The sequence below is a fragment of the Triticum aestivum genome, chromosome 2A (genome assembly GCF_018294505.1).
Source record: "Triticum aestivum cultivar Chinese Spring chromosome 2A, IWGSC CS RefSeq v2.1, whole genome shotgun sequence".
Taxonomy (NCBI): domain Eukaryota; kingdom Viridiplantae; phylum Streptophyta; class Magnoliopsida; order Poales; family Poaceae; genus Triticum; species Triticum aestivum.
This window is the reverse complement of record NC_057797.1, coordinates 543,481,271-543,553,359: the sequence shown is the minus strand read 5'-3', so window position 1 is coordinate 543,553,359 and position 72,089 is coordinate 543,481,271. Positions and strand designations below refer to the sequence as shown.

Genomic DNA, 72,089 nt, shown 5'->3' with positions numbered 1-72,089 from the left:
GCCCCGCCAAATGCATCAACTACACATTCACACATGTTACATCACGTACACCATTGATCTAAAAAGCCCTCTCTTCACGTTTATTTCGCATACAACATTCCTTTTGAATAAAGTGTAGCCAAAAAATTATTTTAGAGTTTCTACATATATACAACATTACAAAGTTATATGGAGGAGTACGAACGCTAATTTGCATTGCTTGGTGCCCACAATGATATTTATTCCGCACTGTGAATTTGTATATTTTTATACTATATACAAAGTTAGTCATAATAAAGAGAAACGAAGAGCATATCTCTCTCCATCGCATACCCCCCTGTACGCCCCTTTCACGTATGCACACAAAACTATCTCCAGGTCCTCTAAAGGTAAGCCCCCAGAAAATTCACGCGTGTTTCATCTTTCTCTCGCGATATATGCAATGACGATCATTGTATTTGAAGCGAAAGCACGATACGTACATTGGACTTTAGAATCCACTTATTACGGTCACCATTTACGTTTAGTGGTTATTATACAGTCACAGGCTCACCGTACAACTCTGTATTTGCTCATGACATGACTAGTTGACTAGTTAAACGCTCCACGTGGCACCTCTAGTGTTGCATCACATTATCTCACTACCATCGTGCCCACCTGTCGACTTGTATCTACTCTACATATACACTCTTATAAAATACATAAAATACACTCTTATAAAAAACAGAGTTGGTGATGATGGTGTGCCTGCCATCCTGCAATATAGTCCATCCGATTTATATCTGACGGAGAGGAAAGAAACTATGGCAATTTTGCAAAAAGGTACCCACACACCTCTCCACATTTGCAAATAAGGCCTTCCCTCGTTCATCCTTTTCTCACAAGATAAACAAGTCATACAAATGCATCTTGATGTTACGTGCAACGCACGGGCATCTTGCTAGTAAGAATGAAAACAAACGACAAAAAAATATTTGGACGGTGGTTCGAAGTCATGACCGCGGGCACAGCAGACAAGGTGGCCTTGTATTGGTATGTTGAGCTGTCTGTTTTAACACACAGGAGCTGGTGCGGTGATTATACACACACGCACGCATGCACATGAACTGCATCCATGCAACACTCACACAAACACATGCACCCACGCACGCACACAACACTCACACGCACACACGCAGCCACGCACGCAACACTCACATGCACGCACGCAACACTCACACGCACACACGCACGCATGCATGCACACACCAGTACACCACACGACCAACACACACTCTCACGCTCAAGTGCTCAACCTACACGTGCATGCGCACACATTAGGCCCTGACAGACACATACACAACCGGGTGATTCTCGCGCACGGGTTGTAGCCTTGTCGGGCCTGCATAAATTTGTGTTTATCTGACCTTTTGCCTATGCGAACTGACAGGTGGGACCCACAAGGAACATGGTCAATTTAACTAGTCAACATGGCGCCACGCAGACTATTTGGCCGGTCAACAGAGTGCAATTCAATGCTGAACTGTGAGCAAGTGACCGTATAATCACCGCAAAACGTATATAGTGACCGTAATCAGCTTATTCTGAAGTTCGGTGACCGTATTACGCTTTTATCTCTATAGGCCCTCCAAAACTACATCTCTACACGTTCTCGCATGTTACGTCTAACAACTACAGTATGCAATACAGCACTACTACTACACTCTAACACAATAAATCATATGTATTTTTAGTTTTACTAGATATCATATTTTCACTTATAATTATTCAGTTTGCATACATTAAAATTGCCTTTGAAATGTATGGCCAGTATCATCTACCGCGCGGGAAAAATCCCGCCCTTTCCTGTTTACTCGGGTTTGTATCGATGGATCGTGCGAAATAGCAAAACTATAGTACTATATAGTAGAAGTGACAGTTCACTGGGCCGTCGTGTCGTCTACTCCTCCGTCGTAAGAGTGGAGCGCTCGCTTTCATAAATCTTCTAGTCCCTTTCGCCGACATGTGGGACATCAAGCTACCGGGTCCATGTGCCATACCGGAATACAGTGCAGAGCAGTCGGGGTGAAGCACCCCAGTCATGGCGCCGGCGTAGTAATGAGCAATGAGGCGTCAAATCACAAAGCTGCACCTTTCCCGCAGTTAAGTTGGAGGGACGAAGCAACCATCATTTCACTCGTTGCTGAATCCGCTTCTCCCTCATCTTCTTCAACTTAACCACGTGTTGCTTCTGTCGTTGTTCTGCCTCATGTGGGACGCAAATCAGCTTGGTAAAGCACTGACACATGGGACCGCATGTTAGCAAACCGCCAGGACAACGTCCTCCAAAAATAAGAAGCCTAATCCTAGACTTACAAAGGGCTACGTAGCTGCTACGTATACTTTCCATCTAATATATATATGCCCCCCTGATTTTCAGGTGGGGTGGGCCTAATCCTCTCCTTTAATCCAATCAAATAGTCCCATATCACATCGGCTCGTAACTTTACGTAATCCATTACGTGGATGTAGCATTGCTCAAATAAGAAACCTCCCCTGCCATCTGCGCGGCAAAATCACCTCCTTTTTACAAATCTTGATTCTATAATTTTTTAGATCAATATAATTGAGATCTGTATAGATAGCACACAGGAGCAAAACCAAGTGGTACGGTTAAGGGCATCCACAATGTGTAGCCAAATGCGAAAATAGCTTTTGGCATCGTGGGAACCATTATGGACGGTGTTGCCAAAGCCAAAAAGATGGAACCGAAGCTCCCTGATTGATTGATTGAAGAAATAGAAAAATGCAACGTCTCTCCTCTTTGTCCCACGCTTGGACGCATGTAGTGCAGTATAGAGCACAGAGTCTACTCCCCTATCCCTTCTATCACAAATCACAAAGCAGTGAGGCGTCAAATCACAAAAGCACGGACGAAGCAACCATCATTTCACTCTTCGCTGACTCCGCTTCTCCATCGTCTTCTTCGAGAAACCATCTCACCGCACTAGTACTCCTAGTAGTACTCCCTCTCGTCCTTTTTTGTCTCCATCTAAGAAAATTTCGTTTTCCCCGCAATGCTCTGCGCATTGGCATTTTTTCGCTGCTCTTTCCAACCGGGCCCTCCATCCCTTTCCACCGCATGTGTGCCTCTAGTAATCCCCTCTCTCTTTCCCATGTGCTTCGCATCTTCCCAAGGCAGAGAGAGCTGCTTGCATGCAGAAACAGGAGAGAGAGCGAGAGGCGCATGCGTGCAGAGAGATGGACAGGGGAGAGAGAGAGGCGACATGCATGCATGCGGAAGTGAGAAGGTTGGTTTGCATGGCGCTGCATTAATCAAGCGATGAGGAGTGAGATGGTTAGCTCTTTGGTCTTTGGAGACAAAAATACGCATTAATTGACACGTGAAACGAGGATTTGTATCGATTAAATCCCGCGAAGGAAAACCCCGCCTTTCTTTTTTAACACTAGTACTCCTAGTACGTACGTACTTATCCTGTTTGGGTCTAAGCCTTGCATTGCCAAACTTCGCCACACATTTTTGCCAAGCTTGCCTAAAGTTTTCAAAATGAGAAGGGGGTACACTTGCGCACGGCTGTCGCGGTCGCACCGCACCCTCACACGGTCGCTCCTGCACGCCGCGGTCGCACCGCACCCTCACACAGTCGCTCATGCATGCCGCAAACCCAACCAAGGGAACGCACCCTCACTGACACATGATGTCGCATGTGAACAAACCAAACCCAGCCATCCTATCGCTGACACATAATTTCCGTTCATAGAGTATGTTTATCCAACCGCATGTTGGGGAGTATCCGTATAGCCCGTGCGGTGGTCTATTGGGGAAGAAGAAGAGGTGAGGAAGAAGGAAAGAAGGGTTAGGAGACGTAGGATATTCATCCAACCACTTGAAATGGTAGACTGACCCAAGTCAGGCGACTTGCATAACAAATATATGTTTTTACACAGCAAAAGATCCATAAAAACAACAACATAAAGAAAAACTATCACTGCTCGCGGAAAGAGACGGCCTCGTCGTCTTTGGCTGCCGGCGCGAACCAGTCGTCGCTGCCGACGTGTGTCTCCGCACCGTGGTTGTCCTCGGCCTCCAGCTACTCATTCAAGCGGAGCATGCGGGCGCTCTGCACAGACGAGAGCACAGCCCGGTTCAAGTCGAGGACGTCCGGTTCCGCCTGCAGGAGGGCCTCGATGGCAGCGGCATTCGCGCGCTCCGTGTCGAGTCGAGCCTCCACCGCCCGGTTCAAGTCCAGGACGTCCGGTTCTGCCTGCAGGAGGGCGTCGATGTGAGCGGCATCCACGCGCTCTGCGTTGAGTCGAGCCTCTACCGCCCGGTTCAAGTCCAGGACGTCCGGTTCCGCCTGTAGGAGGGCCTCGATGGCAGCGGCATCCGCGCGCTCCGCCTCAAGTTGAGCCTCCGCCGCCCGTTCACATCCACGACATCCAGTTCCGCCTGCAGGACAGCCTCGATGGTAGCGGCATGCGCGTGCTCCATGTCGAGTTGAGCCTCTACCTCCCGGTCCTCCTTTAGTATCGCCATGTTGAACCACTGGTCCGCCTGCACCATGGGGGACTCGGACACCGGCACGAAGTCGACGTCCATCGTCTCATACCCATCGAGGGCCTTCTGCGCCGCGACCTCCGCCATGAACATTGGATCGGCTTCTTCCTCCTTGTAGCTTGGCTCCAGAGAACTCAGGGATTGGCCCGCTGCAAAGCGAGCTCAGGAACGGAAGTCTGTGGCGCCAACCGCCGCCGCGATTTCTGCGTGGTGCTCCGGCATCAGCATCTTGTAGTAAGTGATCTTGCGGCGCACCATGGCATTCCGGCGAACTAGGGGACGCTTGATGCGGACTAGGGGATCGAAAGGTGGGGGAATAGGCTGGAGATTTGGTGTGGTTTTAGGGTAGTGGCTGGCGTAGGCCGAGTAGCGAAGGTTCTGGTGTGAATAGTGGTTCCGGTGACGACCGGTCAATCGGTTTTCACTGTACATCGCTCTTGTCACGTTCGCGTTGCAGCCCGGCACGCTGGACCCTCCACGTCGCTCACCGAATGGAACGCGCTTCGACTTGCGTTTTCGCTTGCTTGTGGGACCGCAGTTGAGAGCAAACCGACGTCCCCCCTCCCCCGCCCGCGTCATTTATTATACCACCACTCCCTCCGTTTTATGCGGAGTAAATAAAAATAGAGGGCGTATACTACAGATGAGGATCCCCTGACATGGCCGAACCCATTGAGTAACTGACATGCGGGGCCTAGCAAGCATGGGGTCCGCCAGTAAGTGACCGAAAGGGAGGGTAAGGCAGGGATACCTGCGCCTAAGGATCCACTTCCACTATACTACTTTGACCAAATGTTAGAGTAATAATATATGACATGCAACTTACACAAATGTTAGAGTAATAATATATGGCATGCAACTTACACAAAGCATACAAGGTCTAATGTGTCTTTCGAGGCTAACTTTGACCAAATGTTAGAGTAATAATATAGAGAAAATTCCTTATTTGACACTATCTTAAAATCTGCTTCCTTATTTGACACTGAAAAAAATTGTCTTCCCTATTTGACACAAGTTCTACATTTTATTCCATATATGACATTTTCGTTCATTTTGAGCCTAAATGACACCTGAAAAGACTATTTTGTCCCTCATGTGGTATGTGTGTGGGGGGCAATAGCGCACACACGCAACACCAGTGCGAGGGCAGGAGCACACACGCAGCAACACATACACATGCACCAACACACACACGCGCACACACACGCAACAACACGCACGCGCACGTGCACACACACACGCACACACGCAGCAACACACATGCACGCGCACACACACGCAGCAACACACACGCATGCAGCACACACACACACACATGCAGCAGTAGCACACATGCAGGCAGCACATAGGCACGCAACAGCACACACACATGCGCTCGCACGTACACACGCGGTAGCAAACACACACGCAGCGCCACACATGCACACACACATGCAGCAGCAGTACACATGTGCGCGTGCACCCACACATGCGCGCACACACATACCGCATGAGGGACAAAATCATTTTTTCAGGTGTCATTTAGGCTCAAAATGGACGGAAGTGTCGTATAGGGAATAAAATTTAGGACTAGTGTCAAATAGGGAAGAAAAACTTTTCCAGTGTCAAATAAGGAACCAGATTTTAAGACAGTGTCAAATAAGGAACTTTCTCAATAATATATGAGATGCAACTTACACAAAGCATACGGTCAAATTCGTATGTGAAAGGAGTTTCCAATGATATAATTTTCACATTATACATCTCATGTACTATTAATCTTGTCAATAGTCAAATTGGAAACCATCTCGAGTACAAATCTAGGAGTACGTACGAATCTAACAATATTGATTGGGCGTTGTTGAATGTTGATACCTTTTTGATCGAAGTAGAGATACTTTGAGTACACATAGAACTTATATGTAAACTAGAAAGGATAGGAGGGAGTATATTGTACGTTCAAAAATGAAACGAATATTGAATACCCTTTATATATGATTTGCAGATGCTATGATCACCTGTTCAAAATTTTGAATCCGCCTTAGGTATCACGTGCACCCACTCGTTCCCTCTGGATTTCATCTCGGAGTCCGGAGATCTATTGAAAGAGGACTAGGGTGGGTACATGCGAATGATACTCGGCGGAATGTTCAAATGAGGCATGCAGGAGGATGGACTCGACTCGAGGGCGACATGATCGATGGAGAAGAGGGTTGGAGAGGAATGAGAAATAAGCAAATGCCACATGATTATACTTGAACGGCTCAAATAAACAATAAGTTGTCTCGCTTGGCCTACATAGTGAAAGGCCTAATGCACAACGCGAAGCACTGACGCTCGAATATGGCCGGGGAAATAGGGAAACCGACATGTGGGGCACACCCGTCGGGACGATGTAGCGCAGACTAGTCCAATGGAGGAGCTGGCCCACGACCTCCTCGCCACCGACAACCATTCATGTGGGTCGTTGGGGCCAACAACGGGGCGCAGCTCCAGCACCGCCTCTGGGCACGGCGACCGCGGTGAGCGACACGCTCATATTGTAGCTAGACACGGTCGGTTTCAGTGTGCTGAGGGTGGCGTTACTGTTGTGGCACGACCAACGATATGTTTGGTTTGTGCCAAAGGTTGCCCCATCAAAGCATTGGGTAGCCAAAATTTTGGTTGAGGTATTGGTTGCCCATGATTTGGCCGACATTAGCAAGAAAAATGACCTAGAGTTGGCTAGAGTTCATTGGCATGCCAAAGAAATGGCAACCATCCAAACAAAGACCAATCTTTGGGTCATGACCAAAATTTTGGTTGAGGTATTGGTTGCCCATGATTTGGCCGACATTGGCAAGAAAAGTGAACTGGTGTTGGCTAGAGTTCATTGGCATGCCAAAAAAATGGCAACCATCCAAACAAAGACCAATCTTTGGGTCATGACCAAAATTTTGGTAAGGTGCACTTTGGCCACAATCCAAACACACCCCAACACCTGGCTCGTCGAGGATGCACGGGGCGCCGCGACGCGTCCGTGGAGTGGTGTAGCACGGCCAACTGCATCCTCTGGACCTAAGACCATGCTGGGTCGTCTTGCTTTTTGAATGACATGCCAGGATCGCATGTGAGCAAAGGGCATCCCAACGTTGCCACGACCGCAGCTGACTACCCTGGCAAACCAAAACCCTCGTCCCTCGCGCCATCGTGCGGTGCGTTTCCAGCTGGCGCCAGCTTCCCGCATTCATGCCATCCATTCGTATGTCGTCGTTAAGAGGCTCGGTGCCCGAGGAACCAACTCCGGCGACTTAATGACGCACCCGGACGCTTGGCCTCACCGGAATGCGCTACTTAAAGCGGCAACGCCCAGCTAACCTCCACACCATAGCACATCGTCCTCCTACCTGGCACCACATCCGCCATGATCGCAAGTGCAAACGCTCTGTGGGAGAGCTTGTCTTTGAGGATGAAGCTCGAGGTCGCCACCCTCGCTCAAGTCGCCTCTCACGATGCAATAGCGGTGTAGCCGGACGCGGACGCGACCGCATAAGCGGTGGCCACGCTGGCGGCCGACGACGGGAGCACCGTCAGCCACGCGTCCTACTTGCCGCCATCCAACGTCCGGCATTGCCGAGTTCGAGGACTCCTCCGAGGATGAGTAGGGCATGGGAGGCGGCAGGGCATGGTGTGCCAACTGGCCGGTCCATATCCCGTGTTCTACTCTTCCTCGCCGGAGACCGCACCTTCACTTCACGGGTCTTGAACCCCGTCCTCGTACATAGAGATCGCAGATGGAGGACGTCAGTCGCCGTCGTAGAATAGGTTTAGGATCGGGTTTCTTTTATTTTTTTGTCCTATAAAAGTTCAAAATGTAATGAAAATCTGCCGTGTTTGCATTAATCTCGGCCGGTGTATATGAACTTTCACAATAATATACATATTGTAGGAGTACTAGCAAGATGCCCGTGCTTGCATGGAAGATCAAGATCTTGTGGGAGAAAAGGATGAACGAGGGAAAGCCTTATATGCAAATGTGGAGAGGAGTGCAGGCAAATTGTCATAGTTTCCTTCCTATCCGTTAGATATAGATCGGACGGCCTATATTGCAGGATGATAGGCACACCATCATCACCAACTCTGCTTTTTATTGAACCGAGACAAATCTAACATGCGAAGTAAAATAAACACATAGGGTCTATGCATACACAAATTATCTTAGGCACTCCAATAGTACGTCCACTACACATTCACGCATTTCACATCTTTATACATCTACGGGAACCTACAAAAGGGTTAACGTAAATTGCCTCTCTCTCTCCTCCCCTGATTTTCATGGTGGTGGGCCCCTCCCTCCCCCCAATCTACAATCAACAGCTCACATGTTCCACATTACGTTAATTACGTAACTGGGATTACGTAAGTGTAGCATTACTCGTCCTAAAAAAACAATTAAGCCAACCTCCCAGCATATCGCGCGGGAAAAGACCCGGCCGCGCCGTTTTAGTCGGGATTACCGGATTACTAGTAGTAGTATCGATGGATCGCGCGAAGCAACAATTTTTTTTTGAGGGGGTGAAGCACCTAGTTTAAAAGGAAAAGAGGCGATACACTCACAGCACTCCTGTCGCGGTCGCATTGCACCCCACACATGTTCGGTCCTGCACACGGCTCACGCAAACGGAATGCGCTTCGGCTTGCCTCTTCACTGACACGTGGGACTACACTTGGAGAAACCGACCATGCGCCAAACTCCCCCGCCCACCGCGCGAAAATCCCCCCACCCCCCACACACACACCCAAAAATTCCCCCCAAATCCGATTCAACCGCCCTTCGGCCAACTAGCCAATAATATTCCCCAAACCCCCCCTCCCCCTTGTCCCCCTCCACTCTATTCGCTCCGCCAAAGCCGCCCTCCCTGCCGCACCGATACGTCAGCGCCGCGGTTCGGCGATCCTCTCGCTCCCACAGTACGCTCTCGTAGACTGCCGTCCTCTGGCCGTGCCGCCACCTCTGGCTACGTTCTTGTGGAGGCGCACGGCGGTCAGCGCCGCCACCGCTGGCGACGTTCGTGTGGAGACGCACGGCGGTCAGCTTCTCCCACGGTATAGGCATTCTAGACTGAGGCCCTGTTCATGTCGGTGTAGCGTTGAATGTTAGCTGATAGACGCTGTTAATCTCACTGTTTGCCGAAGTAATTTACTGTCAATATGCTCTGCTTAAGAAGCTTCCTTGCCCTGTTCTGCACTCAATCTGCTTAGCTGAGATGGCATGCCAAGGCCGATTAGTTGCTAAAATATCCTGCCATATATTTATTGTGACGTAGATTGCCATGGTCTAGTAGCCAATCTATTAGGTGAAATAGCTCTACACCGTTTTATACTCGATCTTTGTTGCTGCGATGGCCTTCGATAGTTCGATGGCTGTGTGCTCGGCCTCATTGACTACTGAAACAGCCTGCCATAATTTGGCACTCAAATTTGTTTGCTGAATTAGCTTTACATATATTTCGTTACTTAGATCTGCTCGTCCAAATATCTTGCCATAGCTTTAGACATCGACCTAGGTATTTTTGTGGACTTCATAAAAAAGCATATATGTTTTTCCTGTAATATCTAGTAGAACAACTAATTTTTATGTCTAATAGATGGACAGGACTTGGATAACTTCTGCTCGAAGATTCTCCGCTGCATATGTCGAGGGGGTTGAAAACTTCATGAACTTTATCAGAGCTGAGTACGATGGTCTGAAATCAGATGTGCTCTGCCCGTGTAGCAGTTGTATGAATTCAGTTACAAGACCCCAGTCAATTGTGCAAAATCATCTACACTTGTATGGGATGTCGGTCACATATACTAGGTGGGTTCATCATGGTGAAGCTGTGAACGTCAATGTTATTGACTACGTGGAAGCAGCAGATCACCATCTTGATCTGCCTGATGCTCAGGTGGAAGAGGAGGAGGAGGTGGTGGTGGCGGAGCCAGTGAGTTTGACCAGCATTGAAACAATGCTACGAAATGCTCGTTCATTCCATGAACTTTCCCTTGCAGAAGAAAAACGGTGGGCCCGCATGTTGGAACAATGCAACGTTGCTGTCACCCCAGGAAATAAGGTGTCAGTATTCTCAGCTATGGTCACCTTTCTTCAGGTGAAGACATCTGAGCGGATTACCAACAAATCATTCGATGTGATGTTGGCTGCTTACCGCAAATCTTTCCCAGATGTGTCTGAGCTGCCACACACCTACAGTAAAATGAAGAATTTCCTTCGTGTAGTTGGAATTGGATATGACATGGTCCATGTTTGTAAGAATAATTGTGTTCTGTTCCAGAAGGATTATGCCAACTTAAGTGAATGCCCGAAATGCAAATCATCAAGATGGAAAGATGGCGATGCTATGAAGAGGATTCCTCATAATGTTCTGAGACATTTTCCAATTACACCAAGATTGTAGAGGTTGTTTCATGATGCTGAAACAAGAGAGGATGTACTGTGGCATTCTAGGAACCAGGAGTACAGAGATCAGAATGTAATGAGCCATCCATCTCATGGTAGTGAGTGGAAAAGCTTCAATGATAAACACAAAGAGTTTGCTGCTGACCCGAGAAACATTAGACTTGGCTTAGCTTCAGATGGATTTAACCTATTTGGCCACCAGAGCGCCACATATAGCATCTGGCCAGTGCTTGTTATCCCTTACAACATGCCTCCAAATGTCTGCACCAAAGAATCAAACTACATGATGGCCTTGCTCATCCCAGGTCCAAAAAGTCCTCGAAAGGATTTTGATTTGTTCATGGAGCCTCTTGTGGAGGAACTTCAACAACTATGGAAGGGTGTTCTCACTTGAGACCTACATAGCAGCCCACCAGCTGATTTCTTTCTGCGCGCTGTTATATTTGGTGCATCCATGATTATTCGGCTTTGGGCACTATGTCAAGGTGAACGACACATGGTTACAATGCATGTGTTCACTGTGACAGGAACCCGCTGTCATACGCAATACTTAGCAAGATCTGTTACATTGAACACCGCCGTTTCCTTGCCAAGGACAAGACGCATCCTAGAAAATACCGAAGACATGTGTTCAATGCAAAGCATGAAAACCGTGATGTGCCAAAGAGGCTCACCGCCGATGAGTTGCAAGTGGAACTAGAGAAGGTCAAGCATATTACACCAGGAAACCATCCTGGTAATGGTAGCGGGAAAAGGAAGTGTGGCAGGGTGTAAAGCCCTCGATGCGGCTATATCTCCCACGTGTCGAAGCACGACTTAGAGGCATAACCGCATTGAAAGCAATGTCGCAAGAGAGGTAATCTTCACACAACCCATGTAATACACAAGGGAAAGAGATACATAGTTGGCTTACAATCGCCACTTCACACAATACATGAATAAAGCATTACAACATCCAAATACAATCAAGGTCCGACTACGGAACCAAAATAAAGAAGAACCCCAAATGCGACAAAGGTCCCCGATCGACCCCAACTGGGCTCCACTACTGATCAACTAGAACGAAGCAACACAAAGGACAAGATCTTCATCAAGCTCCTCCTGAGCTTGGTTGTGTCATCTGCACGGACTCATCGGCACCTGCAAGCTGGGTTTGGAAGTATCTGTGAGTGACGGGGACTCAGCAATCTCGCACCCTCGTGATCAAGACTATTTAAGCTTATGGGTAAGGTAAAGGTATGAAGTGGAACTGCAGCAAGCGACTAGCATATATCATGGCTAACATACACAAATGAGAGTGAGAAGAGAAGGAAAAGCACGGTCGATAAACTATGATCAAGAAGTGATCCTAGAACAACCTACGTCAAACATAACTCCAACACCGTGTTCACTTCCCGGACTCCGCCGGAAAGAGACCATCACGGTTACACACGTGGTTGATGCATTTTAAATAAAGTCAACTTCAGGTTTTCTACAACCGGACATTAACAAATTCCCATCTGCCCATAACCGCGGGCACGGCTTTCGAAAGTTCAAATCCCTGGAGGGGAGTCCCAACTTAGCCCATGACAAGCTCTCACGGTCAACGAAGGAATAGACCTCCTCCCGAGACGTTCCGATCAGACTCGGTTCCTCGGTTCTACAAGACACTTCGACAAGTTAAAACAAATCCAGCAACACCGCCCGAATGTGCCGACAAATCCCGATAGGAGCTGCACATATCTCGTTATCAGGGCACACTCAGATGAGCCAGACGTCAGGTAGGCCAGCCCAGAGTTGCCCCTGGTAGCCCCGGACATCGCTCGGTTGGACCAACACTCAGAGGAGCACTGGCCCGGGGGGGGGTTAAAATAATGATGACCCTTGGGCGTGCGACCCCCAAGGGAAAAGAAAAAGGCTAGGCGGCGAATGGTAAAACCAATGTTGGACATTGCTGGAAGAGTTTTAATCAAGGCGAACTATCAAGGGGTTCCCATTATTAACCAACCGCGTAAAGAACGCAAAATCCGGGAACATAACACCGATATGACGGAAACTAGGGCAGCAAGAGTGGAACAAAACACCAGGCATAAGGCCGAGCCTTCCACCCTTTACCAAGTATATAGATGCATTAATTTAATAATATATATAGTGATATCCCAACAAGTAACCATGTTCCAAACAAGGAACAACTTCTCCATGTTCCAACAAGGAACAAACTTCAATCTTCACCTGCAACTAACAATGCTATAAGAGGGGCTGAGCAAAGCGGTAACATAGCCAATCAACGGTTTGCTAGGACAAGGTGGATTAGAGGCTTGGTTCAACAATATGGGAGGCATGATAAGCAAGTGGTAGGTATTGCAGCACAGGCATAGCAAAAGAGCGAGCAACTAGCAAGCAAAGATAGAAGTGATTTCGAGGGTATGATCATCTTGCCTGAAATCCCGCAAGGAAGAAGAATGAGTCCATGAAGAAGACAAACGGACGTAGACGAACGGGTCCTCACAAACACGACGTAACCGGAACCAACCCGAAGAAGCAAACACCGGAAAGAAGCACACAACATAGTAAACAACCAACACGTAAACATGGCAAGATGCACAATCAAGTATGATGCATGTCCGGATTAATGAGGCATGGCATGGCAAAATGCACAAACAATTCTACAAATTAAGTGGAGCACAATATGCAACGGATTTGCATATTGAAGAAAACACCACATGACTTATTTAGTTCGATCTTGTTTATGTACCCAACAATATTAAATGTTGTTAGCATGGCAAGAGAGTGAAGCAAAGAAAACTACCTATCTAGTCAAGTTTAAATGAGGCTGGAAGCAACGAACAACAATTCCGGTAAATCCCCATGTGCATATATTAGGTTTGGTCCTGTTCTTCCCTAAACCATATTTTAGAGTTGTTAAACATGCAAAACAAGTAGACCAAGTTAAACTAGGCAAAATTCTACCCCATTTACATATAAGGTTTGTTAAAAACGGAGCTACGGTCATTTAGTTATGAATTAAACCATTTTAGCATGACATATGGACAAAGTTACACAAATAGCATTTTAAACATTTTAAACATGGGTGAAAATGACATATTATCAAACTATATGAAATTCTAAGCATTTTACATATTTAAACCATTTTAATTCGAAGCACGGTTCAAGAGTTATTAATGTGTGAACATGGAGGGGTAAACTGTAAATATGCAGTACTCTGGATAATAGGCAAATTCACAGATCTGGAAAAAAACCACACTGGGCCGAATCTGCTGGCTGGCCCAACAGTGCACAGGGGAGGCTGGGCGCGTCCTCACCTCGCTGGGCTAGATCTGGCCAGCGGCTGGGCCTCACCATGGGCTTTGGCCCAAGGTGGTGGAGAGGAAGGAAGCCCGCAAAGGGCACGCTGGGCCGGCTTGCTTGGCTCGATCGAAAGGGTCAACGAAGCCTGGTCTCGCTCGTGTTCTGACGAAGCTGAAGCACGCAGCGGTTCGGTGCAGCGAAACATGGCAGCAGGGCGGCGACCGATCTTGGGAGCGACGCGGGAGGACTTCGCGCGATGGCTACAGGGACTTGGCGAGGCTCCAGGACGGCGCGGCGGTGGATCCGGGCATGGGGAGAGGCGCGATGCAGGTGGGGCGTGGTCAACAAGAGCGGGGCGAGGCGCTGTTGTCCTCTTCTCTAAAGAAACAGAAACAGCAGCAGGGGTTTGAAGTAGGGGCTCTCCGGCGAGGGCACCGGCGACCGGGGATGGGGCCTAGCTGCCGGGATCCGGCCGGAATGGGCAAGTGTGGCGGAGTGCCAATCGGATCTAGTCGGAGATTGCGTGGATCCGTGGTGGACGGTGACGAACAGCAGGCGACGGGGTTCCTGCACTCCACGGAAGAGAGAGCCATGAGAGGAGGAGGAGAAGCAAGATGGGGAGAAGGAAGTAGAGGGAAGCCGGGCACTGGCCTGGGTCGGGGCGACGCTTGCGAGGGTCAACGACGAGGACAGCGGGGTGAAGCAATGGCTTGCGGGGGCTTCCTCTCCTCTCGATGGAGCTCGGGAACGAGGGCACGGGGAGGCAGCAGCCTCGGGCAGAGGAGGAAGAAGAAGGAGCTCCGGTGGCTTCGCTTGCTTCTGCTGCTGGTAGCCGGTGGAGCTCGAGCGAGGTCCGCCGAGGTGGCTTGGTGGTGTTGAGATCGAGGAGGAGGGGATCCTGAGAAAGAGGAGAGTAGGTGGAGTGGCGGCGGCGATGGGACAAATGGCCTAAATTTTAGGGTTGGTCAATATATATATACGTTATTGGATTAGGTTAGGGGGGTATTCGGTTCGTCCGATTGTAATCGGGCGATCGAGAAAAATAGACTAAGAAGTCCGATTAACAAAATGGAGACGTTTTGTAGATGTTTGGGGATGATCCGGACACAACGGTGACGAAAGTCCAGTTCGGGTCCGGGGCAGCTTTCAGACACGCGCGAGGAGGGCTGCGGGCTGACAAGAGAGGTTAGGTTGGACCTGACGGTAGATAGTGGGCTGTGTAGACGGCCTAGAGAGGAAAGAGAGGGAAAGCCCGGCAACAATTTTCGAAGACCGAAAATGTCCGACGTTAGACCGGCTATACTGCCGCTATAGTTATCCGTTGGGGCATCAAATGATCTCCGAATGCGATGAAACTTGACAGGCGGTCTATCTACACTATAATAAGACCACACGTCAACTCTCATCCCATTCCAAGAACATTTTCCGGCCACTTATAAAATACTATTTCGGACATGCCGCGGGCGCATGCAAGTGTATCTGGGCTCAGAACGGACAACGGAGAGAACGAGGAGGCCGGGACGGATGCAAGTTTTGAAAACATGATGATGCAATGCACATGATGACATGATAAGATGCAACACGCAAGCAAATGACATGGCAACGATGGCGAATAACTGGACGACAACTGGCACATCGGTCTTGGGGCGTTACAACACTCCACCACTACAAGAGGATCTCGTCCCGAGATCTAGAATGGCACCGGAGGGAAAACGGAGGAGGAAGAGGAAGAGAGGAGGTAAAACTAAGTTGCTTCTTTGACAAACGAGTGAAACCAAAGAATGTTGCGAGGTTGAAAAAATTTAAAGAAGAAAACAACGAAGATGGACGAAGTTGAAAACACTCCGTTAGGAAAGAGGAACAAGGAAGAACAAATTCGAACAGCACTCCGGTTGGAAATGGGGGTACAAAATATGAGCTTTGCAAAATGAAAGCACTTGGATGAGACTCCGGTTAGAAGGGGAATAATAGAGACAACACTCCGATTAAAACAAGATAGAGAAGGAATAAGACTGATATAATTTGGACAACACTTCGACTGTAAATGGAAGGAATTGAACAAGATCTTGACAAACAAGATGATGGGTCGAAGAGAGCAGCATCACAATGCCTCCGGAAGAAAGAAATAGACGATAGATAAATGAAAAAGAAGAAATTGAGAAGAAAAAGACAACTTCTGCTACAAAAGAGCTTGAAAAGGCATCTTTAGGAGAAGGGTTGAACGAAGTTGTTGGAAAACCAGCAACGAAAAGGATAATCTTGATATGGACTTATAGGAGACATCTCAAAATTATGAGGTTACAACTTGCCACTCACGAAAAAGAATTGGATTCATAAGAACAAGGAGACGAGAAAGCTATATCACCGGGAGGATAAAAGAAGAACTTGGGTCATTTATAAGCACCATAATAGCAACAAACCTTAGAGAAGGCTTTAGGTGAAGTATAAACCCAAGATAACTCCAAATAAGAGATTGATGGATTTAAAATACCTCATTCTTAACAACATGTGAATCATGAGACATGAACTCAAATTATCAAGAATGACATAATACCACCTCCAGAGATACGGTAGAAAGAAATTGCACTCCGGATTACAAGAAGAAGAAAGCTTGAACTCCACTGAAAAGAATGTTGATGAACGCTTCGAGAAGGAAATAAAACCTCGATGAACCATCATGTAGGACATCCATGAGGAACTCCGGTAAACAAAATGACGATAAATGCAAAAGAAGTTGAAAACACAAGGTGAAACCTTGTAATGATTTAGAAGGATCTTCGTGGTGAAATAAATGAGAGAACTTGGAACTCCGGGAAAAGAAAGATGAATCAAGTGAAACCGCGAATTTGATGAACCTCCGAAATAAGGAATTTAATTCGCTCGATGAAATAAGAATAAGAATTATATTATGCTCGTCCTTCATCAATTAAATTGATGACAAACAATGGATTTGGCACACTACTTATTCTCATAGAAAGGATTAAGATAGATATAGCGCAAACTTAAGAAGGTCTTCAACGAACCACCGGTAGAATTGAAAACAACGAATAAATTGATATGATAAACAAGGAAGAGAAATCTTGAAGGAACCACCATAAGAATTGAAAAAGAATGATTAAAACATGAAGAAACACCGGGAAGAATAAGCAAATGAATGAAGAAGCTTGAGAGAATTTATAAACATGAGAACGAAGCGATCACGAGCTGATAAGAGAATACTTGAATGATGCACCAGTAAGATTTGGGGAACGAGAGCTGAAAGCTGAGAATGAACAAGTCTTCTGAAATGATGGGCTCCGGATAATCGAACTGAAAAATACCCTTGAATATATCCTGATGGGTGAAAAAAAGATTCTCACAATCGAAAATAATTATGAGAGGATGGCAACAAGCTAGCACCATGAATCTTGAAGAGAATGGAACAAGATTAAAGAGAAACTCTTCTTCGAACTTCAAATTCCGAGAATTACGATGAGGAACACCACCAAATTATTTAGACGCTCCGGAAGAATCAAAACGAAGAGGTTGGGCCAACGATGAAAATTATTTGGAAGATCTTGGAGAAAGACATTTGAGTGATGATAACTCATTCTTACGTCAAACTTGGAAAAGAATTTGAGAGTAACGCCGGGAAAATAAGAAGAGTCAGGTAAGATCCTGGAAAAATGACCTGTGCGTTAGGGCCCACTCAAAAGAAATTTACAAGAGAGAAAGCATCGGTTGAATTAAATGGCTTGAATAAGATAGCATTCCTGAAAGATCTTGAAAGAATCTTGAATGACAAGACGAACCTTTTGAGAAAATTTGAGCATGCCGGAATAAATGAATAGCGAGAAGTGAATTATTATGAAGTACACCGGTATGAGAAGGCATTGAAATGAGGAAAAGGGTAAGGTCAACAAAGCTTGACTTGAAACCACCGGAGAAGATAAAAGAAACGAAGTATGATGAACTAGAAGCTCCGTTAGAATCTTCTTGAGAAGCACTGATAAGAATATTGACAGGAAAGGATGGAGAGACTTCACAAGAATGAAAGATACTTGATTAAGACATTTGAGTCCTTAAAGAAACAAAGGGAGGGAGGGTGGGAAAAACAAAGGCAACTTGGACACGGATGAAACAAACAACGTTGAGAAGAAACTGATACTTGATCTTGCGGATGTTGAAATGATCGGACCCACTTGAAGAGAAGCACACTGGTTAAAAAGGATTGGCAAAAACAATCTTGATGAACAAGAAGGATTGGTATTCACATCGAAGTATGAGAACACCGTTTCGGAAAGGTATGGAATCAACATTTGACTTTGAAGCAACTCGAATACCACAACTCAAAACAAAACAAAGGATTGGCTTGCAGAATAAGCCGGAACAAACATATGATAGAGATTTCATCCGAAGTTTTCGTGGTGGGGCCTACACGGGCTCGATCGTACAACACCATCATGTACAAGGCAGTGCACATGACATACGAAGCGTCCCTGAGTCGGCATAGCCAAGGACTCTTTAAGACACAACGAGACCATTGTAAAACCAGCCGTGAATAGGCGGACCACTAGACGTCGAACCCCAATTTCATATCATACATCTGTCGGAAAGATATCCTAAGAGCTACTTGATTCCCACCTATGAAACTCCCGAACCTTTCCGGTTATGCAATCAGGTGTTGGGGATACAGGGGAAGCATAATATCTCACCCAAACTAGCAAATCCTACATCCAGCTGTATCCATCCTTCAACACATAACCAAGAAATCTTCGGAAATCGTCTACCTCAACCTTCGAAAAGCATCCGTTATACGAGTTATGGCAATACTCCCGAACTCCCTCCCCAGTACTGGGTGGCGTCGAGGTTATCTCACCAACGAACTACATAAAAGAGATTTTCGATGTCGACGAAACTAAACTCAGGTATTCCAGAACTGCAACGATAAAATTATGACGACAACACCTCAGAGCTCAACTCCCCGGTACACTTCCACAAAACCCCTGACAGGAGGCACCAAGACAATGTTCTTGTCATAAAACCATCGGAACGATTCCAAGATACCCGCGTGATCCTAAAAAAAATTGTGAAATTTGAGAAGAGAAGAGTCAAAACTCTACGTCGGGATGCCTTACCAGAGCGATGAAGGGACTGGGGAGTAAAAAGAATTCCTAAGCTCTCCGATATATAATTCCTAAATGACTCAAAACATTTTTCTAGACTCAACAATGGCTGCTAAAAACGATCAAGCAATGGGGGCTCCTAAGGTCAGGGAAGGCTCTGATACCAACTTGTAACACCCTCGATGCGGCTATATCTCCCACGTGTCGAAGCACGACTTAGAGGCATAACCGCTTTGAAAGCAATGTCGCAAGAGAGGTAATCTTCACACAACCCATGTAATACACAAGGGAAAGAGATACATAGTTGGCTTACAATCGCCACTTCACACAATACATGAATAAAGCATTACAACATCCAAGTACAATCAAGGTCCGACTACGGAACCAAAATAAAGAAGAGCCCCAAATGCAACAAAGGTCCCCGATCGACCCCAACTGGGCTCCACTACTGATCAACTAGAACGAAGCAACATAAAGGACAAGATCTTCATCGAGCTCCTCCTGAGCTTGGTTGCGTCATCTGCACGGACTCATCGGCACCTGCAAGCTGGGTTTGGAAGTATCTGTGAGTCACGGGGACTCAGCAATCTCGCACCCTCGCAATCAAGTCTATTTAAGCTTATGGGTAAGGTAAAGGTATGAAGTGGAACTGCAACAAGCGACTAGCATATATGGTGGCTAACATACGCAAATGAGAGCGAGAAGAGAAGGCAAAAGCACGGTCGATAAACTATGATCAAGAAGTGATCCTAGAACAACCTACGTCAAACATAACTCCAACACCGTGTTCACTTCCCGGACTCCGCCGGAAAGAGACCATCACGGTTACGCACGCGGTTGATGCATTTTAAATAAAGTCAACTTCGGGTTTTCTACAACCGTACATTAACAAATTCCCATCTGCCCATAACTGCGGGCATGGCTTTCGAAAGTTCAAATCCCTGCAGGGAAGTCCCAACTTAGCCCATGACAAGCTCTCACGGTCAATGAAGGAATAGACCTCCTCCCAAGACGTTCCGATCAGACTCGGTACCATGGTTCTACAAGACACTTCGACAAGTTAAAACAAATCCAGGAACACCGCCCGAATGTGCCGACAAATCCTTATAGGAGCTGCACATATCTCGTTATCAGGGCACACTCAGATGAGCCAAACGTCGGGTAGGCCATCCCAGAGTTGCCCCTGGTAGCCCCGGACATCGCTCGGTTGGACCAATACTCAGAGGAGCACTGGCCCAGGGGGTTAAAATAATGATGACCCTTGGGCGTGTGACCCCCAAGGGAAAAGAAAAAGGCTAGGCGGTGAATGGTAAAACCAATGTTGGGCATTGCTGGAAGAGTTTTAATCAAGGCGGACTATCAAGGGGTTCCCATTATTACCCAACCGCGTAAGGAACGCAAAATCCAGGAACATAACACCGATATGACGGAAACTAGGGCGGCTAGAGTGGAACAAAACACCAGGCATAAGGCCGAGCCTTCCACCCTTTACCAAGTATATAGATGCATTAATTTAATAATATATATAGTGATATCCCAACAAGTAAACATGTTCCAAACAAGGAACAACATCTCCATGTTCCAACAAGGAACAAACTTCAATCTTCACCTGCAACTAACAACGCTATAAGAGGGGCTGAGCAAAGTGGTAACATAGCCAATCAACGGTTTGCTAGGACAAGGTGGGTTAGAGGCTTGGTTCAACAATATGGGAGGCATGATAAGCAAGTGGTAGGTATCGCAGCACAGGCATAGCAAAAGAGCGAGCAACTAGCAAGAAAAGATAGAAGTGATTTCGAGGGTATGATCATCTTGCCTGAAATCCCGCAAGGAAGAAGAACGAGTCCATGAAGAAGACAAACGGACGTAGACGAACGGGTCCTCACAAACACGACGTAACCGGAACCAACCCGAAGAAGCAAACACCGGAAAGAAGCACACAACATAGTAAACAACCAACACGTAAACATGGCAAGATGCACAATCAAGTATGATGCATGTCCGGATTAATGAGGCATGGCATGGCAAAATGCACAAACAATTCTACAAATTAAGTGGAGCACAATATGCAATGGAGTTGCATATTGAACAAAACACCAGATGACTTATTTAGTTCGATCTTGTTTATGTACCCAACAATATTAAATGTTGTTAGCATGGCAAGAGAGTGAAGCAAAGAAAACTACCTATCTAGTCAAGTTTAAATGAGGCCGGAAGCAACGAACAACAATTCCGGTAAATCCCCATGTGCATATATTAGGTTTGGTCCTGTTCTGCCCCAAACCATATTTTAGAGTTGTTAAACATGCAAAACAAGTAGACCAAGTTAAACTAGGCAAAATTCTACCCCATTTACATATAAGGTTTGTTAAAAACGGAGCTACGGTCATTTAGTTATGAATTAAACCATTTTAGCATGACATATGGACAAAGTTACACAAACAAAATTTTAAACATTTTAAACATGGGTGAAAATGACATATTATGAAACTATATGAAATTCTAAGCATTTTACATATTTAAACCATTTTAATCCGAAGCACGGTTCAAGAGTTATTAATGCGTGAACATGGAGGGGTAAACTATAAATATGCAGTACTCTGGATAATAGGCAAATTCACAGATCTGGAAAAAACCACACTGGGCCGAATCTGCTGGCTGGCCCAACAGTGCACAGGGGAGGCTGGGCGCGTCCTCACCTCGCTGGGCTGGATCTGGCCAGCGGCTGGGCCTCACCATGGGCTTTGGCCCAAGGCGGTGGAGAGGAAGGAGGCCCGCAGAGGGCGCGCTGGGCCGGATTGCTTGGCTCAATCGAAAGGGTCAACAAAGCCTGGTCTCGCTCGTGTTCTGACGAAGCTGAAGCACACAGCGGTTTGGTGCAGTGAAACATGGCAGTAGGGCGGCGACCGATCTTGGGAGCGACGCAGGAGGACTTGGCGCGACGGCTACAGGGACTTGGTGAGGCTCCAGGACGGCGCGGCGGTGGATCCGGGCATGGGGAGAGGCGCGATGCAGGCGGGGCATGGTCAACAGGAGCGGGGCGAGGCGCTGCTATCCTCTTCTCTGAAGAAACAGAAACAGCAGCAGGGGTTTGAAGCAGGGGCTCTCCGGCGAGGGCACCGGCGACCGGGGACGGGGCCTAGCTGCCGGGATCTGGCCGGAACGGGCAAGTGCGGCGGAGTGCCAGTCGGATCTGGTCAGAGATTGCGTGGATCCGTGGTGGATGGTGACGAACAGCGGGCGACGGGGTTCCTGCACTCCATGGAAGAGAGAGCCATGAGAGGAGGAGGAGAAGCAAGATGGAGAGAAGGAAGGACAGGGAAGCCGGGCACTGGCCTGGGTCGGGGCGACGCTTGCGAGGGTCAACGACGAGGACAGCGGGGCGGAGCAATGGCTTGCGGGGGCTTCCTCTGCTCTCGATGGAGCTCGGGAACGAGGGCATGGGGAGGCAGCAGCCTCGGGCAGAGGAGGAAGAGGAAGGAGCTCCGGTGGCTTCACTTGCTGCTGTTGGTAGCCGGTGGAGCTCGAGCGAGGTCCGCCGAGGTGGCTTGGTGGTGTTGAGATCGAGGAGCAGGGGATCCCGAGAAAGAAGAGAGTAGGTGGAGTGGCGGCGGCGATGGGACAAACGACCTAAATTTTAGGGTTGGTCAATATATATACATTATTGGATTAGGTTAGGGGGGTATTCGGTCCATCCGATCGTAATCCGGCGGTCGAGAAAAATAGACTAAGAAGTCCAATTAACAAAACGGAGACGTTTTGTAGATGTTTGGGGATGATCTGGACACAGCGGTGACGAAAGTCCAGTTCGGGTCCGGGGCAGCTTTCAGACGCGCGCGAGGAGGGCTGCGGGCTGACAAGAGAGGTTAGGTTGGACCTGACGGTAGGTAGTGGGCTGTGTAGATGGCCTAGAGAGGAAAGAGAGGGAAAGCCCGGCAACAGTTTTTGGAGACCGAAAACGTCCGACATTAGACCGGCTATACTACCGCTATAGTTATCCGTTGGGGCATCAAACGATCTCCGAATGCGATGAAACTTGACAGGTGGTCTATCTACACTATAATAAGACCACACGTCAACTCTCATCCCATTCCGAGAACATTTTCCGGCCACTTATAAAATACTATTTCGGACATGCCGCGGGCGCGTGCAAGTGTGTCTGGGCTCAGAACGGACAACTGAGAGAACGAGGAGGCCGGGACGGATGCAAGTTTTGAAAACATGATGATGCAATGCACATGATGACATGATAAGATGCAACACGCAAGCAAATGACATGGCAACAACGGCGAATAACTGGACGACAACTGGCACATCGGTCTCGGGGCATTACAACAGGGTAGAAGAGAGATTATTGTTTACCCGCAGGTCCACTTTGTGGGACTTGGAGTATTGGAAAGATTTGGATCTGCGGCATAATCTAGATGTGATGCACATCGAGAAAAATATATGTGACAGCATTATCAGCACACTTCTTAATATTGAAGGCAAGACGAAAGATACCTTAAAATCTAGGATTGATTTGACACACCTGGGTATCAGAAAGGATTTGCAGGTGCAAGATGAAGGTAAACCACAGGATATGGCACCAGCTGTGTACGTCTTGGACAAGGTAAAAAGAAAAGAATTCTACGAGGTCCTGTCACGTGTGAGATTCCCACATGGATTTGCTTTCAACCCTGAAAGGAGAGTCAGTGCAGATGGAAACAAGGTACAAGGGTTGAAAACTCATGACTGCCACATCCTACTTCAAAGGGATTTACCTGTTATCCTTAGAGGATTGGGCCGCCCTGACTTATACAGAGCAGTTGCAGAGTTGGGACAATTCTTCAGGGAACTCTGCAGTAGGAATATCAGGATAGATGCTTTGGAGCATCTTAGAGACAAGATACCAACTATCCCATGCGACCTTGAGAAGATATATCCTCCAGCCTTCTTTGACGTGATGGTGCATTTGGTTGTTCATCTACCTGATGAGGCACTACTTAGAGGTCCAATACAGTACGGTTGGATGTACCCTATTGAAAGGCGGCTAGGAACTTTCAAGAGCTATGTTAGGAACAGAGCTAGACCCGAGGGTTCCATTGCAGACGCCTACATTGCTACAGAAGCGTTGACATTCTGCTCAAAATACATTGAAACAGCTGATCAGCTTAGCAAAGAGGTGGGTGAAGACAATCCCGGGCTCAATGTTTTCGATTATTCTGTTCGAGTTATAGGGAAGAGTCGACAAGAGGACAAGCCTAAAGATTTGGACAAAATGGTTTGGTATGTGTTGAATAACTGTCCTGAGATACTACCTTATATCAAGTAAGTGCAGTACTGCAGCTTATACATCATAATCTACTAAACTTGCAGCACATTCTTATATATTTAGATGCTTGACGCGATCACTATGTTGTGCAGCATCTACAAAGAGGAGTTACTGCCGCAAAATCCAAGAAACATTGACAAAATGGTTATGGCAGGATTTGCGAAATGGTTCAAGAACCATGTAAGCTTTTGAAGTGCACTGTCAGTTTTTTAATATATTGAGTTCATAAGATGATCAGCTTGTCTATTTTCGAACCATAGGTTAAGAAGATGCGGGAGGATGGGCAGGCAGTTGATGATGCCCTTTACTCACTAGCAATGGGTCCTGATACTCGGGTAAGACATTATGAATCTTGCGTTGTTGGAGATGTGCGCTACAACACCCTTGCACGAGACGAAGGCAGGAAGACACAAAACAGTGCCATCATGAGCACGGATACGTATGACAAAGAGACAACTGAAATGTATGCTAACATAACAGACATTGTTCAGTTGCGGTATGTCTCCAGTTTCGAGGGTCATCGGTGTGTGGTTCTGTTGTGCTATCATTGGTATAACCTGTTTTCCAGGATCGCAAAACCCAGAGCTGATGATTATTTCAAATCCATCAATGTCAAGGTGGCGTACCAGACCAACGAGCCTTTTATTTTGGCAAATCAAGCAACACAGATATTTTTCTTGGAAGACACATTTGCACGTAGCGATGACTGGAGAGTATTGCAAAGGTTTGAGCAGAGGAATTCGTTTAATGAAGTTGCACAACAAGATGATGCTTACACTGCTCCTGATGTACAAGATAACACAGATGTTCCTAATATCTTTGAGAACCATCACGTCAATGACGCCGGCGAAAAGATTTCCTGTCGTGTTGTGGACAAACAAGAGTTGATCAAGAAGAAGCCAACGTTCAAGGATGTTGAGGACGAAAAAGAAGATGACACCATGGGGAATTTTGATTCAGACTAATACACATGGCGAAGATGTTGACGCTGCTGCTGCGGATGATGATTACATTGCTTTTGTCGTATTTGCCTATCAGAAGACATTTTTTATCTACTATGTGAAATTGTGTTTGCTATGACAACTAAAACCTGATGAACATGTTGTTTAGTATTTTGCTGTGAGAACATCACTTGTTATGTATGCTGATTTGTGTTTGGTGATTGTATGACAACTAAAACATGATGACATTGTTGTTTAGTTGTACTCATATTTGGCTGTGAAACTTGAATTTGATGACATAGTTTGTTGTTGGACTTTAATTTACTCGATGTCTTCGAATGAGAACAAAGCTGACCCAACAGGGCCTTTGCTATTTATTTATTTATATGAGAAAAATGGGATACCCCTGATTTCCGTTAATAGAAATCATTAGATGTTTATAGCACTACGCCCAGCCTGCTACATAGGTTTCATTCATTAATAGTTTCAGCAAAGTGCTCATGTCGTAGCCACTGGATACATCAAGAGTGCTACATTTACTGCAAATAAAGAGACAATCATCCTACAAAGCACATCGATTTTGCCCATTATCTTCACAAGATCTTTCATCTCCTCATTGCTTTCAAGGCCGTTCAACAGTTGTTGCTTGGCCATGATCAGAGGAACTGCATCTTTAACCTTCTGCTCTGCATCTTCCTCTTCTAATGTTCCTTCAGTTACTTGTCCAACACCCCAACCTACTGGTATTGGGATTCCTCGGCTAACCAAATAATTAGCGTAGTTGCATTCCCCCACATCAGCAACTTCCCAGAAATACAAATCACACGAATCTTCCCTTTTCTGCATGAATCAAATTGGAAGATCATCAACCAAACTATTAAAAAAATCAGCAACTGAAAGCAGCAGAACAACAGTTAAACATATTATTACCCCATGATTCGGGCATTTGTAGAAGACTCGGCCAGGGTTGCGGATTGTGGTTGAGACGCGATGGATGACTCTGCGTGATTTGCAGCAGTGGCACCACACCAACGGCTGCGGGTTGCGATGAGCAATCGGTTGCGGTGCGCATGCCGGCGGGGGTGTGATGAGACCCACAGGCGATGGTACGGGTGGCGACTTGGCGCATATCTGGTTGTTGCCTGCTGAAGAGCAGGTGGACGAGCAGCTAGTGGACATGGTTGCTATGGCCAGAGCTTTTGATGCTAGGCAGAGTAAGTAGAGAAGAGGAGAAGCGAACGTTGGATATGTCAGTTTCATTACTTGCAGAGTAGCATAGCACCATATATAGTCATAGTCTAAGTTTGGATTTGAACCAGCTACAGGAGCATGCCTTTCTTTTTTCTAAAACTCGGCAACGTCTCTTTACTGGTACACTAGCTTGTTCTGTACGCCTTCCCAAGTCTTTGATTTTCTTTCTATATATAAAAAAGTATGCTACTTGGTGTCCACTTAGTCAACAAACGATTGTGCCAACCTTGACCGCTGGGTTGACATTCAATGTCTGTCGCGTTTCTTCAATCTCTTCTTCCTCGATCCGCCAAAGCCAAACCAGCGCCAGCGGGACCGCCTGCTCCCGCCTCGCACGGCTGGTTGTGATCTTCCCCGGCTCCTGTTCGTTCGTGTCCGAGGCCTCACCATCGTCCTCCGCCTTGGTTCGCTCGCCGCGGTGCCGCCCTCCGGTGTTGTCAACATGGTCAATTGTCGAGAGGAATAAGGAGATGGCTATACATGGTGAGGATGACAGTAGGGACCCAGTAGCGCGCGCAGTAATTTTGTTTTTTCGGGACGGAGAAGGGTATCAACTGGGTTGTGCGGGACCCATGGCCCGTCTAGCCCATGCTGTTATTTCATATGTTTAGCACATGACCAGCCCAGTTTGTTTTTTCCTTTCTGAAAATGGCTAGCCAGCTATTTTGTTTTTTTGCAGAATAAACAACGTAGGCCTACTTGCTTTTCTATGCCCTGTTGGGCCGGAAATCTTTCAAGACAAGGAGGGATGCATTTTGCCCAGAAAATGGGCTATAAGTAATAAGAAATGGGCTATAAGTAATAATAAATGGGCTGTAAAATGAAAAAATACAGCAAACAGGCAAATAGTTCCGAAATACAATTTTCTTTCGGATTTTGATATTTTAAATTTCATTGTTTTTGTGCGGGTAAAATTGCATTGAATTTAAATTAAGGTATATTTAGATTTAAAATTAATTTGAATCTGGCTAGAAATTTCGGGTTGTATGCTGTTTGGGACAGATTTGGAGGCTGACTTGTGGGTCTACTAGGTTGACGTGTACTTTGGCTTTGTCAACTTAGTCCACAAACGATTCTAGCAGCAGTGACCGTTGGATCTTAATCCAACGGCCATGCTGCTTCTTCAATATCTGATCTTCTTGCTCCAGCCGTCCAAACCAGCTCCAGTGGGACTGCCTGCTCCCGCCTCCCATGGCCGGCTGTGCTGCCGCACAGGCCGCACCGCCCCACCCTACTTCATTGTTGGCCAGGCCATTCCTCTACTCACCCACACCTCCTGTTATTTTCCGGCGACGGCAACCGGACCAGTAAACCCTCGTACTCCCCACCGCGTGGGCAACCATTGCTGAGTCTTCCTCGGCTTTGTGTCTTTCCCTTCCTAGGCCTCACTGTCGTCCACCGCCATGGTGCTCTCGGCGCGGCCTGGTCAACGTGGTCAACAAACGACATCCATCAGCCATGGACTGTATGCCCAAAATACTGATTCCTCCACCTGACAGCTGGGACCCACCGGAAGGGCCTCTGTATTTCGCGAAAAAAATGTTCCCCCCGCTGACATGTCGGACCCACCAGCTATATCTTCGCACGCAAGGAAATGCCTCCTTATTACGCAGAAAAAAATGAATACCCCCTGCTAGCTGGGACCCACCATTGTGGGAGGTTGACTTGTGGGCCTACTAAGTTGACGGGGATGGAGGGCTTTGTCAACTTAGTCAATATGAACGATTCTAGCTCCAGTGACCGTACGATGTCTGTCCAACGGCCGTAGTGCTTCTTCAACCTCTGGTCTTCTTGCTCCAGCCGCCCAAAGCAGCGCCGGTCATGCCGCATGCTCCTGCCTCCCGTGGCCGGTTGTGCTGCTGTGGAGGCCTCACCGCCCCCTACTATTCCCACCGCTGGCCAGGCCCTGCGGTGACGGCAGCCTCACACCGCAGCCGAACCAGTGAACCCTCGTACTCCTCTCTGCACGGGCTTCCGCTGCCGCGTCTTCCCTGGCTCCGCATCGTCCCCTTCCTAGGCCTCGCCGTTGTCCACCGCCGTGGTGCTCTCCACGCGGCGTGGTCAACGTGGTCAAGGAACAACTTCCATCGGAAGAGTACTGTACGTGGAGAGGCTGACAGCTGGGTCCATGGCCACAGTGTTTTTTGTGATTTGCCAAGTAAGTCGCTTTGTCAGGCCTGTTGGGCTGCAAATCTTTCAAGACGAGGAGAGCTTTCATTCGGCTAGCCGAGAAAATGGCCCATCAGTAATGAGAAATGGAATGTACATTTTTAAAACACATCAAACCGACAATTAGTTTCAAATATCTTTTTTTCATTTCGAGATTTTAAATTACATTATTTTTTATGCGTGGAGAATTTGTTGGATTTTATATTGATATACATTTATTTTTAAAATTGGTTTGAATGTGAGTCGAAATTTCGGGATTAAAAACAGTTCGGACCGCACCGAAATATGCAAAATTTCGTATAATGTTTTAACCGTGGCCACAATATGGGCTGTAATGCTAACAAAAAGAATATGGGCTCCAAAAAAACCTTAAGAATTAGCAAATGGGCTGTAAATTATTAGAAATAATGGCAGATGGGATGTATGTTGTTTTCCACAGATTTGAGGCTTTCCTAAAAAAAAGGTTGACGCACAAGCAGTGACTGTTGGATATCCATCGAACGGCCGTCGTGCTTCTTCAATCTCTGCTCTTCCTGCTGCAGCCGCTCAAACAAGCACCGGCGGAACTGCCTGCTCCCTCCTCCCCGCAGCCTACTGTGCTACCGCGTAGGCCTCAACGCCCCACCGTACTCCCATCGCTGGCCTAGCCATCCCTCTACTCACCCACACCTGCTGTTATTCTCCGGCGACGACAGACGAACCAGTAAACCCTCGTATAGTCGTACTCCCCTCCGCGTGGGAAACAACTGTCGAGTCTTCCCTGCCTCTGTGTCGTTCCCTTCCTAGGCCTCGTCGTCGTCCACTGCCCTGGTGCTCTCGGCGCGGCCTGGTCAACGTGGTCAACGACCGACATGCATCTGAAGTGGACTGTACGTGGAGAGGCCGACAGCTGGGTGCACGGTCGCACGCAAGAAAATGCCTCCTTATTACGCGCAAAATAATGATTCCTCCACCTGACATCAGGGACCCACCGAAAGGGCCTCTGTATTTCGCGAAAAAAACGTTACCGCCGCTGACAGCTCGGACCCACCAGCTATATATTCGCACACAAGGAAGTGCCTCCTTATTACGCACAAAAAAATGAATACTCCCCCTGTTAGCTGGGACTCAGTATAGTGGCAGGCTGACTTGTGGGCCTACTAAGTTGACGGGGACGGAGGGCTTTGTCAAATTAGTCAATATGCACGATTCTAGCTCCAGTGACCGTACGATGTCCATCCAACGGTCGTAGTGCTTCTTCAACCTCTGGTCTTCTTGCTCCAGCCGCCCAAACCAGCGCCGGTCGTGCCTCGTGCTCCTACCTCCTGTGGCCGGCTGCGATGCGGCGGAGGCCTCACTGCCCCCTACTACTCCCACCGCTGGCCAGGCCATCCCTCTACTCACCCACACCCCCTGTTATTCTGCGGCGACGGCAGCCTCACACCGCAGCGAACCAGTGAACCCTCGTACTCCTCTACGCGTGGGCATCAACTGTCGCGTCTTCCCCGGCTCTGCGTTGTCCCCTTCCTAGGCCTCGCCGTCGTCCACCGCCCTGGTGCTCTCGGAGCGGCGTGGTCAACATGGTCAAGGAACAGCTTCCATCGCACGTGGACTGTACGTGGAGTGGCTGACAGCTGGGTCCACGGCCGCAGCAAGGAAGTGCCTCCTTATTATGTGCAAAATAATTATTCCTCCACCTGACAGCGGGGACCCACCGGACGGGCCACCGTATTTCATGAAAAAAATGTTTCCCCCTGACTGTTGGGACCCACCAGCTACACCTTCGCACGCAAGGAAGTGCGTCCGGGCAAAAAAACAAAACGATTCGCCCCCCTGACTGTTGGGACCCACCAGCTACATCTTCGCACGCAAGGAAGTGCCTGACAGTCGGGACCCACCTGGTCGAAGCGTACGTAGCGTTGTCATTCTGGTCGCGAACATGTACGTACATACTGGTCGATGTAGAGGCGCGCACGTGTCATAGTAGAGGCGCGCATGTGTCGTAGTAGAGGCGCGCATGTAGCATGTACACGTACGTACAATGGCCAAGGTGCAAGAAAGAAAATACGGCCACGTATGTGTACATACGGGCGGGGTCTTGAACGCCTACTCGCGCATACGTACGGCCAGGGCTCGTGTACATGGCTGGGTCGGAACGGAGAAACAACATCGTTGTCGTGTTCATGGGGAGGTAACGGAATGCTCGTGTTCATGGGGAGGAAACGGAATGCGTCGTGTTCATGGAGAGGCAACGGAATGGGTCGTGTTCATCGGGAGGCAACGAAATGCGTCGTGTTCATCGGGAGGCAACGGAATGCATGAGAGCTAACCGGCTGGGTCGGAACGGAATGCGTGGTCGTGTTCATCGAGAGGGCTTGGACGGAACAGGCGATGGAAACGAGGCCTGGCGTACCGCAGAACGGAGAAAACTGACCTCCTACGGTCGAAACGGGGGTCCTGCTGATCAGGAGGGGCATGGCGTACCGCAAAACGGAGGAAACGGACCTCCTACGGTCGAAACGGGGGTCCTGTTGATCGGAAGGGGTGTGGCGTACCGCAAAACGGACGAAACGGACCTCCTACGGTCGAAACGGGGGTCCTGTTAATCGAGAGGGGTGTGGCATACCGCAAAACGGGACTCCACGGGATACTGTTCATCTCCACCGTCGACCTCCTCCAGCCTCCACGGGCTCCTGTTCATCCAGCCTCCACCGCGCGCTACTCCACCGGCTACAACCCCCCCCCCCCCGCAACGCTCACTGTTCATCTCAGAGGCAGCATCGATCAGCTTCAGTTAGCAGCAGTAGCAAAGGAATCACTCGATCGGGTTCAGTTAACAACCATCGATCGATCGCTCGGGTTCAGTAACGCGTAGCCTGCAGTGCAATCGCTCGGGTTCAGTTAGAGCCCAACGCCTCGCTCGGGTTCACTTAGAGCCAACGCCTCGCACACACGCGCGTACGTGTATGAGAGAAATGCGCATCGCTCGGCCCCCGACCTCCCACCGTAACCGGGAACTCCCCGAAATTTTCCTCCCCCTTGCTTCTACCATGGTTTTTTCCGTCATGGACAGCCCAAAGAATGTCATGCAGCAGCGTCTCCGGCCCGCCCAGGACAAAAAGGCCATTTTTTGTCATGATTTTTTGTCATAGAAGTAGGAGCCCACCACATCTATGATGATACCGGGTTTTGTCACAATTATCGTCATAGAAGTGTCATATGTATGACAGAAAAAAATTCGTTCGGCCCAAAATGTCACGGATGTGTCTTTTTTTGTAGTGTGGGTTCTTCTTCTCCGGCATCGTTGTCCATACCGTCGATGTCATTGGAGCCGTAATCGAGCATGTCAGTTAAGTCCTCGACAGTGGCTATAAAGTGGGTGGCGGGTGGGGAGCGAAATTCCTTGTCATCAGCTTCTAGTTCGAACCGGATATAGTTTGGCTGTGAGTCCCCTGCCAAGGACAGGTTCTTTAATGAGTTTAGCACGTCACCCAAAGGCGAGTGCTGGAAGATGTCTGCGGCGCTAAATCCGAAGATCGATAAATGATCAAGTTTGGCGTACGCGAACTCACACGGTTCGAAACTTAGTGCCGGAAATGAGTCTGGAGTTCCGGAGATGCAGGTATCGTGTGAAGTTAAGTCCATGTGCGGCTCCAACGCTAGGGAGTCTGTGGCCTCCATCGTGGGGTTAAGCCTCCAGTGCTTGGATGGCGCAGTATGCTCTGGATCTAAAGCCAGAGTGGTTACAGGAGCTATCTCCTGAATGTGGTCCGATGACAGATTTAGGTCATGTTCATCGAGGTGACCAGGAGCGATCGCCGTGGTCTCGAATCTAGCGAAGATCAAATCTCCACGGATGTCCGTGATGTAGTTCAAGCTCCCAAATCTGACCTGATGGCCAAGGGCGTAGCTATCGATCTGCTCCAGATGGCCAAACGAGTTGGCCCGCAGTGCGAAGCCGCCGAACATGAAAATCTGTCTAGGGAGGAAGATTTCTCCTTGGACAGCATCATTGTTGATGATTGAGGGGGCCATCGAACCTTTTGAGGATGACACAGTGGAACTCTCAATGAAAGCACCAATGTCGGTGTCAAACCCGGCGGATCTCTGGTAGGGGTCCCGAACTGTGCGTCTAAGGTCGATGGTAACAGGAGACAGGGGACACGATGTTTACCCAGGTTCAGGCCCTCTCTATGGAGGTAATTGATACGTCTCCAACGTATCTATAATTTTTGATTGCTCCATGCTATATTATCTACTATTTTGGACTATATTGGGCTTTATTTTCCACTTTTATATTATTTTTGGGACTAACCTATTAACCGGAGGCCCAGCCCAGAATTGATGTTTTTTGCCTATTTCAGTATTTTGGAGAAACAGAATATCAAACGGAGTCCAAACGGAATAAAACCTTCGGGAACATGATTTTCTCACCGAACGTGATCCAGGAGACTTGGACCCTACTCCAAGGAGTCAAAGAGGCGGTCACGAGGGTGGGGGCACCCCCCCCTAGGGCGCGCCCCCTGCCTCCTGGGCCCCTCGGTGCTCCACCGACGTACTCCTTCCTCCTATATATACCTACGTACCCCCAAACAATCAGGAGGGGAGCCAGAAACCTAATTCCACCGCCGCAACTTTCTGTATCCATGAGATCCCATATTGGGGCCTGTTCCGGAGCTCCGCCGGAGAGGGTCGTCATCACGGAGGGCTTCTACATCATCATAGCCTCTCCGATGAAGTGTGATTAGTTTACCTCAGACCTTCGGGTCCATAGTTAGTAGCTAGATGGCTTCTTCTCTCTTTTTGGATCTCAATACAAAGTTCTCCCCCTCTCTTGTGGAGATCTATTCGATGTAATCTTCTTCTTTTTGTGGTGTGTTTGTTGAGACCGATGAATTGTGGGTTTATGATCAAGTCTATCTATGACTAATATTTGAATCTGCTCTGAATTCTTTTATGTATGATTGGTTATCTTTGCAAGTCTCTTCGAACTATCCGTTTGGTTTGGCCAACTAGATTAGTAGTTCTTGCCATGGGAGAAGTGCTTAGCTTTGGGTTCGATCTTGCGGCATCCTTTCCCAGTGACAGAAGGGGCAGCAAGGCACGTATTGCATCGTTGTCATCGAGGATAACAAGATGGGGTTTATTTCATATTGCATGAATTTATCTCTCTACATCATGTCATCTTGCTTAAAGCGTTACTCTGTTTTTAACTTAATACTCTAGATGCATGCTGGATAGCGGTCGATGAGTGGAGTAATAGTAGTAGATGCAGAATCGTTTCGGTCTACTTGTCACGGACATGATGCCTATATACATGATCATGCCTAGATATTCTCATAACTATGCTCAATTCTGTCAATTGCTCAACAGTAATGTGTTCACCCACCGTAGAATACTTATGCTCTTGAGAGAAGCCACTAGTGAAACCTATGGCCCCCGGGTCTATTCTCATCATATTAATCTCCATCACTTTAATCTTGCTTTGCTTTTTTACTTTGCCTTTTACTTTTCACTTTGCATCTCTATACCAAAAATACCAAAAATATTATATCTATCAGATCTCACTCTCGTAAGTGACCGTGAAGGGATTTACAACCCCTAATCGCGTTGGTTGCGAGTAGCTATCGTCTTGTGCAGGTACGAGGGACTTGAGCGTGGCCTCCTACTGGATTGATACCTTGGTTCTCAAAAACTGAGGGACATACTTATGCTACTCTGCTGCATCATCCCTTCCTCTTCGGGGAAATCCAACGCAAGCTCAAGAGGTAGCAAGAAGGATTTCTGGCACCGTTGCCGGGGAGTCTACGCAAAAAGTCAACATACCAAGTACCCATCACAATCCCTATCTCTCACATTACATTATTTGCCATTTGCCTCTTGTTTTCCTCTCCCCCACTTCACCCTTGTCGTTTTATTCGCCCTCTCTCTCTCTATCCTCCCTCTCTATTTGCCTCTTTTTGCCCGCTTGCCTTTTGTTTGCTCGTGTGTTGGATTGCTTGTTTGTCGCGATGGCTCAAGATACTACCAAATTGTGTGACTTCACCAATACCAATAATAATGATTTCCTTAGCACTCCGATTTCTCCTCTTGCCAATACTGAATCTTGTGAAATCAATACTACTTTGTTGAATCTTGTTATGAAAGATCAATTCGCCGGCCTTCCTAGTGAAGATGCCGCTACTCATCTGAATAGCTTCGTTGATTTATGTGATATGCAAAAAAAAGATGTCAATAATGATGTTGTTAAATTGAAGCTATTTCCATTTTCGCTTAGAGATCTTGCTAAAGCTTGGTTTTCGTCTTTGCCTAAAAATAGTATTGATTCTTGGAACAAGTGCAAAGATGCTTTTATCTCTAAGTATTTCCCTCCGGCCAAGATCATCTCTCTTAACTTAAAGCAACTTGATCATGAACATGTTGCACAAGCTTGGGAGAGCATGAAATTAATGATACGTAATTGCCCTAATCAAGGTTTGAATTTGTGGATGATTATACAAAAAATTTATGCCGGATTGAATTTTGTTTCTAGAAATCTTTTAGATTCGGCCACGGGAGGCACTTTTATGGAAATCACTTTAGGAGATGCTACTAAACTCCTAGATAATATTATGGTTAATTATTCTCAATGGCATACTGAAAGATCTTCTAATAAAAAAGTGCATGTGATAGAAGAAATCAAAGTTTTGAGTGGAAAGATGGATGAACTTATGAAATTATTTGCTACTAAGAGTGTTTCTTCTGATCCTAATGATATGCCTTTGTCTACTTTGATTGAGAATAACAATGAATCTATGGATGTGAATTTTGTTGGTAGGAATAATTTTGGTAACAACGCTTATAGAGGGAATTTTAATCCTAGGCCATATCCTAGTAATCCTTCTAATAATTATGGGAATTCCTACAACAACTCTTATGGAAATTATAATAAGATGCCCTCTGAATTTGATAATAGTGTTAAAGAGTTTATGAATTCACAAAAGAATTTTAATGCTTTGCTTGAAGAGAAATTGCTTAAAGTTGATGATTTGGCTAGGAACGTTGATAGAATTTCTCTTGAGGTTGATTCTTTAAAGCTTAGATCTATTCCTCCTAAGCATGATATCAATGAGTCTCTCAAAGCCATGAGAATTTCCATTGATGAGTGCAAGGAAAGAACCGCTAGGATGCGTGCTTCCAAAGATGCCTTTATTAAAGCGTGTTCTTCCAATTCCTATGAAAATCAAGATGAAGATCTAAAAGTTATTGATGTGTCTCCTATTAAATCTTTGTTTTGCAATATGAATCTTGATGAAACTGAATATGATCTTCCTTTACCTAGAAGGCGTTCTAAAAATTCAGAGTATTTAGATCTTTATGATGAAATTGATGAAAGTGGGATTGAAAGAAATAAAAATCTAGATGTTGCTAAACCCACTATATTGGATTTCAAGGAATTTAATTATGAAAGTTGCTCCTTAATTGATTGTATTTCCTTGTTGCAATCCATGTTAAATTCTCCACATGCTTATAGTCAAAAGAAAGCCTTCACCGAACATATTGTTGATGCCTTGATGCAATCTTATGAAGAAAAACTTGAGTTGAAAGTTTATATCCCTAGAAAACTCTCTGATGAGTGGGAACCAACTATTAAAATTAAAATTAAAGATCATGAGTTTTATTCTTTGTGTGATATGGGTGCTAGTGTCTCTACTATTCCCAAGAGTTTGTGTGATTTGCTAGATTTCCGTAATTTTGATGATTGCTCTCTAAACTTGCATCTTGTGGATTCTACTATTAAGAAACCTATGCGAAGGATTAATGATGTTCTTATTGTTGCAAATAGGAATTATGTGCCCGTAAATTTCATTGTTCTTGATATAGATTGCAATCCTTCTTGCCCTATTATTCTTGGTAGACCTTTCCTTAGAACAGTTGGTGCGATTATTGATATGAAGGAAGGTAATATTAGATTTCAATTTCCATTAAAAAGGGCATGGAACACTTTCCTAGAAAGAAAATAAAATTGCCATATGAAACTATCATGAGAGCCACTTATGGATTGCGTACCAAAGATGGCAATACCTAGATCTATCCTCGCTTTTATGCCTAGCTAGGGGCGTTAAACGATAGCGCTTGTTGGGAGGCAACCCAATTTTATTTTTATTCCTTGATTTTTGCTCCTTTTTAGTAATAAATAATTTATTTAGCCTCTGTTTTGGTTGTGTTTTTTGTGTTTAATTAGTATTTGTGCCAAGTAGAACCGTTGGGAAGACTTGGGGAAAGTCTTGTTGAACTTGCTGTAAAAAAACAGAAACTTTAGCGCTCACGAGAACTGCTGTCATTTTTATTTGAAGAGTTCTATTTAGTTAATTATTTTTGAAGATGATTAATAGATAAATTCATCACGTCCAGCAATTTATTTTAGAATTTTTGGGGTTCCAGATCTTGCGCTAGCTACAGATTACTACAGACTGTTCTGTTTCTGACAGATTCTGTTTTTCGTGTGTTGTTTGCTTATTTTGATGAATCTATGGCTAGTAAAATAGTTTATAATCCATAGAGAAGTTGGAATACATTAGGTTTAACACCAATATAAATAAAGAATTAGTTCATTACAGTACCTTGAAGTGGTTTTTTGTTTTCTTTCGCTAACGGAGTTCACGAGTTTTCTACTTTAAGTTTTGTGTTGTGAAGTTTTCAAGTTTTGGGTGAATTCTTCTGATGGATTATGGAACAAGGAGTGGCAAGAGCCTAAGCTTGGGGATGCCCATGGAACCCCCAAGATAATCCAAGGACACCAAAAAGTCAAAGCTTGGGGATGCCCCGGAAGGCATCCCCTCTTTCGTCCACTTCCATCGGTAATTTACTTGGAGCTATATTTTTATTCACCAACATGATATGTGTTTTGCTTGGAGCGTCTTATATTATTTGTGTCTTTGTGTTTTAGTATGCCACAATCATCCTTTCTGTACACACCTTTTGAGAGAGCCATACATGAATTAAAATTTGATAGAATACTCTATGTGCTTCACTTATATCTTTTGAGCTATGTAGTTTTGCTCTATGAGCTTCACTTAGATCTTTTAGAGCATGGTGGTGGATTCATTTTAAAGAAACTATTGATCTCTAATGATTCACTTAAATTATTTTGAGAGTCTCTTAATAGCATGGTAATTTGCTTAATAATAATATGATTGGTATTCAAGATTTGTGAAACTTTCTTTTGAGTGTGTTGAATACTAAGAAAAGATTGAAGCATGATAATTGTTTTGAGATATGGAGGTGATAATATTAGAGTCATGCTAGTTGAGTAGTTGTGAATTTAAAGAATACTTGTGTTAAAGTTTATGATTCCCATAGCATGCACGTATGTTGAACCTTTATGTGATGAAGTCGGAGCATGATTTATTTATTGGTTGTCTTCCTTATGAGTGGCGGTCGGGGATGAGCGATGGTCTTTTCCTACCAATCTATCCCCCTAGGAGCATGCGCGTAATACTTTGCTTTGATAACTTCTAGATTTTTGCAATAAGTATATGAGTTCTTTATGACTAATGTTGAGTCCATGGATTATACGCACTCTCACCCTTCCACCTTTTCTAGCCTCTCCAATACCGCGCACCTTTCGCCGGTATCATACACTCACCATATACCTTCCTCAAAACAGCCACCATACCTACCTATTATGGCATTTCCATAGCCATTCCGAGATATATTGCCATGCAACTTTCCACTATTCCGTTTATCATGACACATTCATCATTGTCATATTGCATATCCCGGTACACCGCCGGAGGCATTCATATAGAGTCATATTTTGTTCTAAGTATCGAGTTGTAATTGTTGAGTTGTAAGAAAAATAAAAGTGTGATGATCATAATTTTTAGAGAATTGTCCCAGGTGAGGAAAGAATTATGGAGACTATGATTCCCCCATAAGTCGGGATGAAACTCCGGACGAAAAATAAATAAAAGAGGCCAAAGAAGCCCAAATAAAGAAAAGAGGCCATAAAAAAAGAGAAAAGGCCCAAATAAAAAAATGAGAGAAAAAGAGAGAAGGGACAATGTTACTATCCTTTTACCACACTTGTGCTTCAAAGTAGCACCATGATCTTCATAGTAGAGAGTCTCTCATGTTATCACTTTCATATACTAGTGGGAATCTTTCATTATAGAACTTGGCTTGTGTATTCCAATAATGGGCTTCCTCAAATTGCCCTAGGTCTTCATGAGCAAGCAAGTTGGATGCACACCCACTTAGTTTCTTTTTGAGCTTTCATATACTTATAGCTCTAGTGCATCCGTTGCATGGCAATCCCTACTCACTCACATTGATATCTATTAATGGGCATCTCCATAGCCCGTTGATACGCCTAGTTGATGTGAGACTATCTTCTCCTTTTTGTCTTCTCCACAACCACCATTCTATTCCACCTATAGTGTTATATCCATGGCTCACGCTCATGTATTGTGTGAAGATTGAAAAAGTTTTGAAAAAGGTAGAGTATGAAACAATTGCTTGGCTTGTCATCGGGGTTGTGCATGATTTAAATACTTTGTGTGGTGAAGATAGAGCATAGCCAGACTATATGATTTTGTAGGGATAACTTTCTTTGGCCATGATATTTTGAGAAGACATAATTGCTTTGTTAGTATGCTTGAAGTATTATTATTTTTTATGTCAATACAAACTTTTGTCTTGAATCTTTCGAATCTGAATATTCATATCACAATTAAGAAGATTTGCATTGAAATTATGCCAAGTAGCACTCCACATCAAAAAATCTCTTCTTATCATTTACCTACTCGAGGACGAGTAGGAATTAAGCTTGGGGATGCCTGATACGTCTCCAACGTATCTATAATTTTTTATTGCTCCATGCTATATTATCTACTGTTTTGGACTATATTGGGCTTTATTTTCCACTTTTATATTATTTTTGGGACTAACCTATTAACCTGAGGCCCAACCCAGAATTGTTGTTTTTTGCCTATTTCAGTATTTCGGAGAAACAGAATATCAAACGGAGTCCAAACGGAATAAAACCTTTGGGAACGTGATTTTCTCACCGAACGTGATCCAGGAGACTTGGACCCTACTCCAAGGAGTCAAAGAGGCAGTCACGAGGGTGGGGGCGCCCCCCCTAGGGCGCGCCCCCTGCCTCGTGGGCCCCTCGGTGCTCCACCGACGTACTCCTTCCTCCTATATATACCTACGTACCCCCAAACGATCAGGAGGGGAGCCAAAAACCTAATTCCACCGCCGAAACTTTCTATATCCACGAGATCCCATCTTGGGGCCTGTTCCGGAACTCCGCCGGAGAGGGTCGTCATCACAGAGGGCTTCTACATCATCATAGCCTCTCCGATGAAGTGTGAGTAGTTTACCTCAGACCTTCGGGTCCATAGTTAGTAGCTAGATGGCTTCTTCTCTCTTTTTGGATCTCAATACAAAGTTCTCCCCCTCTCTTGTGGAGCCCTATTCGATGTAATCTTCTTCTTCCTGCGGTGTGTTTGTTGAGACCGATGAATTGTGTTTATGATCAAGTCTATCTATGAATAATATTTGAATCTTCTCTGAATTCTTTTATGTATGATTGGTTATGTTTGCAAGTCTCTTTGAATTATCCGTTTGGTTTGGCCAACTAGATTGGTAGTTCTTGCCATGGGAGAAGTGCTTAGCTATGGGTTCGATCTTGCGGCGTCCTTTCCCAGTGACAGAAGGGGCAGCAAGGCACGTATTGCATCGTTGCCATCGAGGATAACAAGATGGGGTTTATTTCATATTGCATGAATTTATCTCTCTACATCATGTCATCTTGCTTAAAGCGTTACTTTGTTTTTAACTTAATACTCTAGATGCATGCTGGATAGCGGTCGATGAGTGGAGTAATAGTAGTAGATGCAGAATCGTTTCGGTCTACTTGTCACGGACGTGATGCCTATATACATGATCATGCCTAGATATTCTCATAACTATGCTCAATTATGTCAATTGCTCAACAGTAATTTGTTCACCCACCGTAGAATACTTATGCTCTTGAGAGAAGCCACTAGTGAAACCTATGGCCCCCGGGTCTATTCTCATCATATTAATCTCCATCACTTTAATCTTGCTTTGCTTTTTTTACTTTGCCTTTTACTTTTCACTTTGCATCTCTATACCAAAAATACCAAAAGTATTATATCTATCGGATCTCACTCTCGTAAGTGACCGTGAAGGGATTGACAACCCCTAATCGCGTTGATTGCGAGTAGCTATCGTTTTGTGCAGGTACGAGGGACTTGAGCGTGGCCTCCTACTTGATTGATACCTTGGTTCTCAAAAACTGAGGGAAATACTTATGCTACTCTGCTGCATCATCCCTTCCTCTTCGGGGAAATCCAATGCAAGCTCAAGAGGTAGCAGTAATACCCTACGTCCTGCTTGATTGATATTGATGAATACGAGTATTACAAGAGTTGATCTACCTCGAGATCGTAATGGCCAAACCTTAGAGGTCTAGCTTGTATGGCTATGATAAAGAATCTCTCCCCTCTACGGACTAAGTCCTCCGGTTTATATAGACACCGGGAGGATCTAGGGTTACACAAGGTCGGTTACAAAGAAATGAATCTACATATTTGGTCGCCAAGCTTGCCCTCCATGCCAAGGAGAGTCCCATCCGGACACGGGTGTAGTCTTCGGTCTTCGTATCTTCACAGCCCATCCGTCCGGCCCATGGCTAACAGGCCGGACGCCCGATGACCCCTTAGTCCAGGACTCCCTCACCCCCCTATCGCCCACACTCACTTGGCGACGGTTCCAAATGTCGTCGCAGAAAGGGGTTAAAACCCGTTTGTTTTAGGACTGACGTGTACCCGTGATAATTCCCTTAAATAAGCTATTTTCTTGCTCAAGTGTAACTTGGCTAAGAAAATCATTAGTGGAATCAAGAGAACTACTAGAAGCAACAATATTGGATTTAGCATGATTATTGTTGCTACTAGATTAAGAATCTTTCTTACTCTTGTTGCTAGATTTTACTTGTGGCATGTAAGTAGACAAGAGTAAACGCTTGGCAATGTAAGAAGAACTTTTCTTACGAAGATCATCATTGATTGCTTTTAAGAACCCATGCTCTTGCTCTAGGTTGAGCTTTTCAAAGCGTAGCTTCTCATGAGTCTTTAAAAGCTCTTGATGATCTTCTAAGGTAGTTTCATGAGTTAACTTAAGAGTGTTTAGTTCTTTAGTTAGACGCTCAATCTCCTTCTTATCACCGTCATTCATTTTATCTTGGTTAGCATGATTAATAGCAAATTCATCATAGTTTTCATCACTAGAGTTGTCAACAAGTAAATCATCATCACCTAGCAAATCATCGTCATCACTATTGACATCAACATACTCGGGGTGTGATACCTTTGGGCCTTTAGCCATGAAGCATCTTCCAATTCCTTCATTTGTTGAGTCAAATATGTCATAGGAGTTGGTTGACACAAGTGTTAGACCGGCAACACCTTCATCTTCAGTATATTCGGAGTCGGAGTGATAACTTCTCTCGGAGTGGTGGTCAGAGTCGGAACCGGATACCCATTCACCAACATGAGCTTGATGTCTTCGTATTGTGTAGCTCCTTGATGACTTGTCCTTCCTTTCCGAATCCTTGCTTCTGCGAGAGGTTCTTCGTTCATAACGATCATCTCTACTCCTTCTTTCTCTTGGAGGTGATTCTTCCCATTTGCTTCTCCTTTTATGTGAGCCTTCTCTTTTTTTGTAGGGAGCCATACACTCATTGGAGTAGTGTCCGGGTCTTCCACAATTGTAGCAATTACGCTCACGACTCGAAGATCTTTCGTCATTGTAGGACCTTGACTTGGAACTTCTTTCTTTGCTTCTACTCTTGTAGAACATGTTGAAATTCTTTACCACTAAGCTCAATTCCTCATTGAAGGCTTGTTTCTCACTTGATGAGTAGGAGCATCACATGAGGCTTTGTAAGCACCACTAGACTTGTTGTGAAGCTCTTCTTTATCCTTGAGTGACATCTCATGAGCAACAATTCTACCAATGACTTCCGTTGGCTTGAGATCTTTGTAATTGGGCATCATTTGGATCAATGTGCACACGGTATCATATTTTCCATCCAAGGCTCTTAGGATCTTCTTGATGATGAATCTATCGGTCATCTCTTCACTTCCTAAGCCGGCAATCTCATTTGTGATGAGAGCAAGCCTAGAGTACATTTTAGTGACACCTTCACCATCCTTCATTTTGAACTTGTCAAGATGACTTTGAAGCACATCCAATTTGGTTTCCTTGACGGAGTCGGTACCTTCGTGCATATCAATCAAAGTATTACAAATTTCCTTTGCATTCTCAAGACGGCTGATTTTGCTGAATTCTTCAGGGCACAATCTGTTGAAGAGTATATCACAAGCTTGATATTTGTATTGCAGCATCTTCAATTCTTCCGCGGTAGCTTCACAGTTTGGTTCTCTCCCATCGAAGAATTCACCTTGCAAGTCAATACACACAATGGCCCAAATGGCAGGGTTATGTCCAAAAATATGCATTTTCATCTTATGCTTCCAACTAGCAAAATTAGTACCATCAAAGTAAGGGCCTCTACGGTGATAATTTCCCTTGCTAGACGGCATACTCTCCTAGGTTGTGAAACCAAGGCTATGATCACCAAATCTATGGAAATCAAGGCAAATGGAGACCAGAGCTCTGATACCACTTGTAGGATCAAAAGTATGTCTAGAGGGGGGCGTGATTAGACTACCTGACCAAATAAAAATCTATCCTTTTCCTAATTTTAAGTCTTGGCAGATTTTAGCAACTTATCACTAGTCAAGCAATCAACCTACACATGCAATTATAAGAGTATAACAGCGCAATGTAAATCATTGCATATGAAGGTAAAGGGGAGGAGTTTGGAGGGGGCAAACGCAATGTAGACACGAAGATTCTTGGCGTGGTTTCGATAGGTGGTGCTATCATACATCCACGTTGATGGAGACTTCAACCCACGAAGGGTAATGGCTGCGCGAGTCCGCGGAGGGCTCCACCCATGAAGGGTCCACGAAAAAGCAACCTTGTCTATCCCACCATGGCCATCGCCCACGAAGGACTTGCCTCACTTGGGTAGATCTTCACGAAGTAAGCGATCTCCTTGCCCTTACAAACTCCTTGGTTCAACTGCATACTCTTGACGGAGGCTTCCAAGTGACACCTAACCAATCTAGGAGACACCACTCTCCAAAAGGTAATAGATGGTGTGTTGATGATGAACTCCTTGCTCTTGTGCTTCAAATGATAGTCTCCCCAACACTCAACTCTCTCTCATAGATTTGGATATCGTGGAAAGATGATTTGAGTGGAAAGCAACTTGGGGAAGGCTAGAGATCAAGATTCTTGTAATTGGATTGGAATGTCTTGGTCATAACACATGAGTAGGTGGTTCTCTCTCAGAAAATGAATGTTGGAAGTGTAGGCATGTTCTGATGGCTCTCCCCACGAATGGAGGAAGGGGGGAGGGGTATATATAGCCTCCACACAAAATCTAACCGTTGCACACAATTTACCAAACTCGGTGAGACCGAATAGTGAAACTCAGTCAGACCGATTCAGTTCAAAATGTGAACGTTAGGCTTTTCGGTGGGACCGACATGATCAACTCGGTGGGACCGATTGTGTTAGGGTTAGGGCATAACTTAATCTCGGTGATACCGATCACATGAACTCGGTGATACCGATTTTAGTAATAGGCAACACAGAGAGTTGGTCAGGCAAACTCGATGGGACCGATCGCTCATTTCGGTGAGACCAAAATGTTACGAAAAGGAAACAGAGAGTTTGCATTGCGAACTCGGTGGGACCGATCGCTCATCTCGGTTAGACTGAAACGTTACGAAGGGAAACAGAGAGTTTGCAATCCCATCCCGGTGAGACCAAGATCCCTATCGGTGAGACCAAACTGATTAGGGTTTCTGGCTATGGCTATGCAAATGAACACGGTGGAGCCAGATAGATCCAATCGGTGGGGTCGAGTTTGACTTTAGGTTTAGGACATATGTGGAAATGAGAAAGTGGTTGAGGGCTTTTGGAGTATATCACTAAGCATTTTGAGCAAGCAAGCCATTAAGCAACACTTCATCCCCTTTTAATAGTATTGACTTTTCCTATGGACTCAATGTGATCTTGAATCACTAAAATGAAAATGTAGAGTCTTGAGCTTGTGCCAATATGTGTCCTTAGCATTTTGAGGGGTCCATATCTCTAGTCCATGCGATGCCAATCATTGAACTTCCTGAAATGATTATCTTGAAAGAATTTTAGTTCAATGAGCTATATGTTGTTAAGAATTACCAAAACCAGCCAGGGATTAGTTGCACTTTCACACCTATATAAATAGAGGAGAGGAGGCGCACCAAAGGGGGAGAGATCCATAGATCAACACAGCAATCACTGGGCGCCCCTCTCTCTCCCGTTGCACCACCACCTCGTCCCAACGATGCTTACCGAAGCGTTGTCAGCGCTCCACTGCCACCATCACCACCACACCATCGTGCTAGTTGTGATCCTATCTACTTATCCACCTTCTCTTGCTGGATAAAGGAGAAGGAGACGTCATTGTGTCGCACGTGTGCTAAACTCAGAGGTGCCATCTGTTCGACACTAGATCGGTTGGATCTTAACGCAAGAACTGGATCTTTGCCACACATGAATCCTTGTCCAGTGATGAGTTCGTTCGGACGGTGGCCACCTTGTGGGTAATTTAGAAAGAGAGGAGGAAGGCAATTCACCAGGACATCTTTCAGAGTCCTCTTTCTACTCATTGTTCTATAACTCTTTCTATCAAATATTCAAGTTACTGCAAAGCGGACCACAATCTCAACCAGAATTACTGCCCCTAGACAGTCGCAATGTTTAGCCTGTCTGATGAACTGTGCCAAGATCAATGCTGATGTGCCAGTGCTAAGGAATGAGGGATTTGGTGCAGTAGGTGCTTTGCAGAGATCATACCAAAACTTTTCGGGGAGCTTCAACTATGGTACTCAATGATATATCTGAATCCACGATGTTTGAAACACTTGCGTTAGAGAAGCCATGACACTTGAAGATGATCTTTATGTTCAGTGGATTCATGTTGCTTCAAATTGCATGGTTGTGGTATATAAAATGTCAAGCAAGGGAGTTCAGTTAGCTATGGTGCAATCACCCATGAAACCGTAGACGGGGCAATAGTTTTTACAACTGGTAACATATTTCATGAATTAGTAGCTCGAATGTCGAAGCTCCCAATCTAGCGAAGCATACTTTATGTCTATGGACTGCCTGTCATGTTTGGTTAAGCCAACCCGAAGATCTTCTTTTCGTACCTTGAAACACTGTGACGAATTAACAAAGTTTCGCGAAATTGTCTAAAAAGACCTATGTTCGCTCATTTTCTATTTTTTTATTATATATAGTGCGAACCGGTTTTTTTAGCTCAACACGTCTCCTCTACGCAGGTTAACTCTTGCCGCCACAACACTCCACAGGGACCCTGCCTTGGCTCACACAGCACCGTCTTTGTCATGCTGGTCTGGTTCTTCGCGACTACACTTTTCTAGTCCTACTCTGCCAAACATTTTGCAAGAACAAAAGAGACCGTGACTCGTGACACCAAAAAATCAACACAACAACGTGTAGTGCAAAACTCAATCAGGCAACCAAGCCCTTGCCTCGTGCCAAACATTAGCAAAACCGAACGAAAAAACAGTAGCGACTTCCACGGCGGGAAAGCCCTAGCCTATACGGAACAGCGAGCTCGGTCCCGTGCCCCGACCTTGACGCGTCTTGCTTGGGGTCAAGCTGTCCGCGTCCTCCCAATTATTACGCCCCGCTGGCGGTAACCTGACTACCTGCCGTAACGTTGTTGTTGATTGCAGAGAGAGGAGCGAGCGAGTGGCTGTCCGCGGCCCGACCCCCGGGACACGCCACGCAACCGCCACCCCCCTCCGTCGCCGTCGCGTCCCCCGAACACAAAGCGAGGGAGCAGTGGGACACGGCCACACGCGTCCAGCTTCCGCCAGCCTCCCACAGCTCTCGTCTCCGTCTCCTCCGGTTCCTCCTCCCCTCCTCCCTCTACACTTCTCTCTCCCTCTCTCTCTCTCGCCACAGTCCCCGCCAGATTTGTTGCCTCACCTCACCTCACCTCCACCTGTATCTGTATGCCGCCAACGCCCCCATGGCGCCAAGCGCACCACGGCCGCCCCGCCGAGCCGCGACCTTGACACTCCTCCTGCCCTTCCTCCTCCTCTCCTCCTCCCCGTCCCTCTCCTTCGCCGCCGAGCCGCCGCCGTCGAGCCCCGCCCCGCTCCGCGCGCCGCCGCGGCGGGTCGCGTCCGACTCCGACAGCGCCCCCCCGCCGCCGCACCACCCGCAGCACCACCACCACCACCACCGCCCGCCCCCGCCCCCTCCGCACTGGCGGCGGCTCAACTTCGGCGAGAGACTCGGGATCGCCTTCGCCGGCGTCGCCGTGGCAATGCAGGTCGTCCTCGGCGCGTTCCTGGCGCTGCGCGCCTGGCAGCTGCGGCGGCTCGACAGGGCCGAGGTGTCCTCCTCCACGCCCCTCACCTGACCTGACCGCCTGCTCTGCTCCTTGCTCGTCCCGCCAGGTCCGTGATTCGTTAATTGTCCGTGATCTGAAATCGTCGCTGTAAGGAAGGAAGCCATGAACGCATGCCTATTCTCCATTAATTCCATTTTTACACGCCGTTCTTTTCGCATGTGTTGGGCGCCAGTGCTTTGCTGTAGGGTGTGTACAATTTGCTTCTGCTCCGTGCAGACCCTAGTAGACAGGCCATGTGATGCACTGATGTGAGAGCTGTGGTGTCTGTTTTATTTGTGAGTAGGTACTACTAGCAAGTGATCCAGATTCCGAAATGGTGACATGTTGATTGATTCATGTGGGGCTGGGACTGATTATAGGCTTATAGCTGCTTGCTTAGATGGGCATCAATGTACAAAGTGATTCAAATTATTTTTGTGGTGCCGTGATCTTAGCTCTTAAGTATGTCACCTGTGCTAGCACTTCAGAGAATCAACATTGCTTGCTCCATGTGGAATGATTGAGCCAGCGATCACACAATGAAGTTGCACTTATGAACCTTGGTCCTTTGTCACTCCTGCTATGATGGCTTAGTGATCAGCAAGCTGATTGTAAATCCTTTTTTTAAAACAAGCTGGCTGTACCTGTACTTTGTTTTCTACTACTCCTGGTCTAGTCTGTATTTCTTTCTATCTGCACTGTATTTCTTTCTATCTGCACTGTCCTCTCCTGGTCTAGTCTGAGTGCAATCACGCTATCATGATAGAAAATTCAGAGCTATCAACTATTTAGTGATCATGGAAAATCAGCAAACTCCAGATGTATGGTTAACTGTTACTAGCTGTTCGTGTTATCACAAGCTGTCCACTTCATCTGTTACCTTCGGGCAGGTATTGCATGTGTAACTATGATGCATAAACAGGGAGTCGGTTGAAAGGGCATGTCGTGGGGTAACCCATCTCTTGCTTGTTTCCTTCGAGAGGAAAGAAAAATAAGGAGCATAGTTGTTAGGATCAAATGATTTTTGAATCTGAAATGGTACATGGATCATTGGTCATGCATGTGAGAGCCAGATGGTCAGTAGTTACATGGTATGTCCTAAAATTTGCATCTTGGACAACTGGACAAATCTGACCTTATTTTATTGCTCAGATCCAAGCCCTGAAGTACTTGACTGTAAAAACGTGTGCCAACTTGAATGAGCAGCTGTCCACTGAAGAGCAAGATGTGGATCTGGAATGTTCTTCTTGGTATCTTTGTCCTACTAGTTTAGATACCTCAGCTTTTGTTTGTAGACGCGGGTTTGATGCATTCAGTCTAAATAAGTTTCTGCGTCGAAAGTCCTCTTCTACTGTCACCGATCAAATTCTACTCCTTCCACTCCAAAATAAGTGGCGTAGTTTTGAACTAAGGCAACCCGTGGTGCAAAACTGTGACACTTATTTTGGATCGGAGGGAGTACTTGATATATCAATAGCAACAACAACCCCCTTGGAATAGCGGGGTCTTCATCAGCCTGCCAGGCCGCCCAATTGTACAATGTACACATGATCTTCTGGGCCGCAGATACACGTCAGGCCTAGAAGCTCACGCGCCATGCCCAACCGGATTCTACGGAGTTCCTGGATTGGTCCAACTCCACCGTCACCTTCGACTGCATAGACCACCCGGCCCATGTGCCTCAACTAGTGAACTTTGCTCTGGTGGTAGATTTGATTGTCGACGGTTTCCGCCTCCTCGAGTCATGGACGGGGGCACCGGGTTAACATGATCTTCCCTGACAGCTTGGCGAAGATGCGAATTTTCAAGTCTCGCCTAAGCTCGGCATCCACCGGCTTCCACGGGTTTGTGCCTGGCAAAAAGGCGCAACTCCATGGACAAGTCGAGCTAGTGGGGATCTTCCTAGACGAAGATAACTTCCGCTCAAAAACACGTGCTCTGAGGTCATGCCGTTCCATACGGGATACAACGCCATCCTTGCCAGGCCCGCCTACGTAAAGTTCATGGTGCTACGCTTGTGCACATATTTGTTACTCAAGAGGCCCGGACCAAATGACACCATCACCTTTCACGGGAGAACTGAAAAGAGCGCTAGCTCCAGAGGTCGCAAACGTCGATTGTACACATATTTGTTACTCAAGAGGCCCGGACCAAATGACACCATCACCTTTCACGGGAGCAATGAAAAAAGCGCTAGCTACAGAGGTCGCAAACGTTGAGATCAGGGAAGCCGCCCTGGCTTCCATAGAGCTTGAAGAGATCAAGAGCTTCGCCGATCCAACCACAACAATCTAACCCCGCAAGCCCAGACCCGACCCAGCCTTTGGTGTGGAGCACCCTACGGTCATCCCCATAGACACTACATCAACTCCCCAAGCACCAAGAATGACAAGAGCCCCCCAAACACGCCACTGATCATGAGGTGAACTCGCTCCTTAGTGAATCTCCATTTTCCATATGCGAGACATGCTTACTACCTCAAACGGATGTCCCATGCGTGCTTAGGTACTAAGGATACGAGCATGGAGAAGTTAGGAGCAACGGTCAAGATGGCATAGAGGCGGAGCAAGAAAATCAACAAGGAAGGCTGTAGAAAAGCTACAGCCACCGAACATCCGATAGGTCCACCGAACATCTGGTGCAGCGCAAGGAGGGCCTCAGGAAAACAAGCCGCAGATCATGGGATGTCGATAAGCGGCGCTCATGTCGCTATAATTACCCTTCTTCAATCCCGAAGCACGAAAGTGCTTCTTTGTGTTCACTCCCATATGTATATTCTTATTCATACTAAAGCATGCCATTTACCTTTTGAGTTAGAACATAAAGTATATTGGGCAATCAATGAACTTAATTATGATTTTAAACTTGCCGGTGAAAAGAGATTATTTGATATTAGCTATTTAGATGAATGGAGAATCCAAGCCTATGAAAATGCCAAGTTGTTTAAAGAAAAGGCTAAAAGATAGCATGATAAAAGAATTTAAAAACGGGAATTCAAAGTGGGCGAATATGTTCCATTGTACAATTCTCGCTTTAGATTTTTTACAGGAAAACGTCTCTCTAAATGGGAAGGAGCGTATATCATTGAGGAAGATTATTGTTTTGGAGCCATTAAGATCAATAACGCCGAAGGCACTAATCCGAAGGTGGTTAATGGGCAAAGAATTAACCATTATATCTCAGGTACACCTATTGATGTTGAAACTAACATTATTCAAACTATGACACCGGAGGAATACATAAAAGGGACCTTCCAGAATACTCCAGAACCCTAAAAAGGAAAAGGTACGTGATACGGTAAGTAAACCAACTCAAAAAAATCCGTAAAAGTACTTTCTATCAATTTTGGAATATTAGAAAAAATACAAAAATAAGAAACACAAGAGGGGGCCACCCAGGTGCCCACGAGGCACCAGGGCGCGCCCACCCCCTAGGGCGCACCCTGGTGGCTTGTGGGCGCTCGTGAGCCTTCCCGACTCCATTTTCTTCTGGGATACTTGTTTTGCAAGGTAAAAATTCTTTATATATACTCCCAGACATTTTGACCATCGTATCACAGAAATATCCTTTGTTCTTGTTTCATGTTGTTTTCCCGATAGATCTAAAAGTATGTTGTCCCAAGATTCAGATGGAGAAAGCCATGTTTTCCCACTATGTTGCAAACCCAAGGATTTATGGAGAAAGCTCTTTGTTGGCCTTTGCCACTGCAGCTTTCTGCTGCTCGGCTTCTTGCCAAGCTTTTCGTAGCTCGGCCTTGAGGGCCTCAAGCTCTGTAGTCGCAGCTGTCATTACACAGGCTCGACATCAAGACCAGCCGAAACAAATATGAAAGCTAAATTTTCAACATGCTGAGCTCTTCGTTTACCTTGGACACTTTCAATCTGCTTTTGCATCACATTGAGGTCCGCTTCGGACCGCTTCAAGTTCCACTTCATCTCCGCTATCTCTTCGGAGACGGAGTTCAGACCTGAGGACGAGGCCAACACAAAAATGTAATTATTAGCCTCCAGGCACCAATTTCGATACTCTGTTCGGCCTTTTCAAACCCGACCAGAGCCTCAGGGGTCACTGCATCTTCGCTTTTGTAAAACATCCATATCGACCCCAAGTCAGTTCTTTGAAACTAACTTGGGGCTCAGGGGCTACTGCTCGCTATGCATTCATATGTGGGGCCAGTTTTAGTCCTTGCACATTACCTTATAATCACGTCCGAAGAGGGCTATTTGTGGGAGCAGATATATGATACGACCATTTTGCGTCACATTTTCCTACTGTTATTTATAGTGTTTTTAATCAATATAATACTTCGTAGAGCAATTCTAATGCCTTTTCTCTCTAACTATGCAAGATTTACATGAGGGGGGAGATTGCCAGCTGTGATGCCCTGACTTAATCGTGCACTAATCATACACGCAAATGCGCATGATCAAGATGAGAGACTCACGTGAAGATATCATAACACAACTCTAAACACAAATTAAAGTCATACAAGCTTTATATTACAAGCCAGGGCCTCGAGGGCTCGAATACAAACAAGTCAGCAAAAGCAACAATATCTGTGTATAGACATAAAGTTAACAAGTCTACCTTAAGAAGGCTACCAAAACATCAACATCGATCGAAAAGGCAAGGCCTCCTATCTACTCCTGGCGTCGATGGCCTCCACGTAGTAGTAGGCTCCGTCGGGGTAGTAGTAGTCGTCGGCGGTGTTGTCTAGCTCCTGGGATCCGTCATCTGATCGCGGCAATCGGGTATAGGGAAAAAGAGGTAGTAAAGCAACCGTAAGTACTAATCCAAAGTACTCACAAGACTTACATCAGATCTATACTAAGTATGCATCAGTATCAAAGGAATGGGGCTATATCTTTGGACTGAACTGCAGAAATGCCAAAATAGAGGAAAAGCCTAACCTATCAAAGGCTAGCATTTTGCAGGATTAGAATAGCGCAGACTAGCATATTATAAGTAGCAAGTATATTGTAGTAACGCCCAGAGATCCTTCCTCGACTCCCTATGAGAAAGCAATCCCGGAGTCATCATATCCATTTCATGTCTCCAGTATCCAGTTCTAGTTGTATAGATCGGGATACAACTCCGAGCGTCTGTTATCATGGACATGACTATTTGAATAGATTAACTTCTCAGCATGGGTGCACAAACTTAGCCAACACGCTTCGATTAACTCCGGTCGAACACACTTTCGTGGGTCATGCCCGGCCTCGGCTGATCGACACACTGTAGTCCTACCTAGGCTCAACAGAGAGGCCAGCACGTCGGTCTACATCCTAAATGTGAAGGGGTCATAGGCCAATCATCCTTTGCAATCCCGCGTGTTGCGAGGACGGTCGGGATTAGTCCTGGCTATCTCTTTATACAAAGCAGGTGCTTACGCAGACTGTAACACCCACGATGCGGCTATATCTCCCACGTGTCAGAGCACGACTTAGAGGCATAACCGCATAGTAGGCATGTCGCAAGAGGGGTAATCTTTACACATCCCATGTACTGAATAAGAAAGGGATAAAGAGTTGGCTTACAATCGCCACTTCACACAATACATAAATATAGCATTACATCATCCAGAATACAACCAAGGTCCGACTACGGAACCAAATAAAGAAAGACCACCCCTATTGCTAGGTCCCTGATCGCCCCAACTGGGCTCCACTACTGATCGAAAGGAAACGAAACCCCCCAACAAACACGATCTTCATCGAGCTCCCACTTGAGCTCAACTGCGGCATCTGCACTGGTATCGTCGGCACCTGCAAGCTGGTTTTGGAAGTATCTGTGAGTCATGGGGACTCAGCAATCTCACACCCTCGCGATCAAGACTATTTAAGCTTATGGGTAGGAAAGGGTAGTGAGGTGAAGCTACAGCAAGCACCAGCATATATGGTGGCTAACTTACGCAAATGAGAGAGAGAAGAGAAGCAATGCACGGTCGTGAACTAGAAGTGGTCAAGAAGTGATCCTGAAACTACTTACGTTCAAGCATAACACAAGACCGTGTTCACTTCCCGGACTCCGCCGGAAAGAGACCATCACGGCTACACACGTGGTTGATGCATTTTAATTAAGTTAAGTGTCAAGTTCTCTACAACCGGACATTAACAAATTCCCATCTGCCCATAACCGCGGGCATGGATTTCGAAAGTTCAAAACCCTGCAGGGGTGTCCCAACTTAGCCCACCACAAGCTCTCACGGTCAACGAAGGATATTCATTCTCCCAGGAAGACCCGATCAGACTCGGAATCCCGGTTACAAGACATTTCGACAATGGTAAAACAAGACCAGCAAAGCCGCCCGATGCGCCGACAATCCCGATAGGAGCTGCACATATCTCGTTCTCAGGGCAACACCGGATAGGTCAAGCTACGAGTAAAACCAACCCAGGCTGCCCGTTTCAGACCAACACTTAGAGAAGCACTGGCCCTGGGGGGGGGGTTAATATAAAGATGACCCTTGAGTCTGCAGAACCCAAGGGAATGTGATAGGTTGTTAGTGCAAATGTAAAACCAAGGTTGGGCCTTGATGGAGGAGTTTTATTCAAGGCGAACTGTCAAGGGGTTCCCATTATAACCCAACCGTGTAAGGAACGCAAAATTAAGGAACATAACACCGGTATGACGGAAACTAAGGCGGCAAGAGTGGAACAAAACACCAGGCATAAGGCCGAGCCTTCCATCCTTTACCAAGTATATAGATGCATTAATTAAACAAGATATAATAATGATATCCCAACAATAAACATGTTCCAACAAGGAACAAACTCCAACTTCACCTACAACTAACAACGCTATAAGAGGGGCTGAGCAAAGCAGTAACATAGCCAAACAACGGTTTGCTAGGACAAGGTGGGTTAGAGGTTTGACATGGCAATATGGGAGGCACGATATAGCAAGTTGTTGGTATCGCAGCATAGCAAAAGAGCGAGCAACTAGCAAGCAAAGATAGAAGTGATTTCGAGGGTATGGTCATCTTGCCTGCAGAGATCTCAGAGTATACGAAAGCTTGATCCTCGTAAGCGTACTCAACGGGTTCCTCGAACACGAACTCACCTCCCGGCTCTACCCAAAGCAAGAACACAAGCAAAGGGAACAACCATCAACCACGATGCAATGCGCAAACAACATGATGCAAAACATGGCATGATATGCAGGATGTGATATGCAATGCATATGCATGCTCCGGAAGGAAAAGATTGAACCAGGCCTCAACTTGGCAACCCAAGAGTGCCGCTGGAAAGATGAGTTGATTTCAGTCGAAATCGATAAAAAGATCACCGGAATCGGATGCACGGTTTGCAAATGGCAAGCAAAACAATAATGGCACAATTCTGCAATTAACAACACGATGCCATCTAGAACACAACAAGAAACTAAGCTACTACACTCCAATATAACAACAAAGCACATGGCAGTGATCTACTCAAGATGCTTGGCAAAAGATGAACACTGAGCTACGGCTAAATCACAGAAGAATAGGTTCAAACAAGCATGGGAAAAGTGCAAAAGATAACAACATCACAGACTTAGTGAAAATACTAACATGTCAGGATTAACATCAGGAAGCAATGTTTAGAGCAAGATATCAACATGCTACATGATCAGATCCTAGCAATACAAGGCATGGCATGAATCTACTCAAAGCATATAACAAAAGTCCCTTACTGACCATAAGCCAAAAGGGATCAGAAGATATGATGGCACCCATGTAAACATAGCAAGTTTCGTTAACAGGTTCAGACTTAGGAGAAAACTGGACATGGCAAAAAAAGAATTATGAAGGCATGTTTGCGAGCTCGATGCACTCAACACAAGGCATTGCATGACAAGCTAAGCATACTACCCGCAAGAAGACATGATCAAGAAGATAACCATGGTAAGAACAATCTAATAGCATGCTTGGATCAACTACAACAACCTTGGCAAAATTGATTAACACATAAACAATCTGCCAGGAACATTTTATAGCAAAAGTAGAGCAAGATTGTTTCATGCTAGGGCACTCCATAAGTACAAACAAGGGCATGGATGGATAGAGCATAACAATACCTCAAAATCATCCTTACTGAACATACTCAAAAGAACCATGGATCACTCTGTAGCGACATGAATACATGGCATTGAAATAACAACAGGGAAAAGGCAGTGAAATTCTAAGTCTCTGAAATCAGCAACATCACGAGAGCTACTTTGCATGCTTGTGCTAGTCACCACATTGATCACAAAAATACATGGCATACACCCCTGTAAAGATGGCATGACATTTAACAAAATATATGTAGATCTCATGCCCATATGCAGCACACAATAATCATGGCAAAAATGACAAAAGCTCATAATCTGATAAGAATCAGGAACTAACATTATGAAGCACTCTTGCAACAAAAATTAGGGCATCAAGATGGACTCAAACAAGCGTGGCACAATGGAATGAAATGAAGAGCACGTCGTAACGAACATTTTGATATATCATGCATGCAAAATGGATCTACGGATGAGGAGATAAGGCATGATGAACATAGCTAGAAAATATCACAGATCTGAGACTTAGAGAAAAATTCAACCTCTGGGAAAACTGGATGACGAGAAGCGGGACGAGGGAATCCGGGACGCGGGGAGGTGTTTGGATCGCCGGACCGGTGGATCTCATCCAACCGGCCGGATCCGGCGATGGGGCGGCGACCAGCGATGGAGGACGCGGCGCGGGAGCTCACTAGCGAGCTCGCTGCCGGGCGACGGTAGCGGCCGGACGGAGGCGACGGGCGAGGCGCGCGGCGGCACAAGCGGGCGCGGGCAGTGGCCTGGAGCGATGGCGGCGCGGGGCATATGACGGCGGGGATCCGGCGCGCGGAGCCGGCGAGGTCGGCGGGCGGCGGCCGGTGGCGCGTGGCATGGCGGCGATGCTCCGGCGAGCGGGAGCGGGTGGCGGCGCGAACAAGCACGCTCGGGTGGAGGCGGCGGGGCGGTTCGGGCCTGGGCGGGCTTGCCCTGGGCCCGGCGGGCCGCAGTGGCGGGGCAGGCGCGTGGGGCAGGTGGTGGCACCGGATTCTCCGGATGGGGCGGTGCGGACTCGTCCGGCTCGGGATGGACATGTCCGGCGGCGGGAGGTGGAAGAAGACTAGGGTTTCATGTGTGATTTGGACGGGGGAGACACATATTTTATACATAGAAGGAGCTAGGAGAGTCCAAATGGAGTGCGGTTTTCAGCCACGCGATCGTGATCGAACGACCGAGAGGATGGAGGGGGTTTGGAAGGGTGCTGGGCCACTTTGGAGGGGTGTTGGGCTGCAACACACATGAGGCCTTTACGGTTCCCCGGTTAATCGTTGGAGTATCAAATGAACTTCAAATGGCACGAAACTTGACAGGTGGTCTACCGGTAGCGAACCAAGGCCGCTTGGCAAATCGCGGTCCAATGCGAGAACGTTCAACACCCGCACACGAAAAGAGGCAAAAGGTGGCGCCGGAGGACATAGGAGTGCCGGATTGCAAAACGGACAACGGGGAAAAAATGCTCGGATGCATGAGACGAACACGTATGCAAATGCGATGCACATGATGACATGATATGAAATGCATGACACGCAAACAAATGACAAGGCAACAACAGCGAATAACTGGAGGACACCTGGCGCAACGGACTCGGGGCGTTACAACACTCCACCACTACGAGAGGATCTCGTCCTGAGATCTAGGATGGCACCGGAGAGAAACGGAAGAGGAAGCGAAGAGGTAAAACTAAGTTGCTTCTTTGACAAACGAGTGAAACCAATGAACCTTGAGATGTTGAACAAATAGAAAGAAAGAATGCAATAGAGATGAACGAAGTTGAAAGCACTCCGTTAGAAAAGAGGAACAAGGAAGAACAAATTCGGGCAGCACTCCGTGTCGGTGTACAAAAAGAGGGGTACGCTTTTTGTACCCCTATAACTATGCACGGGCAGTCTGAGCCGCGGATACCACCACACCAAGCAAGGCAAGGGAGGTGATCCAGGGTAAGACCGAAGCTCAAGAGAACTAGAACGACGCCAAGGCCAAGACCACGAAGAGCAAAGGGGACGAAGCGGACTCCCCCGGCAAGATCCTTGCCGGGAGACAGTTCTAGCAGCCCCGGCAAGACCCTTGCCGCGGCGACTTGTCCCGCGCCTACGAAGCAAATCACCCTTGAGTCCACTACCCCCAAAGGGCAAGGATTCGGGAGACATCCCCGTGGCGGCATGCAGATCTTTGTGAATACATTCAAGATCAGATACACACTAAGGAGATGACAACCCTTGGCGGGATCCCAGCCGAGGAAGACCACAAGGCCCCCGACAAGCGCCTTGCCGGGGATGACAGCAGGCGCCTCGGCAAGACCCTTGCCGGGGCCCCAGCAAGGCCCTTACCGAGGACACCCGCAGGGCCACCATCAGGCCCACGCCAACTAAACCTCCACCACCGCATGCATGCAGCTGCCGACCCAACCAGCTGGGCAGGCACCTGCATGGCGGCATGCAAATCTTCATGAAGACCCACCACTGCGCCACCTCAGCTGCTTGCCTACCTACATGGCATCGCAGGCTTCGCTGGCCAGGGCGCGCGTTGACACAAGAAGGAGCGGCGATGGACGAGATAGGTTTCTCCCTCGTCCTCGATAAAGCAAGGACACCTAAGCAAGACGCAATAAATGCGCCTTTGTCATGTGATGCGAGGGATAACCTCGCAGCACTGTACCCTTTCCACCTCCTGTGTGCCACTGTGGCAACCCCTTTTTTCTATAAAAGGAGGCCCGAGGTGACCAGAGGAAGGATTCGGCTTTTTGGAGCTCCTCGTGCCCCATAGCTAGCTCAAGAACACAGATATACAATCCACCAAAGCAGGAGTAGGGTTTTACGCATCCTCACGGCCCTAACCTGGATAAATGAACCGTGTGCTATCTGTTTGATCCGCTCTTCTCACGACCCCGCGCCCCACTAACCACAGTAGGGATTCTTGTGATCCCATAGGTGTCATTCCCACCGACACTCCGGTTGAAAAGTGATAAGCAACTTGATAAGATGAAAAGAACTAGAAGAGATGACACAACACTCCGGTTGAGAAGGGAGGTAAAAACTTGTCAAAATGGGAAGAACTTGGAAAGAGGGCACGACACTCCGGTTGAAAACAAGATAGAGAAGGCAGTAAGAATGATATAATTTGGGCAGCACTCCGACTGAAAATGGAAGAAATTGAACGAAGGGAAGCAAGATCTTGAGAGAGCACGCTTACAACATATTCTCAAACGGAGTTTTTGGATTATCAACAACGAAAGGATAAGCTTGATGTGGGCTTATGGAAGACATCTCAAAATTATGAGTTGAAATTCTGCCACTAACGGAAAACAATAGATTGGATTGATATGAGCAAGAAGACGAGAAACTTATTTCACCGGGAGGATGAATGAAGAACTTGGATCATTTATAAGCACCATAAATAGCAAAATCCTTAGGGAAAGCTTTAGGTGAAATATAACCCAATATTACTCCAATGAAGAGATTGATGGATTTAAAATACCTCATTCTTAACAACATGTGAATCATGAAACATGAACTCAAATTATCAAGAATGACATAATACCACCTCAAATGATACTGTAGAAAGAATTGCACTTCGGAATGCAAGAAGAGGAATACTTGAGCTCCTCTGAAGAGAATCTCAATGAACACTTCGAGAAGGAATTTAAATCCTTGATGAACCACCATGTAGAGCCTCCATGAAGAACTCCGGTAAACAAAATGATGATCAAACGAAAGGAAAGAGAAGTTGAAAACACAAGGTGAAGCCTTGTGATGATTTAGATGGAGCTTCGCGACGAGATAATGTAGAAAAAACTTGAAACTCCGGAAAATAAAGATAAACAAATGAAATGAAGAATTTTGATGAACCTCCAGAATGAGGAATTAATCACTTGGATGAAACAAGAATAAGAATTACATTATGCTTATCCTTCATCAATTAAATTGATGACAAGCAACAGATAGCATACAACTTATTCCGGTAGAAAGGATTAAGAGAGATATAAATCAAACTTGAGAAGGTATTCAACGAACCACCAGTAGGATTTGGAAACAACGAATGAATTGATATGGTAAACGAAGGAAGAAGAATCTTGGAAGAACCACCGTAAGAATTGAAAATGAACGAAGAAAATATAAAGAAACCCCAGGAAGAATTAGCACATGAACGAAGATGCTTGAGAGAATTTAGATACATGAGAGCGAAGAGATCACGAACTGATTAGAGGATATTTGATTGATGCACCGGTAAGATTGGAGAACGAGAGCTGAAAGCTGAGAATGAATAAACCCGAAATGACGGCCTTCGGAGAATCAAACTGAAAAGACTCCTGAATTGCTTCGGAAGGGTGAAAAGAATTCTCACAATCGAATACAATTATGAGAGGATGGCATCAAGCTAGAATCACGAATCTTTGAGAGAACGGATAAGATTGAGGAGAAACTCTTCTTCGGTCTTCAAAATCTAAGAATGACGACGAGAAACACTACCATGAATTGTTGAGATACTCCGGGATGACGAATAGAAAGGTTGAGCCAACGGTGAAAAGAATATGAAGGATCTTGGAGAAGGCATTTGACTGATGATAATTCATTCTTATGTCAAACTTTGAAAGAATTTGAGAAGCTCCGGGAAAATTAGAAGAGTCAGGTAAGATCCTGGAAAAGACCTGTGGGTTAGGGCCAACTCAAAAGATACACCGTAGAATGATTTAAAAGAGAGAATGCACCGGTTGAATTAAAAGGCTTGAATGAGATAACATCCTCGAAAGATCTTGAATGAATGCAGAGTGGAAACACAAATCTTCGAGATATCTTGAGCACTCTGGAACAATTGAATAGCGAGAAATGAATGAATATGAGGTGCACCGGCATGAGAAGGTATTTGAAACGAGGAAAAGGATATGATCAACAAAGCTTGAATTGGATCCACCGGAGAAGAAAAGAGAACGAAGAATGATAACTTGTAGAGCATCTTGATGAGAATCACCAGATAAGAATATTGACGGAAAAGAATGGAGAGACTTCACATCAATAAGATGGATACTTGATTAAGAAATCCAAGTCCTTGAAGGAAAAAAAGGGTGGGAGGGTGGGAAAAATAAAGACAACTTGGGACAGATGAAACAAACAACGTTGGGAAAACTGAGAGGTGATCTTGCGAATGTTGAAATGATCGGATTCGCTTGAAGAGAAAAACGCCGGTTGAAAAAGATTGACATGACAATCTCGATTATCATGAAGGATTAGTATTCACATAGAAATATGAGAACACCACTTAGAAAAGGTATGAAATCCACATTTGACATTGAAGCAACTCGAATACCACAAATAAAAGAAAACAAAGGATTGGCTTGCAGCATAAGCCGGAACAAACATATGATAGAGATTTCGTCCAAAGTTTTCGTGGTGGGGCCCACACGGGCTCAATCGTACAACACCATCATGTACAAGGCAGTGCACATGACATACGAAGTGTCCCCGAGTCAGCATAGCCAAGGACTCTTTAAGACACAACGAGACCACTGTAAAACCAACCGTGGATAGACGGACCACTAGACGTCGAACCCCAATCTCATATCATGCATCTGTCAGAAAGATATCCTAGGAGCTACTTGAATTCCCACTTATAAAAGCCCTAAACTTTCTAGTTATGCAATCAGGTGTTGAGGATACAAGGGAAGCATAATATCTCACCCAAAACTAGCAAATCCTACATCCAGCTGTATCCATCCTTCAACACATAAGCAAGAAACCTTCGGAAATCATGTACCTCAACCTTCGAAAAGCATTCGTTATACGAGTTATGGCAATACTCCCGAACTCCCGCCCCAGTACTGGGTGGCGTCGAGGTTATCTCACCAACAACTGCATAAAAGAGATTTTCGATGTCGGCGAACTCAGGTATTCCAGAACTGCAACGATAAAATTGTGACGACAACACCTCGGAGCTCAACTCCCCGGGACACTGCCACAACCCCTAAATGCGAGGAGGCACCAAGAACAATGTTCTCGTCACAAAAACATCGGAATGATTCCAAGATACCCGCGTGATCCTAAATTCTTTTAGTGAAATTTGGGGAGAGAAGAGTCAAGACTCTACGTCAGGAGGCCTCACCAGAGCGACGAAGGGTCTGTGTAGTAAAAATAATCCTACTCTACGATATATATAATCCTAAGACTCAAAACATTTTTCTAGACTCAACAATGCCCGTGATTCGATCAAGCAGGGGGCTCCTAAGTCGGGTAAGGCTCTGATTACCAACTTGTAACACCCACGATGCGGCTATATCTCACACATGTCGGAGCACAACTTAGAGGCATAACCGCATAGTAGGCATGTCGCAAGAGGGGTAATCTTTACACATCCCATGTACTGAATAAGAAAGGGATAAAGAGTTGGCTTACAATCACCACTTCACACAATACATAAATATAGCATTACATCATCCAGAATACAACCAAGGTCCAACTACGGAACCAAATAAAGAAAGACCACCCCTATTGCTAGGTCCCTGATCGCCCCAACTGGGCTCCACTACTGATCGAAAGGAAATGAAACCCCCCAACGAACACGATCTTCATCGAGCTCCCACTTGAGCTCAGCTGCGGCATCTACACTGGTATCATCGGCACCTGCAAGCTGGTTTTGGAAGTATCTGTGAGTCACGAGGACTCAGCAATCTCACACCCTCACGATCAAGACTATTTAAGCTTATGGGTAGGAAAGGGTAGTGAGGTGGAGCTGCAGCAAGCACTAGCATATATGGTGGCAAACTTACACAAATGAGAGCGAGAAGAGAAGCAATGCACGGTCGTGAACTAGAAGTGGTCAAGAAGTGATCCTGAAACTACTTACGTTCAAGCATAACACAAGACCGTGTTCACTTCCCGAAATCCGCCGGAAAGAGACCATCACGGCTACACACGTGGTTGATGCATTTTAATTAAGTTAAGTGTCAAGTTCTCTACAACCGGACATTAACAAATTTCCATCTGCCCATAACCGCGGGCACAGCTTTCGAAAGTTCAAAACCCTGCAGGGGTGTCCCAACTTAGCCCATCACAAGCTCTCATGGTCAATGAAGGATATTCCTTCTCCCAGGAAGACCCGATCACACTCGGAATCCTGGTTACAAGACATTTCGACAATGGTAAAACAAGACCAGCAAAGCCGCCCGATGCGCCGACAATCCCGATAGGAGCTGCACATATCTCGTTCTCAGGGCAACACCGGATAGGTCAAGCTACGAGTAAAACCAACCCTCAAGTTTCCCCGAGGTGGCCCCGCAGGCTACCCGTTTCGGACCAACACTTAGAGAAGCTCTGGCCCGGGGGGTTTAAAATAAAGATGACCCTTGAGTCTGCAGAACCCAAGGGAAGGTGATAGGTTGTTAGTGCAAATGTAAAACCAAGGTTGGGCCTTGCTGGAGGAGTTTTATTCAAGGCGAACTGTCAAGGGGTTCCCATTATAACCCAACCGCGCAAGGAACGCAAAATCAAGGAACATAACATCGGTATGACGGAAACTAAGGCGGCAAGAGTGAACAAAACACCAGGCATAAGGCCGAGCCTTCCACCCTTTACCAAGTATATAGATGCATTAATTAAACAAGATATAATAATGATATCCCAACAATAAACATGTTCCAACAAGGAACAAACTCCAACTTCACCTACAACTAACAACGCTATAAGAGGGGCTGAGCAAAGCGATAAGATAGCCAAACAACGGTTTGCTAGGACAAGGTGGGTTAGAGTTTGACATGGCAATATGGGAGGCACGATATAGCAAGTCATAGGTATCGCAGCACAGCAAAAGAGCGAGCAACTAGCAAGCAAAGATAGAAGTGATTTCGAGGGTATGGTCATCTTGCCTGCAAAGATCTCAGAGTAGACGAAAGCTTGATCCTCGTAAGCATACTCAACGGGTTCCTCGAACATGAACTCATCTCCTAGCTATACCCAAAGAAAGAACACAAGCAAAGGGAACAACCATCAACCACGGTGCAATGCGCAAACAACATGATGCAAAACATGGCATGATATGCATGATGTGATATGCAATGCATATGCATGCTCCGGAAGGAAAATATAGAACCAGGCCTCAACTTGGCAACCCAAGAGTGCCGCTAGAAAAATGAGTTGATTTAGGTCGAAATCGATATAAAGATCACCAGAATCGGATGCGCGGTTTGCAAATGGCAAGCAAAACAATAATGGCACAATTCTGCGATTAACAACACGATGCCATCTAGAACGCAACAAGAAACTAAGCTACTACACTCCAACATAAGAAGAAAGCACATGGCAGTGATCTAATCAAGATGCTTGACAAAATATGAACACTAAGCTACGGCTAAATCACAGAAGAATAGGTTCAAACAAGCATGGAAAAAGTGCAAAAGATAACAGCATCACAGACTTAGTGAAAATACTAACATGTCAGGATTAACATCAGGAAGCAATGTTTAGAGCAAGATATCAACATGCTACAGGATCAGATCCTAGCAATACAAGGCATGGCATGAATCTACTCAAAGCATATAACAAAAGTCCCTTACTGACCATAAGCCAAAAGGGATCAGAAGATATGATGGCACCCATGTAAACATAGCAAGTTTCGTTAACAGGTTCAGACTTAGGAGAAAACTGGACATGGCAAAAACAGAATTATGAAGGCATGTTTGCGAGCTCGATGCACTCAACACAAGGCATTGCATGACAAGCTAAGCATACTACCAACAAGAAGACATGATCAAGAAGCTAACCATGGCAAGAATAATCTTATAGCATGCTTGGATCAACTACAACAACCTTGGCAAAATTGATTAACGCGTAAACAATCTGCCAAGAACATTTTATAGCAAAAGTAGAGCAAGATTGAGTCATCCTAGGGCACTCCATAAATGCAAACAAGGGCATGGATGGATAGAGCACAACAATACCTCAAAATCATCCTGACTGAACATACTCAAAAGAACCATGGATCACTCTGTAGCAACATGAATACATGACATTGAAATAACAACAGGGAAAAGACAGTGAAATTCTAAGTCTCTGAAATCGGCAACATCACAAGAGCTACTTTGCATGCTTGTACTAGTCACCACATTGATCACAAAAATACATGGAATACACCCCTGTAAAGATGGCATGACATTTAACAAAACACATGTAGAGCTCATGCCCATATGCAGCACACAATAATCATGGCAAAAATGACAAAAGATCATAATCTGATAAGAATCAGGAACTAACATTATGAAGCACTCTTGCAACAGCAATTAGGGCATCAAGATGGACACAAACAAGCATGGCACAATGGAATGATATGAAGAGCACATCGTAACGAACATTTTTATATATCATGCATGCAAAACGGATCTACGGATGAGGAGATAAGGCATGGTGAACATAGCTAGAAAATAGCACAGATCTGAGACTTAGAGAAAAATTCAACCTCCGGGAAATCTGGATGACGAGAAGCGGGACAAGGGAATCCGAGACGCGGGGAGGTGTTTGGATCGCCAGACCGGTGGATCTCATCCAACCGGCCGGATTCGGCGATGGGGCGGCGACCGGCGATGGAGGAGGCAGCGCGGGAGCTCGCCGGCAAGCTCGCTGCCGGGCGGCGGTAGCGGCCGGACGGAGGCGACGGGCAAGGCGCGCGGCGGCGCACGCGGGCGCGGGCGGCGGCCTGGCGCGATGACGGCACGGGGCGTATGACGGCGAGGATCCGGCGCGTGGAGCCGGCAAGGTCGGCGGGCGGCGGCCGGTGGTGCGCGGCGTGGCTGCTGGAGCGGTTGCCGGTGATGCTCCGGCGAGTGGGAGCGGGTGGCAGCGCGAACGGGCTCGCTCGGGTGGAGGCGGCGGGGCGGTTTGGGCCCGGGCGGGCCTGCCCTGGGCCCGGCGGGCCGCGGCGGCGAGGGAGGCGCGTGTGACAGGTGGCGGCACCGGATTCTACGGAGGGGGCGGTGCAGACACGTCCGACTCGGGATGGACATGTCCGGCGGCGGGAGGTGGAAGAAGACTAGGGTTTCATCTATGATTTGGACGGGGGAGGCACATATTTATACATAGAAGGAGCTAGGAGAGTCCAAATGGAGTGCGGTTTTCGGCCACGCGATCGTGGTCGAATGACCGAGAGGATGGATGGGCTTTGGAAGGGTGTTGGGCCACTTTGGAGGGGTATTGGGATGCAACACACATGAGGCCTTTACGGTTCCCCGGTTAACCGTTGGAGTATCAAACGAACTCCAAATGGCACGAAACTTGACAGGCGGTCTACTGGTAGTGAACCAAGGCCGCTTGGCAAATCTTGGTCCAATCCGAGAATGTTCAACACCCGCACACGAAAAGAGGCAAAAGGGGGAGCCGGAGGACATAGGACTGCCGGATTGCTAAACGGACAATGGGGAAAATGCTCGGATGCATGAGACGAACACGTATGCAAATGCGATGCACATGATGACATGATATGAAATGCATGACACGCAAACAAATGACAAGGCAACAACAGTGAATAACTGGAAGACACTTGGCGCAACGGACTCGGGGCATTACACGGACCACCCAGGCGCGTGTCGCTCCATTGCTGACGTTTGAAAGCTTTTGAAAGAAACGTACGATGTAGAGTGACCATACTTATTCCTGCTTGGTGGTTAGTGTGACAAGGCCAGAGGCCTACTCAGATCACATATCCAAACCGTTAGTGTGTTGGGAGCGCGCGAAGATGATTGATGATCCACAATCTGTGGTCCCATCGCCCCGTATCACGGACTTATGGAAAGGGCTAAGAATGCCCTGCCGTGCCGTGTAATTATCTCGTGGGTACCCTCACGGTCAACCCAACTGCAGTAAATCTCGCGGGTACCCCTCGGGGCCGACCCGAAATCAATACGGTTCTGAAGTAAAGTCAAAGTAACCGTGTGCCTATAACATCAAGAGGGAAACCCGAGGGTGATATTCCTACTCTATGTAACCGTCAAGGTGAACTTGGAGGAATCACCCTCGAGGTTCACACTCGAGGTGTTGTACGACAGAGTCATTATTGGGAGTGGTGAAGGAAGAATTACCCTCTGTAACCACGACCGATTAGCTACACTACAGAGATATCATCAAAAGTGCATTATGGGGTATCACCCTCGGCACTCGATAGTAGCTCTGTAGAGTTGTACAACTAAGGGGGTGTCGGTGATGTGAGTGTCTCTGCTCTCGATCACATTGATTGAAGCATCTGGTAATAAGGAGGGGGCAACATGTACAAGGTGAGGGGTCACCAGGGATCACTAACCAACCTATACTAAGCATATAGGATAAACAGATAGGTAACAATAGCAGGTTACAAAATCAGGCTATGCATCAGAATAGGAGCAATCAAATACAATACCAATTCTAATTCAAGCATGAGAGAGAAAGAAATGGGCGATATCAGAATGATCAAGGGGCTTGCTTGCCTGGAAGCTCTGTTGAGAGTGGCTAGACGTTAGGGGCGTAGTCGTACATGGCAGCAGCGTCAGTCTCGGTGTCTACCAGAGAGAAGAGGGGGTAGAAACAATAAATATAATGCAAACAAATGCATCACGATGCATGACATGTCAATATGTAGTGCTAGGGGTGACCTAACGCAGTGCTACACAATACAGACGAAGCAGGAAAACACTCGGGAATGTTTCCCTGTGTTAGGCAATTTCCAGACAAATGAATCGGAGGGGAAGGATTCATGTTCATCATGTTAGAGGCATGTGACAAATGAACGGATTGCATAATCGGATTCGTTACATTTTCCGAGCAATTTTCTTATATAAATTATTTTCATCTGACTTATAGATTAATTTATATGATTTTTCAAAGATTTAAACATTTACTTAAATTTCTAGATTTATTTAAATTTCAAAAATAAATGTAAAATTTCTAGGTGCACCGACTGTAGTGCACCCAGCTATGCACTCAAATTGCCAGGTCACTATTACCAAGTTACAGGAACTTAGTGATGAACTATAATATGCAAGGGATGACATAAAATGATTCTCGAGCTCTTCGTGATGCTGAAATCGGCGAAGGTAGAAATCAAGAAAAGCATCAACTGTTGATGGTTGACAAGACCACTAGTTTCAAGTAAAAGGGCAAGGGAAAGAAAGGGAACTTCAAGAAGAATGGCAAGCAAGTTGCCACTCCCATGAAGAAGCCCAAAGCTAGACCTAAGCCTGAAAATGAGTGCTTCTACTGCAAAGGGAATGGTCACTGGAAGCGGAACTACCCCAAATACTTGGTGGATTAGAAGGATGGCAAAGTTAACAAAGGTATATTTGATATACATGTTATTGATGTGTATTTTACTAGTGTTTATAGCAACCCCTCGGTATTTGATACTGGTTCAGTTGCTAAGAGTAGTAACTCGAAAACAAGAGTTGCAAATAGAGACTAGTTAAGGGCGAGGTGAAGATGTGTGTTGGAAATGATTCCAAGGATGATAAGATCACCATCGCACACTCCCTTTATCTTCGGTATTAGTGTTGAACATAAAATAAATGTTATTTGGTGTTTGCGTTGAACATAATATGATTGGATCATGTTTATTGCAATAACTGTTATTCTGTTTACATGAATAAAACCTTCTGTGGTCATACACCCAAGGTGAATGGTTTATTGAATCTCGATCGTAGTGATACACATATTCATAGTATTGAAGCCAAAAGATATAAGTTTAATAATGATAGTGTAACTTATTTGTGGCACTGCCATTTAGGTCATATTGGTGTAAAGCACGTGAAGAAACTCCATGCTGATGGGTTTTTGGAATCACTTGATGCTTGCAAACCATGCCTCATGGGCAAGATGACTAAGACTCCATTCTTCAGAACAATGGAGCGAGCAACAGACTTGTTGGAAATAATACATATTGATGTGTGCGGTCCAATGAGTGTTGAGGCTCGCGGCAGGTATCGTTATTTTCTGACATTCACAGATGATTTGAGCAGATATGGGTATATCTACTTGATGAAACATAAGTCTGAAACATTTGAAAAGTTCAAAGAATTTCAGAGTGAACTGGAAAATCATCGTAACAAGAAAATAAAGTTTATACAATCTGATCGTGGAAACAAGTATTTGAGTTACGAGCTTGGTCTTCATTTGAAACAATGTGGAATAGTTTCGCAACTCACGCCACCTGAAACACCACAATGTAATGGTGTGTCTGAACATCATAACCGTACTTTATTATATATGGTGCAATCTATGATGTCTCTTACCAAATTACCACTATCATTTTGGGGTTATGCATTAGAGACAGCTGCATTCACGTTAAAGAGGGCACCGTCTAAAAATCCGTTGAGACGACACCGTACGAACTGTGATTTAGCAAGAAACTTAAGCTCTCGTTTCTTAAAGTTCGAGGTTGCGATGCTTATGTGAAAAAGTTTCAACCTGATAAGCTCAAACCCAAATCGGAGAAGTGCGTCTTCATAGGATACCCAAAAGAAACTGTTGGGTACACCTACTATCACAGATCCGAAGGCAAGTTCTTTGTTGCTAAGAGTGAATCCTTTCTAGAGAAGGGGTTTCTCTCAAAAGAAGTGAGTGGGAGGAAAGTAGAACTTGATGAGGTAATTGTACCTGCTCCCTTATTGGAAAGTAGTTCATCACAGAAATCAGTTCCAGTGATTCCTACACCAATTAGTGAGGAAGCTAATGATGATGATCATGACAACTTCTGATCAAGTTTCTACCGAACCTCATAGGTCAACTAGTGTAAGATCCGCACCAGAGTGGTACGATAATCCTGTTCTGGAGGTCATGTTACTTGACCATGATGAACCTACGAACTATGAGGAAGCGATGATGAGGCTAGATTCCACAAAATGGCTTGAGGCCATGAAATCTGAGATAGAATCCATGTATGAGAACAAAGTGTGGACTTTGATGGACTTGCCCGTTGATCGGCAAGCCATTGAGAATAAATGGATCTTCAAGAGGAAGACGAGTGCTGATAGTAGTGTTACTATCTACAAAGCTTGAATTGTCGCAAAAAGTTTTCAACAAGTTCAAGGTGTTGACTACGATGAGATTTTCTCACTTGTAGAGATGCTTAAGTCTGTCCGAATCATGTTAGCAATTGCCACATTTTATGAAATCTAGCAAATGGATGTCAAAACTGCATTCCTTAATGAATTTCTTAAAGAAGAGTTGTATATGATACAACAAGAAAGTTTTTTCAATCCTAAATGTGCTAACAAACAGTGCAAGCTCCAGCGATCCATCTATGGACTGGTGCAAACATCTCGGAGTTGGAATATATGCTTTGATGAGTTGATCAAAGCATATAGTTTTATATAGACTTGCGGTGAAGCCTGTATTTACAAGAAAGTGAGTGGGATCACTACAACATTTCTGATAAGTATATGTGAATGACATATTTTTGATCCAAAATAATGTAGAATTTTCTGGAAAGCATAAAGGAGTGTTTGAAAGGAGCTTTTCAAAGAAAGACCTTGGTGAAGCTGCTTACATATTGAGCATCAAGATCTATAGAGATAGAACAAGACGCTTCATAAATTTTTTCAATGAGTACATACCTTGACAAGTTTTTGAATTAGTTCAAAATGGAACAGTCAAAGAAGGAGTTCTTGCCTGTGTTGCAAGGTGTGAAGTTGAGTAAAGACTCAAAACCCGACCATGGCAGAAAATAGAAAGAGAGTGAAAATTCATTCCTATGCCTCGGTTATAGGTTCTATAAAGTATGCTATGTTGTGTACCCAACCTATTGTGTACCTCACCATGAGTTTGGCAAGAGGGTACAATAGTGACCCAGGAGTGGATCACTGAATATCGGTCAAAATTATCCTTAGTGGAATAAGGAGTTTTTTCTCGGTTATGGAGGTGACAAAGAGTTCGTCGTAAGGAGTTACGTCGATGCAAGCTTTGACACCGATTTGGATGACTCTAAGTCTCGATCTAGACACATATTGGAAGTGGGAGCGATTAGCTAGATTATCTTCGTGCAGAGCATTGTAGACATAGAAAATTTGCAAAATGCACACGGCTCTGAATGTGGCAGACCCGTTGACTAAACTTCTCTCACAAGCAAAACATGATTACTCTTTGGGTGTTAATTACATAGCAATCTGAACTAGATTATTGACTCTAGTAAACCCTTTGGGTATTAGTCACATGGAGATGTGAACTAATCACATAAAGATGTGAACAATTGGTGTTAAATCACATGGCGATGTGAACTAGATTATTGACTCTAGTGCAAGTGGGAGACTGAAGGAAATATGCCCTAGAGGCAATAATAAAGTTGTTATTTATATTTCCTTATATCATGATAAATGATTATTATTCATGCTATAATTGTATTAATCGGAAACTTAGTACATGTGTGAATACATAGACAAAACAAAGTGTCCCTAGTATGCCTCTACTTGACTAGCTCGTTAATCAAAGATAGTTAAGTTTCCTGACCATAGGCATGTGTTTTCATTTGATGAATGGGATCACATCATTAGAGAATGATGTGATGGACAAGACCCATCCGTTAGCTTAGCATAAATGATCATTTAGTTTTATTGCTATTGATTTCATCATGACTTATACATGTTCCTATGACTATGAGATTATGCAACTCCCGAATGCCGGAGGAACACCTTGTGTTCTATCAAACGTCACAACGTAACTGGGTGATTATAAAGATGCTCTACATGTGTCTCCAATAGTGTTTGTTGAGTTGACATAGATCGAGATTAAGATTTGTCACTCCGATTGTCGGAGAGGTATCTCTGGGCCCTCTCGGTAATGCACATCACTATAAGCCTTGCAAGCAATGTGACTAATGAGTTAGTTGTGGGATGTTGCATTACGGAACGAGTAAAGAGACTTGCCGATAATGAGATTGAACTAGGTATCATGATTCCTACGATCGAATCTCAGGCAAGTAACATACCGATGACAAAGGGAACAACGTATGTTGTTATGAGATTTTACCGATAAAGATCTTCGTAGAATATGTAGGAGCCAATATGAGCATCCAGGTTCAGCTATTGGTTATTGACCAGAGATGTGTCTCGGTCATGTCTACATAGTTCTCTAACCCGTAGGGTCCGCACGCTTAACATTCGATGATGATTTGTATAGTTATGTGATTTGATGTACCGGAGGTTGTTCGGAGTCCCGGATGAGACCACGGACATGACGAGGAGTCTCAAAATGGTCGAGACATAAAGATCGATATATTGGAAGGCTATATTCGGACATCTGAAAGGTTCCGAGTGATTCGGGTATTTTTCGGAGTACAGGAGAGTTACGGGAATTCACCGAGGGAAGTAGTTGGCCTTAATGGGCCATACGGGAAAGGAGAGAAGGGCCTCAAGGGTTGGCCACGCGCCCCCCCACATGGCAAGTCCGAATTGGACTAGGGAGGGGGCGGCGCCCCCTCTCTTTCCTTCTCCCTCTCATACTCCTTTCCTCTCTCCCCTCTTGG

General features: G+C 45.9%; 1 protein-coding gene across 1 annotated transcript; it reads left to right on the top strand.

Moving 5' to 3' along the window:
* Window positions 1–46,911: 46,911 nt before the first annotated feature.
* Window positions 46,912–48,904, top strand: LOC123189333 (ethylene-responsive transcription factor ABI4). Its single transcript, XM_044601728.1, has 2 exons — window positions 46,912–47,631; window positions 48,717–48,904. Exon 1 carries the CDS (start codon window positions 47,199–47,201, stop codon window positions 47,592–47,594), a length of 396 nt encoding a protein of 131 aa, XP_044457663.1. The 5' UTR covers window positions 46,912–47,198; the 3' UTR covers window positions 47,595–47,631; window positions 48,717–48,904.
* Window positions 48,905–72,089: the final 23,185 nt, after the last annotated feature.

Coding starts and splice junctions, on each gene's coding strand:
- LOC123189333 (XM_044601728.1), top strand. CDS start 47,199: ATGGCGCCAAGCGCACCACGGCCGCCCCGCCGAGCCGCGACCTTGACA.